Below are 72,089 nucleotides of genomic sequence, written 5' to 3'. Positions count from 1 at the left end.
CTTTGAAAAAGGCCCGGATTAGAGCTACTGTTTGTCCATACTGGGCTACTGTAGAAACATGGTGGTTAAACATGGCAGACTCGAGATAGATAAGGGATTAGAGATGATAGCTTAGGAGACGAATTGTGTTTGGTTGTTTTTTTGTTTTGTCTCTCTGTTAGTTATCAGTTATTTTTAATATATATGTTTACATTTAAAAATGAGCATATTACAACCTTTATGTATATACTGTATGTGCCCATGTATATGTATATACTGTATGTCAACATGCTCAAATAAAAAAATCACTTCAAGCCAGTGTATCAGGACACAGTAAAACAAAGCACCAATCACATTACCAAAACTTCATTGTCAATCATCTTCATAGCATAAAAACACCATGTAGTATGATATATAATAAGACGTTTCTCTCCGGTACAGTATCACTACAACCGCTGACTCTATCATGGAACTATTTACTGCCCATATGGCCAGTGACACAGGGTCAAGCCTGTGTTTCAAGTGAAACCACCAAGAGTTGTAAAAACCCTGCATACAGGAATGGATACAAATTCAAGCATTAGCACATTGCTAATTACTGCGAGTCGCTTTTAATAAATTCTTTCCTGACATACGAGTTCCAGCACTGTAAAAAAGGAAGAATGTTGCATGAGGGAAAAACATTAAGCGATGCTGCAGACTTTTGCTATAAGTTGAAAGCTTGGGTTGTATGTAAAGGAATACTACACTGTAAGATTCACACAGGATACTAAAGGTTTGACTTGAAGAGAATACTCAATTCAAGAATTCACACATTTTCTTGAATAAAAATAGAAACTTGGCCAATCCGAGCCATGCTTTCTGAGAGTAAATAACTTAACAAGTGGATATACTATAAAAGCTGCACTTCAACTGCAGAGCGCTCCGTGGGTAATTTGACATGTTGTTATGTGTCTCTGTGCTTCTTTCACTGTTTTAGTAACATCCATTCCCAAAATAAGTTCTGATCCCAGCTCTGGCCTCATTTACACTGAAATAACATTGTGGTATCATAGTCGAGTCCTCTTTTTATTTGTTTTAGAGGTGGGGCAAACTCTTCCCTCATGTTTCTGGCCAAAAGAGGCATTTATTTGCTATTCCAAATGTTACATAATCATAAGCAATTGGTTATTGTGATCCAATTATATGTCCCAGCCTTCTGTCTACTGTGATGCAGAGCAGGCCGATGTTTATCTGATCCTACGTATTGGTCCCATGGTGGTTTCTTAGTTGCTTGCCGTATCAAAATACTCCAAAGGAGCAGGTTAAGCTCTAGATAGGAGCAACATTACACCTATTTGCATGTGTCTCAACTGCACATCCATAAAACTTTATTAGTTAGTTGCTTTTTTTGCAGATCTAACTGGTTTTTGGCAAAAGCTAAACTTCACAGTAAAAGCATACAAACTGTAAGTCTGCACAAAAGAAAATGCATGTATGCATGGAATGGCTGGCCACTTTATCCTGTGCACCATTTGCCAAAAAGTAGAAGATAATACATAATTCCACATTGGAGTGTGTTTGCAGTCATTTAAAACAAGCTCACAGCGTTGACATAAATCAGTGTATGTGTGAAGCTCATATACCTGCATGTCTGAAAACTGCCGGTTTGACGAGAGACAGATCTGAGGAGATTTCACCATAAAGGTTAGGAACCGTGAAATATCTGAGAAGTGCTGGAACCCTTCTCCTCTCCAAATTATAGCCGAATGCATGCTATACAGTCTTAGTGGTTGAGGGGAAACGCCTTGGCAGTGCATAAAGGGCTCAGTGTGCGGCTGAAATGACCGTGCGACTCCTGAAAATAAACAGAAATCAAATGGAGTGATTGATCGAATAAATTAACCTCAGCAACAGCATGCAGCACGCTCTCTCTCCCTCTCTCTCTCACACACACACACACACACACACACACACACACACAGCTACTCATCAGCTCCAATAACCAGACTTTTAGAAAAACAGACACTTGTTGCTGTTTGCTCCAGTGCTCAGGCCAGCTGCAATTTGGGTGTAAGTTTGTTCCACTAGTGTGATGATGGTGGTGAGTGGGCAGTGGGGTGTTGCTTAGGTAAGGCTTGTTTGCCAGTTGAGGCATTTTAATTTGTTCTCTTTACTCCAGAAAATGCTCTGATTGTAATTATGTGGAATGAAAATGGATCTTACCTGCCACTTTCAGATTGATATATCCATTTATATTTCTGTCCAATGTAGCCTTTTTATTATCTAAATGTTCCAGGTACAAATAAATTCATTTAATTAGAAGGGTTTCAGGGTTTGTTATATAGTCAGAATATTCTTTTCAGAAGCTTTTCCACCTTGAACAAGATTACTTTTTTTGTTAATATGTTTTTTTTTTGCCTTTTAAAGTAATAATTAATGAAAAAACAGAAGAAAATCTCATGAGTCTGTGGGCATCAAATCAGCAAATCTTGAATTAAGATGATTCAGTAATATGTTTATAGTTAATTCATACTAAGTTCATATTCAGTTTATAAAGGTTGCGAAACAATATATAAATGACTGTCTTATGCCTGATTTTCTTCATGCTTGAGTTTTTTCCCTGTGAAGATCATCAACTGAAGGTGATGCCTGACTCACCTTTTAACTGCCTGTGAAATCGCTGCGTTTTTCGCAGGCCTATATATTCTCGAGTGCGCCTGAAATGTGAACCGTCCAATCTGATGAACCTGCCGACCGGTCAGAGCCTTCTGGAAATGAAGACAAGACCCCCCCCCCCCCCACACACACACACACACACACACCTCAGCCCCGCCCCTACATCCCCGCCCCTCCCTGCAACTCGCCTGTGCGGTTTATTGAAATCTCCTTCTTGCTCTGTAGGATAGCCCTGGCCTCTGGGGTAACGAGATAGATGTAAACAACCAATTATTGGATAGGCCCTCATTCGCATACCCCTTAACCAGTATAGACACAGATGTTCTGGCTTTAATAATTTCTCTCTCTCTCTGCCCAACATTTGGTTGTCTGTCCGAAAGAATGTTACTCATCAACTCCTTGTTGCGCTGGTCTCAGGTCAGTGCGTGTCTTACAGGATAAAACCACGTCCTCATCTTATCCTATATAGGCCTACCCCCGCCCAAACACTAGGCTTCGCAGCACACACCAAAACACACATCTTGCAATAATCAGCTCAATTAGTGCAGGTCGTGGTGGAGAGCGGTCGGGGTGAGCGTTGGGAGGTTGTGAAAATAGGGGGTTGGCTATTAGGGGAAACGCGATCTCCATTCATCAGCGGCCGTAATAATTACCGTTTCAGAGCCGGAGTCCTCTGATCAAACTGATCTGTGGAAACAAGTGGTTTACAAACAGTGTCAAGGGCCAGACACGGGACCCCGATTTGCCCCGTCACTGCCGGTGCGCACGCCCGGCTCTGACCGTGAACAGCCCCAATGCAAGGAAAGATGCTTTGCATTTGGATCCACATTTATACGTTATTGCTCTACTCTTGCATTTGTTCTGATATCATCACTGCTGCAGTATCAACCCACTTCCACGATCATTTAACTTTCTTATCAGATGCATTCTAGTTTAATAAGTAGGCTATTTAAGCTTATCTTGGGGCTGTAAAGAGTGAGCAGGTGTTGATTGTTTTTTCAGAGCGATTATCTCAAACTTTTAAAGTCAAAGATGCCAAAAAAAGATCCCATGTTTAACAAGATTGTATTCCATCTGTGCTGATTTTATGGTTGCCAGTGATTATAAATAAAGCTGGATACTTGTCATAAATACACATATAACTAGGCTACCTGTTATCCACAGCCGTGCTCATACAGCGTATCATATCATCTTATCAGAATAGCATCTCATGAGACCCTTTACAGCCCCCATCTGGAGCTCCTCTGGGACCCTTATTTTGGTTACATCTGCGCCCATCATCCACCAAAATAATCTAAATGACTAAGGACAGAGTCAGTCAGGAATGCACTGGGCCTTCATGTAACCACCGCTGACAGCAGAGACACGCGGCAGCAGTCTACAGGGAGGCAACAGTTGCCAACAGTGAAAGCTGAAGTGAAGGACTTTACCGAAGATTTAATAAAAATATAGCCACACGTCTATATTTGAGTATTTCCAGTCCGTAAAGTCACTTTACACTCTGAATGCCCTTTGATATGAAACGTTAAAAAAAAAAAAAATTAGACGACACATAACCTGAGTGGAGAATAGTGTGACCACTGTGAGTGTAATTGCTGCACCTCTTTCACCAGTGGGAGAGCCTCCTGTGTACTTTGGGCTCACTTACGAGGCATTGAGGTTTGTGTGTGTTAGATGGACGGAGATGATAATGTTTTTTTTTAAATCTGAAATCGGTTTCAAAAATGAGCGCCTGTCAAACTGTGTTTACAGGTCATATGTTCACTCATCGGGCGAGATTTCTCCGGTTCTGATGAGCTGTCTGCATCAAAGTCAGCAAATTAAAACACAGCCATAAAATGATTTAATGGTAGATTAATTACAAGGTTATATTATATGATGTTGTAATTACATTATTATTATTATTATTATTATTATTATTATTATTATTATTATTATTATTATTATAATAATGTTTTATTTGTGGGAATAAAACTTCATTCTTAGTGGAGTTGTGTGATTTTCTCCTATGAGCTGTATATGTAGGCTATATAAGGGTAAATCGCTTCCTTGTTTTTCTCACTATCCATTTCAGGCGAGCCCCGGTCCCCTGACGATTACCATCAGTCAGCTTAATGCCGTAATACTCTCTGAACTGCGCTTCGGGCGAAACCCAAGTCAATTTATTAAACACAGACAGAACACAACACGGAAACAGGGATCAGGCTCTTCTTACAGGACTCCTCTTCTCTAGTGATAAACTAACTTCATAATTACACTAATAATTCCTTGTGAACCGCCACGACTTGGATGAAATAGCTCCATAGCCAATAGGCCTGTGCAGCGGGAAAATATAGATGAATTGGTCTTGAGCTTAAATAAAAGTGTGAACCTGTGATGTGATCAGCTAGTGGTTATATTTTATTTTTATACAGCTGAGATTTAATGTAGCTCCTTGCTGGGACTTTAGATACTGATATTTATTTGCAACTTCTTTTTTGAAAATATGCATTTGAGTTCTGCACATAGGCCTATATCAAATTACGCCTAATAAATACTGAGTAATTATTACTATTTTAATAGTAATAATAATTTGAAATATTAATTTTAAACATTTAATGTTTTGCACACTGACTTAACAAACCTCTGGACTCTATTGGAGCTTTTTGAGGGGTCTACAGGTAAGTTATGAGAAGAAAGCTGCAGAAACAGGACAAGTGTGTGTGCGCGTGTGTGTGTGTGTGTGTGAGAGAGAGAGAGAGAGAGAGAGAGAGAGAGAGAGAGAGAGAGAGAGAGAGAGAGAGAGAGAGTCAGTGTGTGTGGTTTGAGGCAACAGTGTCGAGTGATGTGATACTGAGAGTGGGTGTAACTGACAATCGTATCTCTAATGAAGAGGTCCCATGGTGAGGCGATAGAAATCTCCTAACTGGTCAATCTTTGGTCCAGCAGTCAATAGCACATCATGCCCGTTCGCGTGACACACGTCACACCATATCCAGCACAGACCACATGACTTTTAGTGCTCATCCTGCTGCTGCTGCAGTCTGGAGAGCTAAAGTCTTTAATCGGGAAAAAACTCATCATTTCAACAAGTTCCTCCTCAGTGAATCATAACCCCCCCTCACTTATTTTACTTCTAAAAATCCACTCTCTCACTGTTTCCTTACCCTCTCTCTTTTTGTATCTTAATTATCACACTGAAATGATTACTCAGTTCTTCAAATCTTATCTCCTAATCCTGCTTGTGATTTTGATGATCTCTGACTTCCTCCGTTGTTGCACTAAACCGTGTCAGCCAGATGTCTTGAATACAAACGGAAAGTTTTGTCTCACCGGTGTGCTGGTTGGTGTTGCCGTTTTTCTTCTCCGCTGTTGCCCGGCAAACTCTCTTCCTCTGCTCTCCGTCCAAGAAACTCTACGGAACACACACACACTTCATTTCACCGTTAGAGCGGCTGCACACCTTAACGTTGTTTGTCACTCTGTGCGCTTCTGCCGTCACTGCCTCACCCCTCATGCAGACACCCCTGGATTCATCATCATCTGTGTTATCACACGCATTAAATAATAAACTCTATCAGGACAATGTTATAATAAATTCTAGATTAACATATTCATTAAATACAATACGCCTTTAGGGATAGGCTGTAGAACTGCCATATTCATGTCAGATTACATTAAAAAATTACTTGAATTAGCTAAAGTTAATATAAACAAGTTAACAGACGCACTTTAAGCTCATTTGGGAATGTTATAGCGCACAGTCTTTATACGTGCAAAGTTATTTAATATTTTTGATACATTGATTTCTAAATCTGACTTTCTATACGTTTTCTAAAGTTTAAAGTCTTGTTTTTTCGTATTTTGTCATTATTTCTAACATATCATAACACTTTTATGGCTACATTTAGTGACATGCTGTCTGTTTGGAGGAACAGCTTGCACGAGGCTACCTGTAAAGCCACTTTATATACATTTCTGTTTACAAAATGGCTGTTTTAGAAATTTATGTGAAACAAATGTATCTAAATTTATTTGAAGTGAGGAAACATAAATCCCTTCACTCTGACAGAATTAATATAATTTATTTTTGTTTTTTATATGAATTGTTGCTTCATTTCAACCGTCAAGACCAGATGAGGCATTTTTGCTAAACTTTTCACCAAAGGCTACATGACCTGTCTGCTAGTTGACAGTAATTTCACTTGTACGAAATGATGAAGCGACTAACTTTAAAGTACCAGGCGTTGTGGAAACCTTGATTGATTTGTGAACGGCGCTTGAGGCATGAAGACATACTTCAGCAGGCTCTGTGCGCTCTGGCGCCATCCTTCCCCCAGCTGCGGGACCAGCGCTGCTCTCTTTCCCCACACGCCCTCAGCTCTGCGCTCTTTGGCTGCCTGAGGTGTCTGTCAAAGTGAAGAGAAAGAAAAAAAACTGCTTTACAAGAAAAATCTGAGCAATATTTCTGTTGGTAGGCGGGATCGTCGTAGGGGAACAATCGGGTTGACTTTGCCAGGGAGCCACCTCAAAGCGTATCAGGTTGCTTTGAGTGACAGCGTAACCATGGCAAATAATTTGACTAAGGCTATTGTCTTATCCTCACCATCCCCGGGTCAGATAACCGACCAATCAGAGTTCATATAATCGCCTGTCTTGCCAGCTTAGAATAATATTATTAAAACGAGCCAGCGAGCCCGGTCTCCGGGAGTAGGTTATGTTGAAACGGCATAGAAAAGGTGGAGGAGGACGGTGGAAGGAGTAGCAACTTTCTCTCTTTCTCACCAACTTTATGAGGATTTGTCGCCTGGGGTTTTGCATGGCTGAATGGACTTGAGTTTATTCCACAACACGCAGTTGGATATTACCTCACCTTGGGCTGTTTTAAGCTTTAAGTTGCTCTTTTTGGGACATTTTGTCGCTTATGGACTTAATGCGTTTTGATTTAATGTGAGACTGAGTGGAGAGACGTGGGAGTAAGGCACAATATAATCTGTATTGATTTACGTTGTCGCCATGTCCATGCTTCCGACGTTTGGTTTTACGCAGGAACAAGTGGCGTGTGTCTGCGAAGTCCTCCAACAAGGGGGGAACATCGAGCGGCTGGGGCGCTTCCTCTGGTCCCTCCCGGCGTGCGAACACCTCCACAAAAATGAGAGCGTCCTGAAAGCGAAAGCCGTGGTCGCCTTTCACCGGGGGAACTTCCGAGAACTCTACAAGATCCTAGAGAGCCACCAGTTTTCGCCGCACAACCACCCGAAGCTGCAGCAGTTGTGGCTGAAAGCGCACTACATCGAGGCGGAGAAGCTGAGAGGCCGCCCGCTCGGCGCAGTGGGGAAGTACCGCGTCCGGAGAAAGTTCCCCCTGCCCCGCTCCATCTGGGACGGAGAAGAGACAAGCTACTGCTTCAAGGAGAAGAGCAGGAGCGTTCTGCGGGAGTGGTACACCCACAATCCTTATCCATCCCCGCGGGAGAAAAGAGAGCTGGCCGAGGCCACGGGACTCACCACCACGCAGGTCAGCAACTGGTTCAAAAACCGACGGCAGCGAGACCGAGCAGCGGAGGCAAAGGAAAGGTAGGAGTAAAGTTAAAACACACATCAGAGTGGGTGAATCTTGTAGTATTTTTATGAATGTGATATCAAGCAGAAAATAGACAAAACAGGCACATGTTTCTTTGGTGCGTGTATGCAATATGATTTGCTGACCTACATCTGTAAATGTATTGCATGAACCAAATATGAATATATTTCCAGTTCTTAACAAATCCTCCAGTTCTGCCCACGCATCTGTGTGTATTTGTGGGAAATTACTTCAGAACCAGGCCCCATTTTCATGCTTTTGGGTTGAGTAAACTCACGTCCCGCACTGTTGTTTGTATGTTTGTGATAATTGTGCAGGCCGTGCGTAAAGGTTGAAAGAAAGTAAATTAAAGGCTTTTTTTGTCAGGTAAATTACAAGGGTATAACAGTTGCATTTAACCTACTTTTATGTTTTAATCACACTTATTATAACATCAAATTTAACTTTTAGATTAGGATCAGAGAAAGAAAAAAACTTTTTTTTAACCCTCTGGATACTGGCGTGAACACAGAGCAGATATAGAAGAAAACATCTCGGAACACGTTTAAAGGTTGTTTTGCGGTGTAATTGATGTGGCGCGCTGTGTAGCCTTTATATCAGCCCGGTTGACATTTCATTAGGAGTAGTTTGTACTTTTCAAAGTTTGTAAATTACACAGGCAGGCGTGCAGAGAGGTTTGGGAGACGTGTTGTAGTCAGGTGTTCGCTGGGTTGGTGTCTTCTTTCGCCCTCTGGCCACTAATTCGGGCTGAAAGCTACATGTAAATCATGTCTTCCCACTGAGAGAAGCCTTACTCACACACTGCAAGCACAGGACAATGCCATACGCAACAGCACATGTTTAGCAATAATTAGACCTGTCATTTACTCAAACGTGGCAAAGGCCGAGAGCTTGCCCACTTTGATAGGCGTCTTTATCCACAGGTCACCGCTTAAATTCATTTGCCATAAACACAGCTTAATGCGGGTTCAATAGTCAAATAGATTGTCTCCAGTCGGTGTTCACCACTACAGCCATTTAACTCTCTGCCTCATAGCGTCTAATTACGTCACTGACTTATTATTTGACTTATTATTTGTATCTAGGCACACGTGCGCTCCTGACTGATGTATTAATAAATCATTAGAGTGAACATTTTATAATTAATATATTAATTAGGCTTAATATGGCTATTAAATATACCGCAGCCTAATTAATATCCCAGTACACAGAGTAGCATGGTTAACACTATTTTTGCTTAGTGTGTGTGTGTGTGTTTGTGTGTGTGTGTGTGTGTGTGTGTGTGTCTAGGTGTGCTTCTTTTAAGAATGATGGTTTTTGTTGTTTCCACAACGTTAAAAATATGCACTTTAAAATATTTAATTTGCACATTTGCTCTTCTAGTTTCTATCCTGTGTAACCCCACAGGATAGGATATAAATAGATATTTTTGAATTACACATTTTTCCTGATACACTCATATGTTGCAGTTGTTTATCTGTTGTGTCTCTGACTCTGTTCGCAGAGAAAACAACGAGAACAGCAACAGTCACAACCCATTGACTTCTTCCATGAATGGAAATAAATCTCTATTGGGGAGCTCGGACGACGATAAAACACCCTCGGGGACACCGGATCACACGTCTCCAAGCCCGGCTCTGCTCCTCGGCACAAACACCGGTTTACAGTCCCTGCACGGCCTCGCGCCCCCACCAGGACCCAGCGCCATCCCGGTACCCAGCGGTGCAGACTCGGTGCACCATCACCACTCATTGCACCATGACACCATACTGAACCCTATGTCTTCTAATCTAGTGGACCTTGGCTCTTAAAAAAAAAGCGCCACAGAAGGGGGACAGAGCACACTTTTTTTTTTTTTTTTTGGAAAAGTAGGCTACAAGGTGGCGTGAGACAAGCTTCAAGCACTTGCGGCAAGGTGCAAACGCAGACAGACTGGAACACTGCGAGAACAGCCACCGTAACAAATCGTTTAGTCTCATATTCAACCTTTTAAGTCTTTTTTTAACAAGTGGCAAAAATCTAGCAGTGGGTGAAATACCTCCACTTATCCCCAAATTAAACTTCCGCTTGTTTCTGGGATTTTCTAGAAACAAGACAGAGCACTTAAGAAATGTTCTCACCCTATTGGCATATTTTTTTCTTTGATTCGCTTCAGGAAAATATAATTCCGAAGATCATGTGACTTGTTAAGACGGATCAGTTTTGCAGTGGTGGTGCAGACGCAAGGTGAGGCGGATAGGTCGTTTTAGGTAAAAAAAAAAAAAATTTAAAAAAATGAAAGAAAGAAAGAAAGAAAAACAAAAAAGTATTTTACCGGAATGTAATAACGTAACATGTTATATTGTTGAAAACAATAACAATAAAATGTCTTAATTCTTGTTACTATTACCGTTGTTATTTTAGGGGTTTAGATATATCAACAGACTCTGTAGGCACCGAGTCAAAGGTACCCCATCGCCTTTTTGTTTACATAGGGTTTTCCAAGAGAGCCATAAGCAGTTCATTTTTTTTGGGGGAGGGGGGTTGGGGTTGGGGGTGATGGGGTATGATATTCTCAAGTGTCTTATAAGAGCCGTGATAAAATGAAATATCTTAATCTCTTGATATCATTATTATTATTATTATTTGCATTTTCATTTGGAAAGAGACTGCATGTAAACTTTGCGATAAATGATGAAACATAAAACGATTCACCTATAGTTTCATATACCCTTTACAATAAAAGAAAAAGAAATACATGGATTAAAATCGAGGATTTCTTTGATTCTGAATGATTCTTCACTTTTTTGTTAAAAAACAGTCTGTTTATGTAGTTTGTCTCCTACGGGTCACCTCAAATATTCCCACACTACAGCTGCAGGTCTGTCTCGGTTTGTTTACTGGATAATGTGTGTCTATTTTTTTTAAATTATTTATTTGCACTTCTAATTGAGGATTTTGAACGTTTAGGTTTTAATCACATTACTGTAACTTTGCATCTAAACGGTCAGTAGGCTGTGTTAAATCTGGTTCAAATCCATGCTTCACTATTTCCTCTGGCCATTTGAATGTGCACTGAACCAGCAGTTCCTTAATAACGTTGGGGAAATGTATAATCAGACAGCATTACCTAAAATCAAGAGCTCTTAGCCTTTGACACGGAGGCCTGCTCTAAGAAAGGGGATATTGTTCTTTATGTGTGGGCAGTCTGCCGGCGTGCACGGGTCGATATCCCGGGATTAACTACCATCTAATCATAAATGCTGCAAGGGAAGTCGTTAAACAGGAAAACTATCTGTTTCTCCCAATTACTCACAAGTCATCCCCAAGCTTGTGTCCTTGGGTTTTGCAGTTAAAATGGAAATGCAAGAAGCGGGTCTAAAAAGTGTGGAAATATGCGAAAAGAGGAAAAATGCCGCTGTTATGCCCTCTTTAAATGCAGGTTATGATAAATTATAATTAGAAATTTCTTCTATTAAAAGGAGAGAAAGTTTTAAAATACAAAAGTTGAATTATTGCGTTTCTGATTTAAAATTTAAGGTCAAAGTTCACCCAAGTCATCGCGGCTGACGTTAAAATGACAAAAGCAAAGAGAGAAGAAAAAGAAAAATATCGACACTTAATCCAGTGCTTCATAAAAACAACACTAGTCAAGAGACTGTGGCATGTGGCCATTACAGGCAGAGCTGGGCGAAACTTATACGTGCTATTCCAACCGGGAACCTTGATGTTCAAGTGATGACACCTTATCTTTCCGCGCTCGGCCGAGGAGAACAAAAGTGCCGTAGTGTTTGGCGGAGAAAAAAACCAACACAGAACTGGAAACGGGCGTTGAAAGAAGACACTTTGTTTGAACAGCTTCAGCCTTGCAACCCCCCACAATACTTTCATTAGTAGCTTCAATACTTTCCCCTCTTAAAAAGGTGGTAGCAGAGAGTTTATTATAGCATTATTCATCTCACAGCTGGTCTGCGGTAGCCTGGCTATTACCGGATTGTTTGGGGGAAAATATGCATAATTATAAACCATAACCCACAATAATGTCAGCAACCAGCTCATAGGATGTTGATTGGCTGGTACTTGAAACAACAGCACATTATTGGCCCCGTTAATAAATTATCTCTGAGGCCCTGGCGGCTCTAATGGGAGTGTAAATATGAATAAGTGTAAAGAGTGTGTGAACTGTCTGTAAACGAGAAGGATCAGTCGCACCTTGTTGGGTACAACTTCTGGCGCATGAAGGTCAATTACACATGCAGCTGAAAGCCCACACTTTATAATTAACGAGGACTTCAGTGCATATGGGTCTACTCAAAACAAGCCTATAATAGCGGCTTGTGAGGAGACATAACACGGAATAGTTGGTCTCTCACCAAACCAACTCTGTAACCCCACAAAGAGTTGTGATTTTCGTCTTCTCGTACTTTCACTCTCTCTTGTTTCCCATAAGGCTTGAAATGTGAACTTGAACTGGCATTGCGAGCGCGCCATATGTGCCCGGGGAGGGGAGGGGAGGCTATTAAACGTTTTTTGGGCAGAAGATATTAGGAAAATCCGCCAGCATTGAAGAAAAGTCCTAACAAGGCGCACTGGTTAAACGCTGATTTGACTCTACCAAGTTGGCTTATGGGAACAATGGCAGCAGAGGAATCAGATAAACAGTCAGACAGGTGTGAACTAGTCCTGGTTTCTCGCACAAATTCGTCTGCAGGCTTTTTTAATCGCCTGTCAATTCACCACTGGCTGAGGATGTTACAGAGATTAAACGTCAAGTGTTCAACAACAATCTTGCAGAGAGTTAATGCCACTTTGCCCCAGGAAGAAAATCATGAAACAATCAGGGGAGAATGTTGAGTCCTGGCCTTGTAAAGATCACATCCATACACTTTTATAGGATATGAAGCAAATGCTTTGTAAGAGTGGCTCTGACCTGAGATCTGTTTTTGTTCCATGGCTGAAAGGCCCGGCTGAACAAATTAGTGTTATTATTGTCATCATAATTACATCACCGCCCAATCATTAGCCCAAAATGCATTTTACACACACGTTTTTTTCATGCTCTTTTACTAAATAATAGAGTTTTGATTGTTATTTAATCGCTTTAGGATTTTATATTAAACACAGACGCCATATTTATCCGCATGACTGCTGCAGATTGTTGAAGCTATAGCTGTTTATTGTGGAGACAGATTTGCTATTTTATTTGCAACTTATAACTAAATGACAATCATTTTTGCATCATTTCCAAAGCATAAAATGGCAACAAAAGACATTTGCGTAAATTGCGCATTAGGTCAGGAAGTTGGGTTTTGATTTTAAAGGTTCTCAGTTTACTTGTTGTGCTGAAATAGGCTAATTAAAAGTTCCCAGCAGTATTCTCTCTTTTCATCCCCGTATTTGGTACTAAGAGGTAGAAAAGAAAAGAAAAACAATAAGTAAATAAGGAGAGGCTAACAGTTCATTTTTATATAATATTTATGATTGTCTCAGGATCTTTCACAACAAAAAGTGCATGAAAATAAAAGACTGAGTATAAATTGGTATGCTCGGCTTTTTAAGGGGTGTTTCTTTAGAAATGTAAGATTATTTTTTAATGAACCTATTTTAGACTAAGAAACAGTTTCTGGACACTGCCGTCATTTAGGACTTTTACTGATTACTTTTCACTCACTGAGATTTAGTATAAATATATATATGGCGTCTGTGTTTAATCAGAAGCAGAACAACATTATCACGTGTTTATCGGCGGGGCTATCTGCTTCTGTTAACTGCATTAATGGACAAACTGCAGGGAAGATGGTAAAGCAGTTATTGTGAAAATTGTGGATGGTCATAATTGATCACAAAGCTCATACTAGATTACTGTTGAAAACCTTGAATCTCCAAACTGTAGTTTTAAAAAAGTAGTTTCAGGCCAATCACAATGCATTTTCTGGCATTATTCAAAATTATTTTAAGTACAGGGGAAAAATAGTCCCAGCTGTGTGGATGAATTTAATGCACAAAAATCCCAAAATGTTTTTCATCAATATATGAAGTATCAGATGCTCATTTTTTTGTTAAGTGATGTTAACACTCTCCAAACAATTGCCAGGTACAGTAATAATAGTTATAATGTGACACATTATTGGTCCCTGTGGGGAAATTCTCTTTTCACTTAGACCCCCTTCAGGGAGGTCAGAGGTCAAACTTTTATAGCAGCAGCCTCAGAGCTGGAAGGGATTCACTGTTTTGCTCAAGGAAACTTCAGCAGAACGAAGAGGCTTAAACTCAGGTCCAAAGGGTCATGGGCGGTTTGTCAAACCACTGAGCCCGTTTAAAGATGAATAATTTTACAGACAAAATTTGCAGCAATTGACAGAGCTCTGATTCCAGTCATTGTCCCAGTTAATAAAAAAAAAAAAGTGAGTGTCTCTGAGGATGATGGTACACAACAAATATTTCTGGAACAAACAATGACATTGAGTTAATAATTCATCCCGCTTGTTGCCTTTAGGAGTTGGTGGTTGTGCTAACAAGGAAGTAAAACAGATGGGAATTACATTACTGATATTGTGGAAACTGTTTGAGTCCGGCGACTATCTACTGGTTGCAAAATCACTGTCATTAAATGTTCACTTTACACTGCGGGATCCCACAGCAACTCAAAAAGGTGTTTATCACTTTATTTAAACCTATATATGTTTTAGTTTTAAATGAAGGCCTGTGCTTTTACAGAAAAAAAAATAAAAGTTGAATGTGCAGTCAGCCTGAATTATGTGGAATATGTGTCTATATATAGCAGACAACACTATTATTATATTATTCACTTTTACTGAACTGTGCATCTAACCTCAGTTAACGAGACAGACAAACTCTTCCCTGTCTTCGGGTTGTTATGGCAGACTGTTCATCCCCAAAGATAAAACTGTCCTGTGGAATGTGAATGACATACTAATCCTAAAATTCCTCTTTGATAATCTAAAAACCATGACTGGATCATTTAAGAGCTGCAATGGCATTAAGAGGAGCAGAAGCTGCACAGTAAACATCTTCCTCTAAAAGGTAAAATACCAAAATAAGTTGTGATATTTTAGTACCAAATATAATGCATGTGCAATATCTCTAACAGAAATTCGTATACTGTCATAAAATGTGGATTACTTATCTCTTGAAAATTATTTTAAATAGCTTCACTGTGATTCTTGTATGAAATAAACCCTTTGTTTATGGTAGAAAAAGCCTGCTGAGCTGAGGGAGTTTTGGGCTGCTCCTAAATATGACATGTATTCACATAGAAATGAAAGTGGTCCAGAGACAGTCTGATGGTTGTTACAGTAATGCTGACAGGCAGTACAGGGCCAGTGTTTTCACATAGATCAAGAGTTGAAATCATGCATATTTCCAGGCCAAGAACTATGAGGAACACCCGGACAGACAGATAGATAAAATCAATGTTTATCAGCAGTATGATGGTGATTTGTATTACAAATGTCCTTTTTCTTAGTGTCTCACCAAAAAAATCAACCCCCTATTTGGGGGAAAGCTCCAACACAAGCCAATCTGGGAATAAATATAAACATTACAAGAAATCTGATTGCTAACTAGAGTTACACCAAATTTTAAAACACATGTTGGCAACCTGTTATCACTCAAAATTCAAAAGTATTTTACACCCAATATAATACAAAATTATAGATATTAGAGTTTATTGTTGATGTTAATAGTTGTTGACGGCAGCCATCTTTGTATATTTTATTAATTAATTAAGACAAACAAAATTGATTAACTTGATTAGTGAAAATATTTGTAATTTCTACAAATTTTGCCTTCAAATGATTAACCAATGATTAATGAATATCACAAACCATATTCTGAATACCACAACTGCAAATACAGAACAGCTATTAACAAAATGGTACCACCAATTTTTCTAAGACATTTCAATCTCAGATCACAAGTACAGTATGATCAACATGAACAGCCTCTTTTTTTGGTTTCTGTTTAATTTTATGGCACTTTGAGGTCAAACACAGAGGTGGGATTTTTGATGAGCACATTGATTTCAGCCTCTCCTGAGCCATTATGCATGCATCAGGTGTGTCCCATAAAACAGGATAAAACAGTAGGGGGTTTGGAGAGTGAGGAGGGGCTCTGGGGGTGGGGTGGGGGGTGCATGGTGTAGAGTTACGGTCAAAAAAGAGAGAGAGAGAGGGATGGCCAGGGGAGTACGAGCATTAATGCACTCCCTGTGTGCTGGACGCGTACTGTTACAAAACACACACTCTCACAAACACATAAGCACACTGCAGGCGCCCTTTGCTCGAGTGAAAGGTCACCTGGCAGACCAAGTCCTGACTTCCATCGCTGCAGCCCACTCCTGAGACATGAGACAAACCAAAACGTTGGAGTAAAACATTTAACTTCTTTATCTTGAGTAACAGACGTTTCATTTTTTAACAGTGCAACAGTAACACTTTACTTAAAGTTCCCCTATTTACCATTTATAAACAGTATGCAGTAAATAAATGTTTATAACTCACTATAATGCAGTTGTAGCAGCTATAAGGACAATTTTAAGTGTTTATTAATGTGCATCATTTGTCAGCAATTATAACTTCTCCTATAAAGAACATTTTTATAATATTACAACGATGTTTTACAATATTGTCTGTACTGTTTATACACCACCCCCACTTATGAGTTGAGGAGTTATAATTGTTGCACTTATATCTGCTTTCAACTACATTATAGTGTTAAATGTTTATGTACTGCTTATAAATGCTATAGAGGTGGACTTGAAGTAAATTTTGCCTTAAAACTTTAGGTGGCTGTGTGTCTTTGGCTGAGCATGTGTTTGTGTAAAAGGTAAAGAAAGAAAGGGTTGTATCTGTGAATGTGTGTTTGTACGTGTGTGTGTGCGCACACGCGCACTTGGGGTTAAGAAAGGCTCACCTGGGCTTTTTCCCCCTACTGTAAATTCCTAGATGGGAGACAGACACAGGCTATTCTGATCGCATTAGGTTCACTCCGATGGCTTTTCCAGCTATTGTCATTTGACACCGCTCCATTAAATCTGTCCAGCGTAAAGATTAACTACACCATTCTTTATGCTTTCACTGGGTGTTCACTCTGAACACCAAAGGGCAGGTTAAATCATGCAAGATTTTCATAGTGCACTGTATTTTATGTTCGGCCTATCGAGGCTTTTACTTGATGTTATATCAACTAGCAGTACAGAGTGTCACTCAGATAAATTCTTGTTAAACTAGTCCATTCATCAGTTTAGTCCCCCTTTTCATTATTGTTAGTAGTAGTCATCTGATATTACAATAAAATATGAAGATGCAGTTTGTCAAGCTTTGGATAAACTTTTTTTGCTTTACTTTTTGTTACTTTTTCATTTTTTTTATTGCTTGGTTGGCTTTTAACCTTCCTTGACCCTGATAATGCAATTGTGATGTAATATTTCATTAAATACCATAGTTGCTATGATGATAACATATTTCAGATATATATGCATTACAGTATTGAATATACATTTCTATTCTGTGTGATGAGAGTTCGTCTAAGTGATGATGGGACTCTCCAGTTTGTGGTACAGGAAGCACACACACAAAGAAACTGTAACTGTACAACGCAGATTCCACAAGTAGACTGTGGTTTATGTATGTAAGCTTCTTAGTACTAGGTTCTGTTCCTGTTGTAGCTTATATTTTAAACTATTCAGTTTTGTTTTATAGTCTGTACAACACATTCCTCTGTCGCTCATCAGTTGCTGATGTTTGTTTTGATTACTTCGTATCATAGCACCCTGAAACTTAAAAACGGCATGATGCCAGTATGGTAGTAAAGAAGTCTGGAAGAGTTTTGCTGTCAGCTGGTCCTGAGAAAAGCTTAGTCATTATGTCAAGTTCTGCATGCTTTTACATTGAATTCAGGCTCATCAGATAGGAGCTTTGGTAGCCTTAAGACAAATGAAAAGCACAAATAAATGAATACCAGAGACAGTTCCAGCTTAGATAAATATCTCTTTTTTTCTTGCAAAATAATTATATTCCATCTGTATGCATGTATCATCTGAGATTAGTTTGGGCATTGGTTTGTGTAAATTAACATTTCATATCATGAATATGACTTGCAATTATTTAAATTATGACATCATTTGGTAATATTAACTGTCCCCTTTAGTTTGAGTTGTGTCTTCTTTTTAGCCTTTGTTTGTATGTTGCGTTCTTTACATTGCCCCATTGGAATTAGATTTGATTACGTTTTCTTCTAAATGCTTTTACAAAAAAAAAGGTGACAACACAAAAATAATAATAAGAGAAAGAAAATAAAAGAAGTCTTGAACCAGTTGCACAACTAACTTTGTTGCTTTAACTGATTAAAGGTTATGTAACTCATTCATATCCAGGTTTTGGCTTGTCTGTTCTAACTCATGAGCAAAGGAAGGGAACTTCGCTCCAATTTTGATCAATCAGTATTGGTGTTGGTTGTGCACACTTAGCCTGTCTGTCTGAGTGTGTACAGTTCAGGTCCTTCTGTTTCCAGCTAAACACACAACGGGTTCAACCTGCCAGACCGTTGACTCAGCACACAGTGTGTGTGTGTGTGTGTGTGTGTGTGTGTGTGTGTGTGTGTGTGTGTGTGTGTGTGTGTGTTTAAAGAGGTCTTATACTGTTAAAATTATTTTAACAGTATAAGACTTTGCATATTGTGAGCTCCCATAAATGGTTCAGCATTTAATTTGCATATTACAACTTTTATACCCCTCACAGTTAGGTGAGCAGTAATGGCCAACTGAAAGTGCAAACTGTGTATCAAAAATAATTTGTTTTTTTTCACCCTTATTCTGTAAAAGTAATCACCAGAATAGAGTAAAAAAAATAAATAAATAAGCGAAGACAGGGGAAAGTTTGTCTAACGTATTCCCTTGGCCTGAAGTGAGAAGGTTGTAACCATAGTAACCAATCTGTAAATGGAAGACAAAGGAATGATGGGGTGAGTATAAATGAAGGCGTCTGCTTGATAAACATTAACTGCTGCATATGATCCTATGACACCAATAAACACACAGTGGCCTGAGAGATAGATGCCCATGAAACCCCACTCTTCCACTCACATACTACATACACACACTCTGTCACACTGTGTTCGCTCCATTTAGTGCTGTGTAGATTTGTTTAAAGAGTAACAAAACCTCAGAACAGACGTGATGAAAGGTGACCATTTGGTTCTCTCCATAATTTAGGGGAAAGCAGCAGGATTTTGAGCAAGGGCTGAAAACACTGTTTGAGCTGAACACTGCTTCCACCTAGTGGTCAGAAAGTGTAACTGCATGTGTGTATTGACGGGAACAAAAGCCTGATAACAGAGATGAACACACAACACAGAAGGTTTGGCTGTGGTAGGCCTGCACTTGCACTGTGGTAAAAAAGGCAGGTAAACACTTAAAAGTATGAAGTTTGGTACCAAAAAAAATTTAAAAAAATAGCAAAGGCACAGTGAATAAAGTCTAAAAAAAGGAAAACAAGTTTATTCTTCCAAAGAAGTGAATATTGTAATTGTTTGTTTACAAGTATTTTAGCTCATAAAAACTGAGGTATACTGTATGTACACACTGACTCCTGGAGGATGCAGAATTAAGGGAGAAAAGTTCACCTGCAGAAAAACTCATCTCATGTGTACGGTATGTTTTTGCATTTCAGAGCAGCCAGGTTATGTTGTAGCAGTAACTGAAAGTTCTGTGATGGAAAGGGAGGCTGTCACATGATAGCAGACACATTATTACTGGTGGATATAATGTCAGTACAACAGTCATAAATGTCCACATTCTTGTTTGATATGTGTTTTCATACTCGAGTTTGGCAAAAAATAGCAAGTGTTCTCTTTCTCTCCATCATTTCTTCTGTTTCCCATCCCTCCTTCCTCCTCCCATCTTCCTCTTCCTGATAACTTACACTAGACTGGTTTCCAAGCTGTGGACTCCTCTTGTTGTTATTTTTTTTTTTTCTCACGCACAGCAGTGGCAGCTGCTTGAAGTCTCTTTTGCTTTGTTGGCGTTCACTTGCTGCTTGATTAGCTTCTCCACTGCGCTTCAAACGCTCCTGGGTTTCAGCCAAAGCAATTTTGTAGTGAGAAATGCAGAAAACATGCCACGGGTATAATTTCATGACACAATGAGAGGTAGGCATAGAGGGGGGGAAATGTGTCGGTGACCTTAAAGCTTCTGTATACACCATTTGTAATTTATTGTACACTTGACTTGACACACACACATGTAACTACTGGAATGGATCTGGAAGCCATGAATGCCATTAGCAGCTTGCATACACAACAGGAAGGGATGAGTTTTCTTTAGAGTGAATGTATAAAGCTATACAATGAATAGTTTTCCATGTAATGCATTTTGAGTGAAATCATGCCAAATATTCACTCTTTTGTTGTGTTTGTCCTTCAGTGTTGTTTCACTTTCACCTTATTATTTCATGTCAAATTCTTAACCATAAGCTCATGATGACCCCTTGTGGTTGAAGTAAGACATTTCTTTTGATTATTGCAGGGCTCATGTTTGATGCATATCAAGGTACTGGTGATAATCTTATATTGAATAAAATTAATTCTTAAATATATTTTATTATGTTTGAAATTACACAATGAACAAAACGTGGTGGAGGATTTGTTTCATCATAATTTGATGACATGCAAGACTATAGAACAGATTTGATTTATTTATCTCAACTAATTTGCCAAGAGTTTGCTAACTCATTGCCTGTTTTCAATTTGAATACTTTTCTTTTAAAAGAGAAGTCATGTGTTTTGTTTTTTGGTCATTTAGAAGCTAATCTGGAGGATATGCCTTGCTCATAGGCACATTAGTGAGAGGGGTGGGCTATGATGATGATTATATAGTGCACAAAGCAGCAAGCTAAGTTGATTGTGGAGTTGAATTAACTCAATGATGCTACAGTTGATAGTAGCAGGCCTATCTCACTTTCACAGTTATGTTTAAAGTCCTTTCAGGAATGAGAAAACTGTATGATGCATAATGTCAGCAATTCTGCCACAATATTGTTATGTTAATACTGCCATTGCCAATTGGGCTGTGATGGAAAAATAAGTGATTGTTGAAAGAAACCCACTAAAAATATTTATGATAAATTCTTATAAAAAGACTCATAATATGATCAGAATAAGTCATTTTCATGGTTTAAAAACTGCATTGTCAGTAAAAAAGACTCATGTGAAATAACATATTATATATTATAACATCAATATTTCAAACATTTAAAAAAAATCCTTAATGCTCCTACTTGTTCCCGGTAACACCACAGAAGGCTGATAGCTGAGAAACCAGATGCTGAGTGCTGCAAAACAGATGTTTGCATGCTGAAAAGGAAAGAATGCATCAAACAATCTACAAGTAATGTAAGAGTGAGTAATTATTCAGGTGAATGTAAGTTACTATAGATCACTAGATGGCAGTGTAACATAATAAGACAGACAAGTACCGACTCAGAAAGATAGTGTGAATATAGGGACAGAAGACTGTGTGTGCGTGTGTGTGAATATGCTCCTGTGTGTGCCTTCATACACATACTACAGTGTTTGCACTCGTACTCTGCGTGCGTGTGACATTTGAATGAATGAACACAAGGAAGTGATATCTTAATCCCAGAACAAACACTATCCAGCGTCTCACTCATCTCTCCTCCCTGGGGTTTTATGGGCTACCAGTATGCTGGAGAGGATTACATCAGGGAAATCAAAAGAGTGCACATTTGCACATTGCCCACTGACATCGTCACACCGAGAACAGACACCACTGAGTTAAGCCAATTGACCATTTACACAGCTCTCAACCTCTCCCTTTGCCCTCTCTCAATTCTCTACAACTGCTCACAGTTTTGATAGTGTGTTTGTGTGTGAAGCAGAGAGAGAAGAAGATAGTGAAAGAAACCCAAACATTTTTTTTTTTTTTTACTATATTATACAATATATCCTTAAAGATATATGTTTTAGATTAGTTATTATTCTGTGTTTTGGGAATCTTCCCCCTAAAAATAGTAATTTACATATTGTTTTAACCTTTCCTATTATTGTTCAAATACTTTATGGTGTGTGAACTGTCTATGAGGAGTATAAGTGTGACATATCCTCTTTGTTTTTAGTTCACTGATGTTTCTGTGTAATTGTATTTACCCTAACAGAATGGTTCAGCTTCACAACATTCATCAGCTGAACAAAAACATCTGAACTTCAGTAACAATGTGAACTTGTGGAAGGCATTTGATATTTTGACCTGTATCTGCTCCTCTCTCATCCACCTCCACAGTCATACATCAGGTCTCTGAGCTCTGAACACTCGGGCTGTGTTTTCTATCTCCTCGCCCGGCTCTTATGGGAGCAGTGCAGCTGCTGCTGCTTGCTGAACTGGACTGAGTGAAGGGAGTGCGGAGGACAAGGCCAGTGCATGATTCAATAATGCATGTGTTTTGGGGGCCACCTCGGGACAGGGCCGATTTTAAAGAGCCGCTTTAAAGAAACTCCACGACCGACTCATGTACAGGAACCTATTAAAAATAGAAAAAGTGGTCGGACAAAACAGCACGCTTCAGTTGAGGGCCTCCAGAGCCCTGAGCCGGTTATTAACTAGCAAGGTACATCTTACATGCACCTCTTAAGTAGATGCTCTCATAGACAATGAATTGCAATGGGGGCATTTGCAACAGGAATTTCATTAAACTTTCTCCCTTTTTTCCAGACGGTTAATCTCCATTGAAGAGCAGCAATGACAAGCAAAACCTTTCAGTTGGATTAGGAGAGAATATGTGAAGAGGGTGGTGGACAATGGACAGTTCAAAACAAGGAGACCATAATTTGGCTTCTCATACAGTATGCAGGTATGTTCTTTAAAAGTTACCTCAGAATACAGTATGTTTGTTTGCTTTGTGTTTATGTACAGGCTTTTAAAAGGTGAATTTTAAATTCACAGATCCAATCATTTTCTTCCAAAGTGCATTTTTTACCTCCAGGCTCTATTAGCTACTAAGTCTGTGAAAGTTGGATGTATCTCCATCTAACCACTGAGCTGGCGGAACTGTAAATCGACTCTAGTGACCCCAGATAAAGGTTGCTCATACACTCACGTGAACCTGAAATCGGGCTGAAACTCTTTTAGGACATATGAGTGGGTACAAAGTGGGGAAATGAAAGCGTTATAGCTTATGGCATATAACATGCAGGCATACCCTTCTCCTCCTGCAATTATTTAATGGTAGATTCAAGCCCAGTTTGCCGTAAGCATTTTACTGTCCATTTACAGTGAAACCTTCTCTGTTGCCTTCTCTCTGTCCTCTTCCTCCCAATGCCCTGCTCTCCATAATAGGCAAGTTGAACTCTAAAAGGCCGCGCTCCAGCGGACACCATTATCCCTCCCCTTCTCACCACCACCACCACCGCTCCACTATCTCTATCTCTCTCTCTCTCTTTCTCTCTCACACACACACACACACACCAGTCAGTCACTTGGCTCCTTGGCGGCCTCAGTAAAACTCTGGGTATCAGTTTTTAAAAATTAACCAGGGATCAGGGGTTCCATTACACTCTCTGGCGTCTGAATCCTTGATCTAGCACTAAATGGAGAAGCTGGTTCAGTGTTCCAACATCATTTGACTTTCATGCAATTAAACTTTAATGAGAGCGCCCTGTGCAGTGTGTATACAGTATCTGTATATATCTGGGCAGTAGGACTTAAATGGCCTGCAGTTGTCCCTGTAGTGCAAGCCTTTATATGTATGTCTGTCCTTACATTAACTAGAGCACGTGGAAGATTTAAAAAAGAAGTAAGAAGTCCAGAACAGAGAAGTCAAACAGAGACCTTTGGGCTCTAGATCATAGCTACACAGTGCTGTCACTAGTGGGGTAAAACAATTTACAGCACACTGTGCTGGAAACAGTGGTGGCTCCATCAGCACAAGCTCGTGTTGGATAACTAAACATTATTCAGACATATTTCTAAAGACAACAAACAGGCTGAAATTTGGGGTAATTTGTATAAAGTAATGCATAAGACATCTAGAATGTTCCCACTGAATGTAAAGCAGGTAGAGTCAAACACCTTGAATTTTGCTCCTCTTTACCTTTCCATTTCGCAGGCACTTGACATGACAAGGAACCGTTTAGAAAGGCATGCTTTGGGGTCATGTCGCTTCCACTAGACTCCTCTAGATGGCAGTCAAGGAACACGTTTGGCTCGGCTGCGCTCAGCCTGCAGTCTGGTCGGCTTTGCACCTGCCTGGCCCGCCGCTGTACCCTCTCACTGTGGACTTTCCTTCTGGTCGGGGCTGTTTGTGAGCCTGGGGAGGCTGGCGTCCCGGGTAATCCATCCTATAGCTTTGTAAATGGAGGTTAAATTGATAAGGACACCCAGGCCTCAGTCAATCCCCGACCTTTTGTTAAGTGCATGGTCACAAAAAGGAGGCGTGTCAACGGGCAAAGCTTTACTAAAGCCGAGGATCTTTACGGCGTGTCACATATTAAGCCAATCACTGTGATATATGCTAAAATCCACATGGTGCAATACATATTTTAGAGTTATGGCTCCAGTGCATGTGAGCTTTTGTGAGTTGAGTTTTCTCTGTTTAAAGGATATTATTCGCCATGCAAACAGAAAATCTCTCATCCTTGTTTTTATTCATCCACACAAAAGCCCCTTAACAAATAATAATGTTGACAGCATCTTTTTCACATATACACCAAATAGCCTACTTTGGTCAAACTCTGATACCATTAACACATGACTTTACAGTCAGAAATACCCGGAACATAACAATAAAACCCTAGTTTGAGGTCTAATTAGAAACAAAAGATGTAACTTTAACAGCCATTTTCTAACAATACATTTAATTTTTATATTTAAATGGATTTTTCTTTAGTCTTGGTTTGGGAGTAAGACAATAAGATGCCAAGTTGTTTTGAATAGATTTTTAGAGATGTAGATGTAGAAGTACAGCCTTTACTGTAGAAAGTATTGGGTGTAATTATGCCGATTTACGTTGTTGACCTGGAACCTCAGGATCCCCGCGCATTATCCTTCCAATCTTAATAGTTACAGAAAAGTGTATTTGTGTAGAGCATAGCCTATGTGTGAGGTGTCTGGGCACAGCGGGACCGGGTGTCCGTGTCCAGGTTCATCCGGTGCTTTCAGTACCAGAGCGGGCAGGAGCTCCAGCTGACAGACAATAGCCTTCAGCATCAGACCAGGGAACAATCACCAATTCATGGAAGGAAAAGGGGGAGCAGAGGGGGACTTGGTCACCAAAACGCACCATGTCCGAGAGTAGGCTGGAGACTGTTTAAGTGGTTTCTTGCTAATAAACACATTTTCAGTGACGAGCATATGGAGACTGAGATTATAAAATAAGCAGGAAGCAGGAATGTTTTGAGACACAATAAAGCTGTAGACTAGAAATGGAGAAAATGATTTTATAAGGCCAATCCATCTGTTTTTAAAACTGCATTTTAAAAAGATGGATCATTGCAGTAGAGGTGCTTTATATTATATTTGTACTAAAATTACATTCTATATAATATCAAGGTATGATTCCGTATTGTGATTGTAGTCTAATCGATAGACTTAGGTACAATCGGTTAGAAGTTGGTTAATAATCATTTTTAACCAAAACATTAAAAAAAAAGTGGGATGATGAAATTCATAATACGGGGGATTTCAGTTTAATTATTCAGTGTAGCTTCATTCTGAAGACAAACTCTCACATCCTTCCCTTTTATTTCTGCAACATGGTGTGTATAATGTCTGCGTGATCACGGCGCGATTCTCAGTGCATACTGTACAGTGCCGTGCCATGCTAAGAAGGCCTGAGAACGGCGGTAGAAAACACAGGTGCTGGGGCTCTATTTAAGCTGCTCAGCCCTCTGTCCACTCGGTGTGCACAAGGCGAGAGATCACAGCCTGCACCCAGCGCCCCCACCCCAACACACACACACACACACACACACACACACACACACAACCTCCATATGTGCTGTGCATGTAAGGCTATACGCGTGCACGTGTGCGCGCGAGAGGGGGCGGGGGGTGGTCATGTTCGCTTGAGTAAGCCAGAGTAGTTGGGTTGCTTTCATGTTATGCTTGTTTTAAAAAGATGAGGCTTGTGCAATGGTAGTCCACACTAATAAGCATTAGACTGAAGTATTTCTTGACACCCCCCCCCACCACACACACACACACACACACACACACACACACACACACACACACACTCACACACCTCCAAACCTAACTATGAAAGAGAGAGAGAGTAGGATCCCATCTGTGTATACACGGTAGCCTACATATAATGAAGGCTTATACACCGCTGATCCTGTATCATTGCCTCCTGCCTTGTGTGACCTCCAAATTACAATTTAATAGAAGGACACTTTCAAACGCTGCCCTTGTCTTAGAGTGTGTGCGTGTGATAAATGGTGAGTGTGGAAGAGGTGTGTGTGTGTGTGTGTGTGTGTGTGTGTGTGTGTGTGTGTGTGTGTGTGTGTGTGTGATTGGGTTGTGGGGGGTTGATCAGTTGACAACAAGCAGCAGGTGCATGGCGCCTGGCATTGGTAAAAAAAGGCGCACAATTTACGCACGGACACACATAATCGACATTACACATAAAGTCAAAATGTCACACATCTCAGGACGTTTACCTGCTGCAACAACGTCAAATTATAAAACTGTCGACTTGACCCCATAACCACACATCACTATTACCATATAGCTTGATTTTTTTTTCTATAATTCTCACTGTTTATTGAGTTTTATGGTATTTTATGTCTCCCATAGTCCCTTTAATATTACTAAGACCGTGTAAAAAACTGTAGCCATTTGCTGTAAATCCTCTCAAATGTGTTGCAGGATAACTGTGATTTAAGGGTGATGGTGAGGTGAAAATATAATGTGTAATTAATGCACACTCGGTTGTTTTGGCCTTTACAAGGATGGCTAATTGCTGATAATATTTCACATAATAATAACCCAGAAAAGAAGAACAGTAGCTCTCCGTCTAAAATGTAGAATGGCAGGTCATGGTCATATAACTTAGTATAAATTACCACTCAGTCAAGAAGAATGCTGCAGCCCTGCGTCTTACCTATTGAAGAAAGGAGAAAGTGAGAGCACAAAGTTTATTCCAAAGGGCCCCGCTCATTCCTGCACTGACAGCCGCGCTGGTGAGGCTATATGAAAACTGGTGCTCTTTGGGTGCTGCATGAATACACACCAATAGGAAAGTTGTGTTCAGTTAACCGGTGAAATCCGAGAAAAAACAGGGCAGGGCAAGTATTTCTCACCGCCAGACTCCGGCTTAATAGTCCCCCCCTCCTTCCTCTAGTTCCCTATCGTTGGACTGACAGCGCCTGAATTAACTTCGGTACACAAGATGTTGTGGTTGGGATGAAAAGGAAGGTAAACTATGACCTCTAAGCGGATCATCACGACGCAAACAACTCAATCCAAACAAAAATCAGTTCTATTTTTCAGAAGAGCATTCGCTTGTGCTTTTCTCTTCCTAAAGACACTTTAAATCACTTTGACTTCAAATCTGGAAGCCATGAAAAAAAACTAATCGTCTTTACGTTGTTGACGTTGAGCTTGATGTCCACGCAAATCTTGTTTGACAGATGCACTTCCACAGATAAATGCAAAACAACTTAAGGGAGCGAAAAGAGAAAAACATGCGAGTCTCCATTGTTGCCGCACTTGTCTCACATTCTCGTTTACTCTCATGTAAGTATCACACACAGAGATTACTCCTCGCTAAGTTCCTTTGTCTTGTGATCCATATTTGAGTTGACAGATCACGAACAAGAGCTCCCCCACTGTTAATGACCCCAGCCAGCAACAGATAGACTCACACTTCCAGCACTTTTTACTACCGCCACTCTGGCCTACATATGTTTACAGCGAGCTACAATCAGGTACTTGTTTACATTCGTCTCATTTACATGGATAAACATGTTCTAATGGAAAATCACTATAATATTTAATTAACCTTAACTCTTTTGGTTTGTCTCTGGTGTCATATCCTAGCGTCGAGTTCCTACAATATTTCTTTAACACACAGTTTGTTGCATTTATGGAGATATGTAATAAATATTCTATTTGTGTTTATAAAGTACGAGCGCAATGGACCCATCAAAGTGTGTGGGAGGCGACTGCAAAGTTTGCATCTTTAGCTGACTTTAAAAAAAAAAAACATAATTTCAAACAAACACATCGCTTTCATTTTTTTTCTCAACTAAGTTAAGTTTATATCTGCATATTTACACTGTGTTTCCAGAGCCTTGGGATAATGAACGCAACGTTGCGCAAATGAAGCCCATTCATCGCTTGTTTTGTATTCATGAGTCCCTATCTGTGGCTCCATCTCTCAGATATAGCCCTAATCCTCGTGTCCTCCTTTGCCGATAAAAATGCTCTTCAGTTTACGATTAATTTAATCTCAATCATAGCCGGGACTTGTCGCAGCCAATAAAACTTGTGGAGTGCGTAAATGGAGAGGTGGGGGGTGGGGGGGTGGTGTGATAAGGGTCTGGTGGTGCGGCTGTGCCGTGGCCCCTCGGTGCTCTTGATAGGGCCTATCTGTCTCTGGCAGGCCGATTTAAGACCCGGAATGGGTTTTAAATATGATACAGATTTTCTGCATCTGCAATCGACAGCCAGTGAGTGCGGCGGGAGATGGTTGGTTTTGTTTCAGCCAGGCAGGAAGCTGAGCCTTGCGTTTGTCTGCATTATGGCCTCGGTTATTTCAGGATCACAGGCCTATTGAGTCTTATGTCTGCATCTTTTGACACACTTGTTTTTGTCTTTTGATTGATATCCGTCTGAGGGAAACTTATGTATACAGATAGCTTTTGCTCACATTTCATCCAGTGGAGGCTGATGACATTTAAGAAGGGGGAAAAAAACATAATCCATCCGATCTACACTTTCTACAACTAAGTTTATAACAATTTAAACTTTTGTCAAACTGAATCTCAGCTTTAGCGAAGACAATTTTACTTTACAAAAATAAAACAAATATCTTAACTGTTTTTATAAGCTATGATTAATGTTAAATTAATGTTTTTGTTTATACCCGTGCCCATAGTCTCCTTTGTTAATACCCTATAGCCATTAGATTAACAAATGTAACTAGTCTAATTAGGCACTTTTTTGTATGAGAATCGTTTGCCTGGTCTCTATTCTAAATGTTTTTTTTAAAAAAGCCTCTTTTGCGTGCGCATATATACATACACCGCCCATAGAATTTTATATTTAAACTTTAAGACTTTGCACAATATTGCCAAACATCCTGGAAAAATATCTAAATATCCTTTTCCTCCGTGACAACCTAGTAGGCCTAAGAGATTTGTGTCCCACTTGTTGGAGACACTAAAGTTTCAGTTTTAGTTGGATTATTAAAATCAAAGGTCGGGGAGAAATGTGTCTCGGTGAAAGAACTGGAGGATTACACTGCTGATGTCGCTGCCGTAGCTTTTTCTGCCAATCTCCACTCTCTAAAAGTCCTGCGGTCTCCCTGAGCCAAACAGCAGCATCTGTCCTACTTTCTGTTGCTAAAGACACGACAGACAGTCGACGCGTATTGCAGAGTTGCCTGCAGTTAATACACCGCCGTATTTACATGGGGGAAACCCTCAGCGCTGCTTTAAGGAAGCAGAAATCTTTGCGCAAGTGTTTCCACCAAAACTATAGTTCCTGCAACAGTGTCCTATAGCAAATCTGCCCTAGTCTGCAGCATAATTGGTTGGGGATTTAGATGGAAAGAGACTGCAGGAGAGAAAGCCTTTTTTTGGAGGGGGAAATGGTTCTCGTCCGAGGAAGAAAAGCTCTTTTCAGCGGGCCACAATGGGAGATTGGGACAGGGGAGGAGTCCCATCGTGATTAGCCCATTTAATGGCGCGTTTACTTAATTTCTGTATTCACTAGCAACGGTAAACAAAAGGGGAAATAGCACTCACATTTTTAAGTGCTGCATGACGTTGACGTTTGCCAGAATTTGTGTAGTATACAGAGGCAGTCATATAGGGCGATTTTACCTACATCACATGGATTTGAACTATAGGGGTGTAATGATAAATTAAAGAAGGGGTAAAGTGTGATTTCTTCTGGAAAAATAAAATCTACAACATTTTAATTACAGCATTAGATTTGCGTTTTTTCATTGTAAAAGAAGCAAACAATTTACACCAATATGATGAATAGTCTTTAAAACAACTCTGCTCCGAGTAAGAAAAAGAAAAAAAGAGGTGAGTTCAGCCCGCAGCATAACCTGGTCCGGGAACGCATAAGCCACGATGAGCTTTAATGCTTCCACAATCCAATAATGACCCAATATGAACATGTGTTTAGCCACTTATCAATGCCCTTATGCGTAATCGGATGGAGAGACAGACATCATGCAAAGAGGTATAGCAAATTGAATACTGTATTTGATTTAGAAACGTATGGTACATTAACATAATAACCACGCAAGAAAGAAACATTGAATGAGCTAATGTAAATAAGCGCTTTGAGCGACCCTGGGGCGGCAGAGAGGAGAGGAGGGGGGCAGCCTGTAGACGTGAATAAATGTAGAAACAAGCTTTTACACTTTTCATATATATTTTGTTTTGCATAAGTGTGACTGGTAACATATCAACACCCCCCCCCCCCGCCCCACCCCACCCACCCACCCAAAAGTCAACCAAAAACAACAAAAACGCCTAGAGCACTTCAGTTGTAAGTTTTGACAAATATTTTATGTAGGAACACCAAGTCAAGAAAAGTGAGGAAGGGATAGAAAAGAGGATGAGACGGGGGAGAGCAATAATTATGTACAAGCATATTTCTACACGTATATTACAGACCGGGGAGAATGATCGCATTATTTGAGATATACATAATTCAATATAAAATTTTGAAAATAAAAATAAAAATCTGATACAGTCATAAACGATCCCGTTCGACATTTTTTGACCATGTACCCCACACAGGCAGTGACAGAAGTGTATTTAAAAAGGTGCTTACGACTTAAAATGATTGTCTGATGAACACAAAGTAAAAACAGGATTGCATCTTGTCTGTATGGCGGCTGCTTCGCCGTCATCAACATCATCATCATCATCACTTGGACTAAAAACGGAGATGGGTGGGAAAAAGCGACGAAGACAGCAAGACGATCTGTTTTTATTCCCTCTGATCGATGTTCCTGATGGAAAATCTTGCATTCAGGTTATTTTCCCTGATTACAAAATAAAAAAATAAAAAGACATCATGCAAGTAGTCTAGTAGTAGTAGTGGTGGTGGTGGTGGTGGTGTGGGGGTATGAAGAGGAGGGGGAGGCGTGGGTCCTTTGAAAGCGCTTTTTAATAATAAAAAAAACGACGTGCTTTTATCTCTTTTTATTTTAATATTTATATCAATCGGTCCTTTTTTCATCCGCGATATTTCATAAGTCTTTTTTTCTTCCTCTCAGGTCCATTTTCCCTGTAAATATTTCTCTTTTTGTTTGTTTTTGTGTGTTTTTTTCCTCCGTATCATACATCGCACTCCGAGTCACTGGATGTGACGGACAGGATGGACGTCCCAGTATCAACTCTCTCTGTCATACTGGAAACGCTGGTGGTCGGACTGGCCGCGGTCGAAGGCGACTCTGCCGAGCTGTGAGGGGTGAGACCGGCCTCTGAGAGGGACCTCATACCGCTCGGTCCTATTGCTTGGTGCTGGAGCCTGGAGAAGAAAAGAAGCGAGGAGGGGAGGGGAAAAAAAGAAGAAAAAAAATGAGAGAAATGGCAATTAGACCTGAGAATGTCCCCCTTCCCCTCCTCCTCCTGCAAAATAGGGGTTCAAACTCGCCTTTCTTTCCCCCTGCCGGCCCCAGCCATGCATGCATGCTTTTATCAAATAGCCAGCTTTCAGGGGACAAAACACAGCACTATTTAGACTACCAAATGTTGGAAGAAATGTAATGGGGGTTTTTTTGTTATGTTTTGTTTTGTTTTTTCCCCCTGCAAAAGTAGACATGATCAACGCGCAAGTCATCAGTATGGGATTCTAACTACGTGTCATATCACTACACAAAAAAAGCCTTAAATCCAACTTGGTGTCTTTTATAAAAGCAGTTTGATGGCATTAACAACAGTCTGTAGCTTCTTCCGGGTTTTATGCTGTTTTTAGTGACTATGTTGCATTTGCTCTACAGCTATTATTTTTTCTTCCTTGCTGCACAGTTTAGTTTATCGTATAAAGCCCCACGACTCTGCAGTTTCATAACACAAAATTTCAAATAAAATATAGGCCTTTGCACAACAGCAAAATGTCATGAGGCTTTGACACAGATGTATTTCCGTCTGATGGAAGTGGAAGTGTATGAATGAGTGACGTGGAGATCCAGGTTACTCCAATCATCCTAAATGTTTATCTCCAATCCACTCATGATAATAACTCCATCACGGCGGGATAATGTCAGGCTGGAAATATATCTATTCATTTAGCAAAAAGATTAGAATAGTGTTCATATGGCTTAGTACTCTACGAGGTATTTTCTAATCAATTATAGCATTTCAATGGAATGATACCACACTTAATGTTATGAATACAGCCTATGTCTTGAAATGTTTTTTTTAATACGCATGCCCATTTTAGTCAAGTAATATCAATAATATCTCCATTATCCTTTGAGATAATCTCTTTGAACAATGCTAAGTAACATGTGACGTTAAAATGATAAATGCACTGTAGTACATGATAAATGTAGCTACTATACGCCGTGTAGCTTAAATAAATCATTACATAGCTTTGGTAACAAACACAATAATATTTAAAATTATTTGCAAAACATGACAATTTGAACTGTATTCAAAGGTACAGAGAAAAAGTTTAACTTTTGGATAAACAGATATTAAGACTTCTCCAGTTTTATTTATTTAAAACCTTTTCCTGATTAAAAATAATTCATAAGGCTGTTTAAATTATTATCACCAAAATAATGGTTATACTTTAAATAAGTAAAGTCCAATAATGTTTATATATATAATTTTAGCACACTTTGCTATTTATTACAGTACTTTCACTTATACGGAAACGATAAACAAGCTGTTTCTATTTAAAAAGAACACTGCGCAATAACAGCCTCGTCGGTTTAACAGCAATCTAGTTTGAGATTATGTTATTATTATTTTATTATTAATAGTTATTTGAACAACAAACTTAAGTTTAAACATCAGTAGTCTTTTTTCCTATCTGATAAATCCGTATTCTGTTCAAAATACCTGCAAAGTTAATATTTCCTATCGGCTGAAAAGGTTTTAAGAAGCTCCTCTAAATGGAAAAAAAGCATGTTATATTTTTCGGACAGTTTTGGATATTTACAACAGCATAAATAGTGTTTTCGATGTTCATCCTGATTTCACTTCATAAACAAAAATGTCGCCGCAGCCTTCTCCCTCCCCCTGCCAGACAGACTCGTCTTTTTCCTAGACAGTCTCTATCCGTAAGCACAACTGCATGTTTAAGGAAAACTCCTCTTATTCTTTTGAATTTATGCATTTTAGGCAAACTTTTGCACATTCTCGTGTTTTGACAGCAAGGACAAAAATCACCAACCTGTTTTTTGCCGCCGCGGCTCTGTCTCGTTGCCTCCGGTTTTTAAACCAGTTTCCGACCTGTGTAGGAGTGAGTCCAGTGGCTTGAGCCAGTTCCCTTTTCTTGCTGGGATTTGGATATGGGTCCTGAAGGTACCACTCCCTCAGCAGGCTCCGTGTCCTCTCTTTGAAACAGTGCGTCTTCTGCTCGCCGTCCCAGATGGTCCGAGGCAGCGGAAACTTCTTCCGCACCCGGTACTTATCGACAGGTCCGAGGGGACGACCGCGGAGCTTCTCGGCCTCCTGGTAGTGCGCTTCCAGCCACATGGCCTGCAGTTTGCCGTGCGAGTCCTTGGTGAACTTGTGGTTCTCCAGGATGTGGTAGAGGTCTCTGAAATTCCCCGTGTGGAACGCCACCACGGCCCGGGCGCGCAGGATGGACTCGTGCTTGTTGATCGCCTCGCACGCTCCCGGAGCCACAGGCAGGGACCAGAGGAAGCGGCCCAGCCGTTCGATGTCCCCGGTCTCCTCCAGCGTCTCGCAGACGCTCGCCACCTGCTCCGGGGAGAAGTTGAGGGTCGGTAGCTGAAACATGGACAAGTCTTCTGGAGACCTGGTGGTGGGAGCGCTGTTCGCCAGGAGCAGAGGGCGATCAGCGAAGTTTGGCAGGAAGAAATGGGAGGGATAAAGCTCTAAAGGGGATCTGAAAACCATGGAAATGACCTGAGAGAGAAAGAAAATTATCGAGAAAAGGGAAAAACCGAAAAAACACGGCAAGTAAAAAAGATTGAATGATTCAATGGCTATCGCCTAATGACACCAGCCTCATAATATCTCCCCCCTAAATCCGCCGTTGAGTGTAGCATTGAAACATTTTGTTTCCCTTTTCTATTGGTCTTCTTGGTGTCGTTGTAGCGTTGTCATGGCAGCCCTGCCAATCACTGTCAAGCGTGCCAATCATTAGCCAGTACGTAGCGCGAGGCTTTCACCACTTGTGCAGCACGCACGGGGGGTTATCAGAGTCTCCGATCTCCACAGCAACCCTCCCACCGCACCGCGCGCATCAGGCACAAGCCAATGCTCGCCTATCTGCTGAATGGAATGAGCAATTAGAGGGTGGAATATTATTGCGATCTTAACGAGGCTCGTTAAAGCTAAAGAAGATATGTAGACTGGAGATGCTTAGTAGAGACGGGAAGGGAGGGAGGGAGGCAGAGGGAGCTTTAAAAGGGTGACAAATGGACAACCAATGACTTCAACTCCGGAATACACGTTTTGAATAGAAGCGAGTCAATTTGCACATTATTTTCGCACAGTTTTTCCTGTAGTAGCTACTTTTTATCTTTTTCATCAGTCCATTCATTTTCGTGCGAGGGGAAAAGGAAGGCGTTAGGGTCTTCTACGTTTTTCCTTTTCATATATGTTATCACTTTCCATTTTCTTGTTTTCTAAAAGATCAAATTATGACACAATCCTATAATCTTTTGGCGTTTGCCCTGGACCCGCCGATGATTTCAAGAATTGCATGTTTGCAATTTTATGACATGGTCTGAGCATGACTTTACTCGGGCTCGCTGGTGTGTGGTCACTTTGTGTTTGGTGGGTGCTGGTCCGGGTGTAGGCTGCAGTGTGATGCCGCTCCCCCTCCTGCTGTCCCCGTCCCTGTCTCCGGGACGCTGGGCGCAGCCCTGGCCCCCTGCCCGCTGCCTCCTCTCCAACCAACTAAATTTATTGTTCCAAATGAATATCGATGCGCAGCGTTGTGTTGATTAAACAAAGGTCATGGCGTTTCAGTTCGAAAACTAATTTGTCAATGGCATCGCCCTTTTAATGCCACCAGTTTATCACGGGTTTTTGTGATAGTGCAGCCCTCTAATTAATACCATTAGTATTGGAATTACAATCAAATGGCAACATGAAAGCTTCTTGGGGACATAAAAGCAGTTTTCATGTATTTGATCTAGTGGTAAGGACATGATCAATGTCCACATCCAGTCACAGGATTCGGCTTAGAGCAGTAGCCACGGCGGTGTGATTTTCATGTTTATGGCTAAAACGGCTTCATATTTAGACAGGGCTTATAGGGTGTTAAAATAGTGTGAGTTCACTCTAACACGAACAGTACTCACATTGTGAAAGGGCCGTGTACAAGGCGTAGCATCTAGACTCCGCTTAATCCGCCCTCAATAAAGCTGACATAATGATCCTAAGCCGCCTTTCTACAAAATCATTCAGGAATTCAAAACTTTTCCTTCCCTCTCCCAGATTTGCACATTCTCCGGGGTTGGCCAGATAGACCACCGACTTCAAGCTTGGAGGGACAGTGAGTAGACCAGCTCGACATGCATGTGTGGTCAATGCTACCTGTTTCTGTGCACCATTTCACCTTAACTGACATACTTTAATAACGACAGGTGCGAGCGTGCAATTACGCACGTCCGCGCACTTTTACGCACCGCTGTTTTGGGCAAAAAGGCGGGGTGCTTTGAGTCCTGCATGTACGTCCGTGCACGCGTGTTGTGCAAGTGTCTGTCGGTGTGTGTGATACAGAGCAGGGGTTGTGGTGATCTTGTTGCAGGGTCAGGCGTTTGGTTTGTGCGCGTCTGTTGGGATTGTATGCGTGTGTGTGCGTGCGTGCGTGCGTGCGTGCGTGCGTGCGTGCGTGCGTGCGTGTGTGTGTGTGTGTGTGTGTGTGAGGGGGTAGGGTGATATATGGGATCAAACCTGTCCACTGCGCTGCTATACGAACCTCAGGAGAACTAATTCCAAGTGGCACTTGAATTGGTCCCGTTGGAAAGCTCTGTGGACTGGAAGTAAAGAATGGTATTTTCATGCTGGTGTTAAAACTAACCTCCTAACCCTCCCCTAACTAGCCCCCCCGACCCCACCCCATCACACCCTACCCCACACACACAAGCACACACACGCACGCACGACCCCAACATTAAGTTGATAGTGCAGGCTTAGCAGCACTACTCCGAATATGCAAAGCCTCCTACCTGCCTGGGTTTCCTGGTGCACCAATTTAGGTGATCACCATTCAAGCCAGGGCTGCAGGTATTATCCAGCATTATGTTTTGGAGGAGCCTTGTTTGGGAGTAGCCCTCGCAGGCAATTCGGAAATCACTCCTAGGAGAGACTAGAGGTGAAATGTAAAACCTGAATGGGGATTGAGAGGGAAAAAGCCATTGGTAATTCACATTCTTTTACATGGCTTTTGTTTACGTTAAGCATGTAATTAACACCCCCCAAACAAGTTTATTCACCTGCCCTAATTGTGTGTTTATCCGAGGGCTTGCTGAATGTTCCGAGCAGCGGGGGACGAGAGCTCTGAAAGCACATCGAGCATTTAGCGTCTTCTCCGTTTACTTACAGCCTAAACCTCCAGACACGACAACACAAACAGCATTTTGCACACTAAAACATTGATAATATATTGGTCAAGTAGACAGAGAGGGCTTTGCGCCGACACGTCTCTTCCTATGATTTTATTGCTGTTGATTGTTTAGTTATAAAGCACCTTTTTAAAGTTTAATTAGAAAACTTAACATAAATAAAGTTAGTTTTTGCCTTGTTAAAGAAATATGGGTCCGGCAGCTCTTTCAGGGCGCAGTGAATCTAAAATGTTACCATTCTGGTTAATTGCCAATTAGTAAGTTATTTTCATTATCAGTGTGTTCCAATAAGGGCAGCAAATAAACAAAGCTGATGTTACGTCATGTACGGGAGTGAGAGAGAGAGAGAAGGGACCTGATGAGAGAAAGAAAGAAAAAGGTGTTGACTGTAAAAGGTAAGAAGGGAAAGTGAAAGAAGGCACGAAAGAAAGGGTCTTGTTTTATTTTTTTGCTCCCTCGTTGACCCCGGTTTGGCAGAGGCTGGCCAGAAAAAGGCAGCACACCCCTCCCTGGCAAAGACAGGACAGACTCATGTGCCGGCTGCTTCATCCTGGATTCATCTCAACAATACACAGGACGAGACTCTGGAGTAATGACGGGTACGTACCAAAAACATAACGTTTTTCATTTTCGTTACTCCTTTAAACTAAGTTGCCTATTTATATGCACGAACAAGCACGCGGTTGTTTACGAACGTATGATAACTTTTAATTATCATTCACATGTCAAGAAATTGATGACATTTTATTTTGGTGACATGGAAATTCAACGCAGGTGTTTTTACTTCACCAGATCAGGAATTACCTTTTTCTTCTTTTCGCTCTTGTTTTTCTCCTCGCTCTGCAGAGCTGTGAGCAGGGTCCAGTCCACGGACTGTCACCATTCGAGCTTGGGACTGGACGTGACACTGGTTCACTGCTATTTCACTGGTCAGTTTGTCCGAGATCAGGATGGGAATCCAACCGCTGCACCTCTGTAAGTTCAGTCTAAGCAGACCCGTTTTTCCGTCTTCTGTTGCCGATAATGTTCGGCAAACTACAACTAATTTTATTTTTCGGACGCTTTAAAAAAAAAAAAATGAAATGATGTAGATAAGCTCATTGGGCCTTTCTAGTTGGAATGAGGAGGTTAATCAAATTTCTTCTTTTAGATCGCGAAAGTCCGTTTTTAATTGGGTGTGTTTGGCTTTTTTTTTATCCACCGAGCACTGGGGAGATCTGTGCCTTTGCAGAGCAGCTGTGTGATGCTGTCGGGATGGGGCGCACAATCCCCTCTGTCCCACGCTGGCCATGCCAGGGTACGGAGACTGTGCCTACACTGTAAAAAGTATCAAAACAAGTCATTTAGTGTCGCGCTGAGTTTTGAAAATATATGCTGCTTGCTGGAAAAGATGTGAAACCCCTGGCAACGGGATATAATATAATTTGTTTCCATTACAACTTTTTTTATGACAATTTTTTTTAGCAAGTTTCTTAATTGTAGTGGAGAAATATCATATATAATCTGTTTTGCTTTAAGATGCTAACAAAATTCCTGCAATGCGTAAATTTTGCCACTGGAAGAATTTCCCCGCGTTTGGGGAAAATATGATAAAATTAGGATTGAAGTGATTGGATATTTTTTGCAGTGCATTCTCTTCTTCTCTCATATAAAACCTATGCCCTGCTTCTGTGGCAATGTTATATTATTTTTCCTTTTCAAATCTTTATATGCTTAAAAATACGTATGCCATTTCGCACGTGATTTACTTGATTGGATGACCTCAAGCGCCAAAACAATTAAATCGCTTACACCTTAAAACTGGAAACAGTTGTCAGCTTAGGCTAGTACTTGTGATGGCAGGTGCAATATAGGTCACCCTCCATGCACGTTCAGAGAAGGATAAACACAACAGTGCCTTAATTTGAAATCAAATCCATTTTGTCATAATGATCTTTAAATGTGGCGCCAACTTTAATAGCAAAGCTTGTACAAAAGTTTTTAACACCTCTCTCTCTCTCTCTCTCTCTCTCTCTCTCTCTCTCTCTCTCTCTCTTTTCTTTTATTGTTTTTATTGTGTGGTCTCATTAGGGGGACTTCCTGGCAGGGCTGGGAGCTTGTATCGGAGCTGTCCAATCAGTGTATTTACACGGGTTGTTAGCGACAGTTAATGAGGGCTCCTCCCCGGGCCGGTAGAGAAAGGCGCCTCAACATTAAGATTTACCTTGTGTCAACTCGTTACTTCTAATGAACCTCCATGCAAAAGCCTCCTCGTACTCAATGGAGCCGTGCGCCCGGATCTTGTGTGTGAGACCCTGGAAGAGTGGAGCTGCGAGCCGGCCTCCCTCTCCCCCTTTTCTTCCGCTCACTCAGGGAGAGTTGCTTTTTCTCTGCAGGTCCGGGCTCCATGATGCATGCCTGCGTGTCTGCGTGCGTGTGTGTGTGTGTGTGTGTGTGTGTGTGTGTGTGTGTGTGTGTGTGTGTGTGTGTGTGTGTGTGTGTGTGCGTGTGTGTGTGTGTGTTTGTGTGTGTCGAATGAAGATGGATGTTGCATAGCCTATTTTTAAAGGAATTAGACGTTGGCAACTCAGGCATCACTTTTCTTTAATAACGGCAAAAACACACATGGTTACACTGCGCTTTAAATTAGCACATTGTATCCTACAGACTATCAGGTCGAATGTGTTGAAAATGACAGTGTTTTTAAAATTTGATGTCTCGTCATCACTAACAGTGTGATCAGATTCCGGACAAAACAGAACGAGGAGTGTGTTTGCGTGCCCCTATCACAAACCTGGCATGTCTTCCATTGTTTGGTGAATGAGGCTTGAAATGTCAGCTTATTGCCTCTGCAGAAGTAAGTTCATTTACAATCACACTCTATCCCCCTCCAGAGCAGCGAGCTCAGCTCTGGCCCCTCCGTCCACCCCTCGTCTGGCCCCCAGTGTGGCTTGTTGAGCCGCATCAGCAACACATCACTGCCCCTCAATTCAGGTACAAACTGGAGGAGTTTGGCGGATCCCTGAAGTGGACTCCCCTCTTACTCCTCTAACCCACAGAGACACCACTTAAAAATCAATTAGGCTCGTCTGGTCTCTCCCTCACCGCCTGTCATCATTTCCGAAACAGGTGGCTTCCACCAAAATTTGGGGAGGGACCTAAAAGTAAAATCCAACTTAAGTTCATTATTTCATTTTGACTTGGGGCCCAGTTATGAATGAGTTGACAGCCCTTCTGAATGGAGTCCACTGCCTTAATGAGGTCGTTCACATACGTTTGGTAGCTTATTATTTGATATATATTCTATATTATAAAATAAAAGCGACCCACTACCTGACAGAATATAGGCCTCGCTTTGTCTCTTCTCAAGCTGTGATTTGGGAACTTATTTTATTTTGTAGCTTCTATATTTTATTGTCTCTTGAGCTGACAGGACCTTTTATGCTTACTCTGTCACACAACACAATATGTTTGCACACGATAATGGGATTTACCTTCGCTTGTAAAAAGAAATCTACATCCACCAGCAGGTGACAAAGTGGCCACAACCATACTCACGGTTGTTGGCACTTTGTCACCTGCGGGTGATAGTGACAGAAAAACAGTTTCATATCCCTGATATATATGTAGAGGCCTATGAAAACTGTTTCATTTCATCAGTCATACAGACTATTTCTTCATGCCGGTAACTCTATATCAAGTGTGCATTTTCTCATGTCTTTCATCATCAGTTTAACCGCAGTCACCTGGTCCCCCGTGTTAAAGAGCTGCAGCAATATGACACGGAGCAGCAGCGCTGGAGGAGGCCGTATGTTCACTCTTCCAGGTAGATGGCTTGATTTGGAGACAGAGGCACAGAGGGAGAAATATCAGATGCATTGCCCCAAGCTTTACACATCACGCTCACCTTCCAATCCCCGATGACTTTTTTGAAGAGCAAAACAAGACCTTCTCCACCTTCTCAGCTCAGCTATTACAGTACGCAGCCCTTGAAGAATCATTGTGTATCAGTCATTCATCTGCATGTGTGGGCCTAAAAAGTGCACTCGGGACTCTAGAGAGCTAACACGATGGCCAGAGTTACATCAGCACAAATTATGACAGAATGTCTCTAGGAAAATATGACTGTTTTGGACTTCACTGTCAAGGCTGATTAAGCGCCCCGGCTCTTAGATGCAGATAGGAGCTGTAGAGATGGCCCTTAAGCCCGGTGTCACAGGAGCTGACAAGCCGTAATTACTCTGGCTGACATATCGCTCTCAAAGCTTACTAATGTGGATCCCACAGACAGCATGCATACAGTGGAGGCCGCTCAACTCTTTGGCCAGGCAGTGCCTTTTAACCCGGGTTCAGATGCTGCTGGGCCGTCCACACGCTCCACAACTGACCTTTTCCATTTTAACATTTCAGTAGTGAAATAGCCTCTTATTTATAAGCTAGTGATATGGTAGAGGAGATCATAAGGCTGTGTGTGAAAGAAAACAGCATGCTGTAACACGCAGACGTAAGACGAACAGTAAAGCAGTAGTGAAAAGTAACTAAGTACGTATGGGATTACTTGAGTACTAGATACTTGTGCTTCTACTCCACTCTACTTTAGAGGATGATATTGTATATTTTACTCCACTACAGTTATCATCCACAGTTACTACTCTACAGATGAATAGTTTACATACAAATTACAATCTTATAAATATTATATTACAGAAGACTTGTATAAAGTTGTGATATTATCTTTACCTTGACCAACTACATTCAAAATGTTCCTTACATGTTAATGAATCACAGTTAATATTTCAATAATATTTTATATGAAACAACACACACTGAAAAGGTCAATGCGCATAATTAGTACTTTTGATACTTAAAGTAAAGTAGAAGTTCCTCAGAATTAAGTATTGTACTTAAATGTAAATGTAAATGTAAATGATGCATGTAAATGTAGCCTACCTGCTTAATTACTTCCTACTGCTGGTGTAATGAGTTTACCTCAAGGAAGGAGTCTCCCCAACTGCAGCTCACTTTAGAACAGTTTATCTCTTATAGTATCTTTATGATTTTTAAATATGTTTAGCCTGCTGGAAGAAGTACACAGACGATTTACTTGATATGTCACGTTGTAAAAAATACTCCATTTCAAGTGAAAGTCTTGCATTCATAATTGTACTTCAGTAAAGTACAATTATTATAATTCTTAATCATTATTAACTTATTCTCTATCATTCTTATTATTCTTATTTCTTATTTCAGAAATATTGTACTTTTTACTCCACTTCTATTTTTAGTAATAGTTCATATAAAACAAAACACACTGAAAAGGGCCATTCTGCATAATAAGTAGGCCTACTACATACATATAATAAGTATAATAATAAGTTAAATATTTTAAGTGCATTTTGTTGATAATACTTCAGTACTACAACTTTGCATGCAAGACTTACTTGTAATGAGGAGTATTTGTATTATTGCTTCTACTTAAGTAAATTGCTTGAATGCTTTTTCCAGCAGGCTCAAATATTAAACAAAGATATGATAAAATATCCTGAAGTAGACAGCTACACGCTTTTAGGGGGTCTCCTCTCCACTTCAGTGGTGGAAAGTAGGAAATACTTAAGCACACTTTTGAGGAATTTGTACTTTACTTGAGAATTTCCATTTTATGCTTTATATTCTTTATATTCTTTATATTCACAATAATATCACACTTTTTACTACTTTTTGACACATTTAGGTGTGCTAGGTTCAGATTTAAGATACAAAACACTTCAACAACAGTAAAATATAATGCAGTTTTATAGATTAAACTGCCCAGCATCATATAAAGTAAAAACACCCTGAAATTGGCCATTCTGCATATTAGTACTTTTATTTTTGATACTTAGAGCACATTATCCTGATAATAAATATATACATACAATTATGTATGCCGAGCTTTTACTTGTAACAGAGTACTTAAGTAAAGGATCCGAGTACCAACAATTAATACTGTAGAATCAGAAAGTGCTTACACCTGTAGTGGCTGCTTGTTACAATCACTTAACTCACAACAAACACAACGTCTATCTCTCTCAGCGGTAAATGCTTTCATTAAAGCTTTATTTTGTAATCGACTAAAGTGAGTTATCTATAGATCCATATCGATATGTGCACCTCTCTCTCTCTCTCTCTCTCTCTCTCTCTCTCTCTCTCTCTCTCTCTCTCTCTCTCGTGTGTGTGTGTGTGTGTGTGTGTGTGTGTGTGTGTGTGTGTGTGTGTCTGTATGTCTATGTGAAGGTTATAGTCACCGTGTCACCCACAATCCTGTCATTGTCTCACATTTTGTTTGTTGCGGTGTTTGCATGGCACGCAATGAACGAAACCGACGTCACAGTCTCTCTCTCTTTCTCTCTCTCTCTCTCTCTCTCTCTCTCTCTCTCTCTGCCCCCTCCTGACTGCAGCTTTTGACATTACTCCACTCGATTGCCCGTTTACCCCCAAGTCAAGTTTGAGACGGGCAAGAAGTGTAAAAGAGGTGGGCCATGTCATATCCGCTCAGTGTGCATGAGATTGTTGGCCTGCTCAGCTGTGATCATTGTTCAGGAGAACAATTCCTGCACAGAGCAGGCAGGAAGGCAGCATATCAGAAAAAGTGGAAGAATAGTTGCAAACAGAGTCTGGTTGGACAGTTTTTTTGTTTTCTCTGCAGCACTTGCCATATGGATTTATCGTGTAGGCCTACAGTTATTGTAGGCTATCTATTTGGGGGGGGGGGTGCTATAGATGAATGCATTATACACTTACATTTTCTACTACTGTCTTTAATTAAAACTATTTGCCCTACTTTAATATTGATTATGTGTAGGACTTGGAAGATATTAAGTCAAATGCATTAAGGTTAACTTGCGCTGCCACTTAATACCACCTTTATAGGCTACAAAACACTGTTCTTGACACTGTCTGTGAAAGATAAATAAAATTTCCACAAGAAAAACTAGAAAAATCCTTGAAAGATATTTTTAATACAGGCTGTACAGGCTATATTTATTTAGCTCTTAAATTATAAAATCACAGTAACGTTATTCCAGTGTGCGGTGGTCAATTCTGATGTCTTACATGGTCCTCATGGTCCTGCGACCTAACAGCACCTGACTGTTGGTGGCAGTACTACTATATTTATTTACATATTTAACAAATAGCCTATGTATGTAGCCCATAAACTGTTACGTTTGTGTTTACTTTATGTACAGTTATTTTTTATAGGCGTCCCAAAAATATCCTTTCAGGGTTGTTTTGCTGCTAGGCTATTTTAGGCTCAATGCATTTCTGGTGCATAATCTGAAACACAGGTAAAGTCAGGGCGATTTGTCGTCAGTCCGAACAGTAGAAAGTGCTTCTGATTCTTCAGCATTCTCCATGTAGCCCACAGTGCGCTAACCTGAATTATTATTTGAGAGCACTCAAAAAAACAAGATAATAAAAGAGAAATAACATGACTATTTTCATAATTGATTAAGAAGCCTGCGCTTATTGTTTGAAGTAGTAGTAGCTAAGTAGAGGGGTTGCTAGGCAACACATTGGCACCGACGTTGTCCTGGTTTTCTGCGCACTTCGGTTTGCGCAATCTCAGGTGGGTTTTCATAGAATACGTCACAGCGGCTTATGCCCAGCAGCCAATCAGAGGTGAGTACCGGAACTAACCGTCGTATAACAGGCTAGTAATTAGCTTACGGGATAATAACGGAGGGATGTGGCGGCGGAGGAGCTGGTTACTCATGGGTGAGCAGCGCCCGTCCAATCTCATTCATGTCATGCATCTCCGTTTGGCTCGCCAGATCAATAGCGGACGTCTGGGAGAGCGGGGGGGGAAGCTGCTGTACAGGAAATGGAAGGAAAGGTGCAACAAGTCAACAGCAGTTTGACCCATGCAGCAGGTCTACACAAAATTAAGCGCCACATAGAAACGATGCCCTCTGGCAGCAGTTTGTTTGGTTTTAAATAACAAAAGTAAGTGCAAGGATCGGCAGATAAAGGCTATTTATTCCATTATTGGTTCTGAGACGCTCAGATTTGGCGGAATTTTGCAAAATAGCAATGATAACAATGCATTATTATTATTATTATTATTATTAATGTTATAAAATGTTATAATTATTTAATTAATATTTATTTTTATTTTTTTAAATAGTAGCCTTGTATTCTTCAAAGCCATAAGACAGTGATATTTGTTAATACAAAGAACTATATTATATGTGTGTGTATATATATATATATATATATATATATATATTTGGGAAAAACTAAACAACAAAACTAAAGTTGGATTAATGAAGTAAGTTGTTATTTAAATTTGATCCACGTCATTGTCTAAAAGGAGAAAAAAGATGGTTACATTTTTTAAAATTTCTCTTCGTCTGTCTTTGTCGACCGAGACTCAACAGACCTATTTCAATAGTTTTTTCTAATCCTGCAGCTTAAAATCTTATTATTTCCTGGTTGCTTGTGGAGGGGTATCTCGCCTCAATACAGTGCTGATTGGCTTACAGTATCAGTAGTTTGTATCAAGTTAGATACGCTCACTACGCACACCCACTCCCTGCAATTGAAACCATAATGTTTTCGTACACATGGGGCTCATACACACACTGCTGAAACCACTGAAGCCTGCATGTAACCAGCCACGTCCAGTCTTCACACGCAAATACAAAAAAAGACCCGAAGTGATGCTCAAAACAAACTCACAAATATAGACTTGACCTATATCCGTCCCGCTATATGTCACATTGAAATATTTCAGCTTTATTATTGTAAATGTTCATTCATTATTCAGGTCCTATTTATTAGCTTTGGATGGCAGATGTCAGAGCGTGATAGAGATGTTTATGTTTGACTGATTTAAGGAGCCATTATCCCGCCTGCTTATCAAACATTCATGTGTGGCAGCTGTAGTTGTGGATCTGCTCTCCATCGTGTCTCCTGTGGCCGCTTCATTTCTCCTCTTTAAGCAACCGCGACCTTTCCACTCAGTTAACCTATTATCTTTTAACATTTAAGGGACAGCTCAGCCACTGCAGTGGGGGAAAAAATCTAATCTAATAACATTATCTTTAAAGTAACTAAAATGTGCTATATAATGACACTTTAAACTATTTCTAGGAGGCAGGGTTGCTGTTGCACAAACATTATAGGCAAATTAGACGAATATTACTGTGATCCTTCCTTGAGAGGATCGATTCAATTGACACAATGAGTCTTTACAGCTAATAAACACATTCGTACAGATCTAATAAAATGATCTTGCAGCATTTATTTCTAGTGTGACCTGAGCTAGCTATTAAATGCAGCATTTATACATAAATAAAAAAAATTAGCAGAGTTAATAGTTTACAGAGTTTTAATGTGACTTTTTGTTGTTAAAAAGAAAAACGAAAATTCAAACCATTTTTATCCTGAATCGTTCCTCAGCTATAGGTTATTGATACTTATGAGCATGCCATATAAGAGTTTTGTTTTAATATTTGAGCAATACTGAAGTTAATCTTTTATCAGGCCATTTTCTTTGATATCCATATAATAATAGGTGATTTTCTGTGATGGGCTGTGTGTTGTATTATCCTAAAACCTAGAATAAGTGAAGACATTACTCTTTAACATATTTTTTTGTTTGTTTTTATGTACTAGAGTGAATTTTATCAGTTTATTTGTCAGTGTTTTACTTGCTTTTATCCTCCCAATCCAAAGAGATAAATGAGAAAATAACGTAACTTTTACACTTTAACATTGGGCAACATTTCTGTTTTTCACAGGCAAAACAGATCAGTGTAGCCTTTATGCTGCAACATATTTTCTCTCCCTGTTGACTGGACTGCTGAACACACCATCCAGCGTCCATGCGTTTTTGTAATTGCCCTGTGAACACGTTGGTTTTCATTCTTTTGACCCCTCCATGAACAGCACGCCGCCGCCCCCGCCGCCCCCACTGCCCCCCCTCTTCCAAACAGCCCCACACAATGCTACGTGTGCGTGTGCGTGTGCGCTCTGCGGTTCGTGGGCTAAATGTCGTGCAGAGGTAATGGGAAGTAGTCGGAAGGTAAGGTCGCGGGTTCACGGCGGGGTTAAAGAGAGCCGTCCATGGCTGCTGTTTGCTTTTTTTTCCACAACTCCGCTTCCTTCCTACAGGAGGATGTGTCCAGTATGCCACCGTCCTCACCCCGCAACAACCCCGCCACCGCTCAGACCGTGTTTGTTTTTGTGCGTTTATTAAATCTTCCCCCGGCAGGAAAGCGACCCATATCACCACGTCACTGGGTGCTGGTGAGTTTAGCACTTTGCATCCCTCCTCGGCTCCCTGAGAAATCTTTTGTGGAAGTCTGGTGTCTATTTATATGCTCACATGTAGGCTGACTGTTCAAGGCTGTTGCAGTCCATCCAGCTTTTTTTCAAGGTTATACTTTCAATCATTTTACAAATTTTATAATTATATATATATATATATATATTTTTAATCCAAAACACAGTCATATAAATATCACAGGCAAGAGATTAATAATCCTAAACCATCAAGCACATCATTTCATAATTTAATTTAAGTATTTTTACTTACTTTAAAATGTTTGATCATTTCTTTTATTATCCGAAAGAAGTCAGTGAACTCTGCATTGATTAACAAAATGCCACATAAGCCCCTTTGCATCAAGGTTTTGATGAACCCACAGTATAAAGCATATTTAAGTGATCTAAGTTATTTAAAGGAAATAGAAGTTATTTTTTGTGGAGATTATTATTATCTCATTAGGGATAACTGCCTGCAGGTCAGGTGGGTTATCCACCATATAATTGCCCCTGCATCATTGTTCAGGCCTTTAACCATTTTACCGGGTTTTGCTCTAATGTAATAAGAATTACATTATGGAAATTGTGTCTCTATCATGTGATGTAGATTACTCCTTTAAGAAACCAAGTTAAATACTAATCATTAAAGGCTTACATTCTTCAATGTAAAAAAAACGTTTTTATTGTATTAGCTATTCTATTTTATGCAGGTGTTATATGAAGCTTACTTTATAGCTTGTTTTAGCATATTAAGTTTAGGAGTGGGAGCTTTAATTTAAACATACATTTGTTTTTCTATAATGAGAAAAATATTTAAGATTATACTGCAATTACGTATTCTCTTACACATTTGTTTAAAGAAAAACAATAAAACTTGGTGTCACTTTTACTTTTAAACTCAGAAACTGATATAAGGCTGGAAAAAGAATTGTGTGTAACTCAATAATTGACATGGAACACACACACACACACACACACACACACATATGAGAAAAGAGGACATGGAGGATATGACCTATAATTTCATTTCTCATCATATGTAAAGCCAGCTGACTCCATTATAAACTAATGGCTTTACATATTCCATTTGTATAAAAAAAAAACAACGGCACTTGAATGAAAAAGCTATTTTAGGTCTTGTGATATTGAGTGATATTGTTATGAAAAACACTAGTACTGTGTGTTTCCCTTTTTGTTTAAATAAGGCTGCTAGTAACTCATTATGATATCATTACAATCTGTAACACAACATCATGCAAAAAAGATGACTGGTTACAACCTAAAGTAAGTGTTATGCAACTGTGTCTTGTGTTCAAATATTTTCTGAAAGAAACATAACAGTGTTATATGGTTTCCTACATGGAAGAGGACCCCAAGGATTAAGCATGCAGAAAGTCACAGCTTTACAGAGGACAACAACATATGAGTGAAAGAACCCAGACAAAACTACCACTCACTCTGTCCTTTCAGTCAGGCAAGAAACGATGGACGGAAGGATAACAGGATGTACAACAGAGGATACAAATTGAAAACGATTAAGAAATAGAAATCGAGAGAGAAAGAATGGAGAAGTCATATATCTTCAAAGCAGGTGATTGAGATTCACCTGACAGAAACAACAGAAAGGGAGAGTAACGGCGTGGGGCTTTGCATTGGCATCGAGGCAGCCTGTTTTTGTTGTCACCTTCCCTCTGTTTCCGTCTCACTCTCTCAGTGTCTCTCATCCTCTCCCTTTCTCTTTGTGTCCATATAGAGACATCTATACTGGAGACAGGAGAGAGAGAGAGAGAGAGAGAGAGGGAGAGAGAAATTTTGGTCGTCTGCCTATCTCCTCCTCACCATGGCGCCCCTGAGACCAAGCAAGCAAGGAGAGAACACATACACATACACACTTTTAGCCGCCACAGAGGAGAACAGCTTGGCTCTGTGTTACACTGAAAACCCCTCTTTTCCCTCAATCAGACAGACAGGTAGACAGCTGGGTGTTACGCTAAATCCCTCCCCCCATGTGTCCCTCCTAACAAGGGCTCCGCTCTTACTGTCACTTCTCTCTTTCTGCAGCTCTCTTTATTTCAATGCCCCGTGCTTAAAAGCGAGAGAAAAGCGTCAGGTTTGGGAAACATATAACTATGATATGATTGTAAAATGCTGAGCAGTTTATGAATAGTTTAGAGGAGATGTTACGGTTTAAAAATTGCAGGACTTGTTGACAGAAACAGACATTTAAGACACTGAAAATGAAACATAGTGTCTCCAACAGAAGTGTTATCTGTCCCTCTCTTGTCTCTCTCCACCCTGACCCCAAGTTCACTCCTTCTAAGCACCACTTCACCCCCAAGCCCACATTTTGTGTCTGTGTATGTGTGCTGAGAGCGTTTTGATTTCCTGTGTGTGTGATAGAGAGAGATGAGAGAGGATGATGGTCAGGCTTGGCCTACTGACTCATCCACAGAGAGAACTGTGTTGATACAGGAATGAAGCCATCACACACTTATACACACTCCCCCACACACACAAGCTGACAGCCTCTTCCCATCAGTCTTTTGTTGTGCTTGCCAGTGATGATGATCTCACCACATAGCAGGACTAAGCCTCAATAGTCAGCCAGTCAGTCAGTTTGGCAGGCAGACAGGCAGCCAGTCAATATGCCCATCAGTCATTCAGCCAACCAGCCAGTCCGTTAGCAGCAGCTAATTATCAAAAGTTGAGCAGGTAGTTAGCTATTAAATGAGATGATATCATCCCAGCACTGGTGGAAAGTAACTAAGTACTTTTACTCAAACACTATACTACAGTTTCGTAGTACTTGTACTTTACTTGAGTATTATTATTTCCTGCTCAATACATCTACTCGGAGGGAAATATTGTACTTTTACTCCACTATATTTATAGTTAGTTTTCAGATGAAGATTTTGTCCAACAGTGTGTATGTTTATAAAACACAACACATTGTTAAAAATTGGTTCCTGATATTTTTGGCTTGTGACCATTTACAAAAAATCTGTTTGTAGTTTGGGCCCTTGACAACTGTCAGATGTCCTTGAGAACACCTTCCATAAGGTGTAATTTAAATAATTGCTTGAGGTCCAGAGAGGTAATCCTCCTGCCCCATTTATTATCTCATGACCTCTCAGATTTATCTTGTCACTATTGGACGGACCCACTCTGAAATAATTAAATCTAGCTACAACTGTAAAAAGTTGCTTACACATTGATGCATTATTAGCAATCTAATGATGTCATATATAATAATATACCACTCAAAGAGGACATTTTTGCCCCAAATACTTTGCAAGTACTTTTACTTTTGATTCCTTAGAAAATGAGTAGGATTTAGTAGTTCAAGATTACAACTCCCTCGCCTCACCCTCCTGTTCCAAGTCTGTAGGAGAAACTATGGTAGCCATGAAACTTGTGAAACACGCAAAGGGCACTATCGATAGCCGGTGTTTGGTTTGTCCATTCTGGACTACTGTAGAAACATAGCAGTTCAACATTGCGGCCTCCATAGAAGAGGACCTGCTCTGCTGTAGATGAAAACGGCTCATTCTAAGGTAAGGAAAGCACAACAATTCTTATTTACTTATTATTATTATTATTCTTTATTATACACTAATGAAAAAACACTTACTTTGCATTTCTGCTTATAGATGCTCCTAATGTTAAACACTGGACCTTTAAGAAGAAGTAAATTAAAAACAATTATTATTTTTCTTCGGATTCTCCTTATTTAAAAATCAAGAGATAAATCTTGCCGCATAGGTTCAAATACAAATTCTAATAGCCACCTCAAGACAATAACAAAGTCTGCTATTACTGAGAATCAGAACATTCAAGCCCAGACAAGATTCAGAAAAAACTATCCACCCTTTTATTTCCAGCAGGTTGAACTCAAACAGTCTTTTTTCAGGTCTCCCCAAAAAGCCTCTCAGGCTGCAACTGATCCTAACAAAGACAAAGAAAACTGAACATGTGTTTGAAGTACTTCTGCTTGTCTGGAAATCTCTGCATGATTAAAGACCAAAAAACAAATTTTTTCAGTAGCTTTGATGATATACACCCTTTTGCTCTCTCGGGTCATCAGGTAGTGGTGTGTTAACTATTCACACAAACAAAGCCAAACACAGGAAGTAGCATAGTTATTCTGCACAGAACCTGTACACACTTCAGGAGTTACAAGATTGAACCTCTGATCTGTAAAAATGGATTTTAAAAATATTTGTGTTTATTATTGATTCTTAAGCAACTCAGACCACTCATGCATTACATCCTGATCTCACCCTTATTTATTTGTGTGTTCATCCCTTAATAAGTTTAATTAAATCTATTTATTTGTATCTATCCTTATAATAAATAATTTAAATGTGTTGTACTGTATTTCTTATTTGTTGTCTGTATGACATATGCAAAACGCTTTGAATTACCTTTGTGTATGAAATGTGCCATATGAATAAACTTTATTTGCATTGCCTTCAAGTAGACCGTTCAGTGCTTTGTTTTATTTCCTCAGTAAGAAAGTAAATCATGAAAGTTTTGTTTACTCTGAGGATTAAATCCTTTTACAAGACTCAGATTGTGCTGGGTAAAATGTCAAACAAACTCACAAACTGGAAATACCTGATGTGTTTTAAATAATATGATGGTGGCACAGGTTTAGATTTCAGGTCATGGAGCTGGTGGAGTAAAAGAGAAAACACTCCATCTTCAAACTGGTTGTGATGGGATGGAAAGAATATGCCAATCTATGAGCCTTAAATCATAAGAAACCACAAAATACACTCAATCAGTATGTCAACCATCAACTCAAATCTATAAGCTTTTGTAATTTAAACCAGTGAAATTGAGTTCCTGAAAAACAAAAATGTTCCTTCCTAGTTTTCATTCAAAGCTGCCAGACAATCAACTGTTGGGAGAGATTAAAGAAAAGAAACAGTCTCCATTGTTGGCATCTGTAAAAAGACACTCTGCACACACCATAGAAACCTGAGAAACAGAATAATGTGGTTTAATCAATTGTTTACCAGATAGAAGCTGTGTCGTTACCTATCTAACACTACCTGTCTGATTGAGTTTCACTTCCTCCGGCTTTCCCACAACTCTAGTTTGAAAAAAGAGAGAGCAGACTAAAATTAAAAAAAGGATATTTATTAATTTATTTAGCTATTTAAAAGTAGAGTCTGGCGTTGATATGCAAGCGGTGTGCCTGATGAGCATGAACAAAACAGAGTGCTGGAGTTGGAATATTCTAAGAACAACTGTATCCGTTGTTGTGCTAATCCTAAATGAAATATGTATTCAGTAAAAGGATTAGGGCGTCCAGTGTCATAAAAGAAACCACTTACCAGCACCAAAGGTAATTTGTAACCTTAGCAACTGCTTGTGGAAATGAATGGGGGATTAGGATTGGCTGCAGCCAGAGTTGTCCTCATGCGGTAAAAAACGACCTACACACACACACACACACACACACACACACACACACACATACACACACATGCATGCACACACACATGCACACAACAATATTTGTTAATACTAAATTCAAGCATACTGAGCACATATGCAAGCATAAAAGCATTGGAAAAGTTGAGCACAGACACAAAAGGAGTTAAAAAAAGGTCAAATAAGAGCGAGGAAAACAACAGGACTAAGTATTGTATAAGTGAAAGGGAAGTAGAAAAAGAAGTGGGAACATTAAGAAAACCAAACTATTTATATATATATGTTATTTTTTTATTTTTATTTTCTTTTATTATCAAAGCAAGACCTCAAGCAACAGGTCAAAGGATCTGTTATCAGTATAATGGTAAAGCTGAAGCATGCCTTGAGATGGAGCACTCCTAACCACTACTAACTGTTATTGGTTTGCTTTGTCTATATTTGACATATTAAAGACAACTGGTTTCTATGTGTGTGTGTGTGTGTGTGTGTGTGTGTGCGTGCGTGTGTGCGCGCGTGCATGCATGCATTGTGTGTGTGTGTGTGTGTGTGTGTGTGTGTGTGTGTGTGTGTGTGTGTGTGTGTGTGTGCATGCGCGTGCGTCTGTGTGTGTGCGTGTGAAGGGTTAACCCATGTCATGTGTGACAGTTCTCAGGATGCAGAGGCGTCAGCCCTACCTCAAAGTTCTCACATTACACTTAATGATGTCTACTCTTACTTGAACAGACAAGTGTGTTTGTGTGTGTGTGTGTGTGTGTGTGTGTGTGTGTGTGTGTGTGTGTGTGTGTGTGTGTGTGTGTGTGTGTGTGTGTGTGTGTACGTGTGTGTACAGAAAGAGAAAGGCAAACAGGCAGGCAGAAACATACCATAAATACATTCATAGGTCGAAGCATACGCAGATAGACACACAGATGAGGAGATAAGTTCAACGAGGAGAGAGAAAGAGAAGGGAAGCAGGAGAGGGATCATGTTCTAAATAGCCACTTCTGTCTAGTTGCATTACCTTGTTGGAGGCATCTCAAATAGCTAATTGCTTAACCATGTGGAAGTGACAATAGCCCAACCTTGTTCTCATCTGTTCTTTCTCCCTGCCTTAATCCCTCTGTCGTTTTATGTATTGCTTCTCTGTACATGTGTACATGCATTTGTTTTTCTCTCACTTCATGTGACTCATCATCTTCCTTATCTTACCTCATACCTTCTTACTTTCTGTCACTCCCTCCTTGAGTCTGGGGAAGCTATTAAAGTGGTGGCAAATGGCTTCTTGGGTGACATTTGCTGACATTCAAGGAAGTGCATTTATCAGTGTACTACAGTTCACCTTGGTGAATGAAATCCATTTGTGCCGCTGAGATGGCCTGGTGGCCTCTCTCTCTCTCTCTCTCTCTCTCTCTCTCTCTCTCTCTCTCTCTCTCTCTCTCTCTCCCCCTCTCTCTCTGTCTCTTCTCTCTCTCTCTCTCTCTCTCTCTCTCTCTCTCTCTCTCTCTCTCTCCATCCCTGTCCCTAAATGGATGCCCAGTGTACAGGGAAATGGCAAGGTGGCGCACCGCTTCGCAGCTGCTCTCAAATGTCACGCTGAAGAAAAAATCTTTAATGGGCTAAGTGTAGCCTTTCCAGCCCTAACTTGTCAGGTAATCAGAAATCTCTCTCTCACTCTCTCTGTCTCTCTCCTCACCCACCTTTTCCTCGTTCCCCAGCTCCCCAGGGCCATGACACGCCACTAATTACCTGTTATACCAATCGGAGAGTGGGATGGCATGAAAGAGGAAGACTGCTTTTAAGACAGGAGGATATATCTCATCCTCCTCCCCATCGCCTTCATTCAGGCAGGCTGCATATTTTTAGCCTGGTTATGATTTTTCTTTTCTTTTTATTATTAAGCCAAGGCATAACTCCGTGGCACTGGAGTCACCTGGAACATGACACCTCTTTTTATAAGTGGGTGATTTTCATGTAACTGAGGGGATTTCTTTCACTATGCCTGCAGGAACCAGTGTTAACCTCTTACAGATTGTCACTGGTTCTCTCAAGATTACATTACATTACATTAAGGCAGAACACACGACTTGGAGTGTAAACAAATCCCCCAACTATCTTGTCACTGCATCAGCCATGACCACATATTGTACAAAAAGAGTGAAATAATGGTAAGAAAATTGTAAAGAAAACTGTAAGAAAAATATACAGTGGGCAAAAATTAACTATGTTAAAATATGAGGCTTGCTTAAAGCTGCACTAATCTATATTTTCATGTTAACAATGAGTCAAATCACTACCTGTAATATGAAAAGAGTATTGTATTGACAAATCCGCAGATAATTATCACTCGGCTCTGAAATCCCCTCAGCTCTGCAGAGCTTTCTAGCATCTACTGTTTTAGTTGAGTCTCAGGATTGTTTCCAGACTCAGCAGGCAACTGTTTTCAGCCAAAAAGCTCTTATAAACCCCATGTATACATCTGCTCAGCAATAGACAAAGTTAGCAAGTAGCTGGTGGTGCCACATTTAGGAGATAAAGAAGCTAATCTTTCCCTCAGGAAATCAAAAAGGAGCTATTGAAAAAGAAATGAGAGAGAATACTGGACTTACATTTGTTGGGTGTTCAGAAATATGACACAAAATGAAAGCTAATGTTTGTTCGTCTCCTGGGTGTGTAAATAGGCAACTGCTTGTTGACATGTTCGCCATAGCAGCTTTATAAGCTGATAAGTCAATGATGTGTTTACAGTTTGTTATGCTTGATAGTGCCGTTTTACAAAAACAAAAATTGAAGGTCCATAGAGTTTGATCTTTTTTCATTGGAGAAGTCTCAAGTGGACCTTGAGTTTAATTTTTTTTTTTTTTTTTGTCAAGTTAGTTGTTTAACTATGGGTAATATCCTCTTGATAGGTACTTCCTTGGATAAAAGTATTATTTTTATTATTATTATATATTTTGGAAAATACCATTTAAACTCAACTGTTTCACATTGCCATCTAATTAAGAGTTTTAACACTTTGCAGTAAACATCATGTGTTTCATTATTTAAAAAAAAAACTCGCCTAAAGGTAAGTAACTTACAGTTTACATTTATGTCCCAGCTAAATGACAAACATGGAAATGATAGGGAAATTTAATGTGACATGTATTCCTGGCAGAGATTTCCATTTCTCCCTGTGGGTGTCAGGTGATTGACAGTAAGCAGTGTCATGTGAATTACACACTGGTACGGAAACACTCAACTCACACACAGCGAAATAACAATACAACAAAAGCAATGGTCGGAATAACTGAAAGCTTTTTAAGTTGTTTTCCGTACTGTGCATAAATGAATAGCTCCAAATGGCTTCTTTTGAAAGAACAAGGCTGGTGTTTCTAACTGATCTTTAATCACCTCTTTATGTAACATCTTTTGAAAGCAGTTAGCTAAATGAAAAGTACTACAGCGCAGTCTGAGGAAGTAAATCTAAATAGTAACAATTAAGAAGGATGAACGTCCTCATTTGGACAAAGTGTACATCAGCCTTTATTTTGTCAAAACACCTATGGATCAGCAGGAACTGGAGAGCTAATCACAGCACCGTGAGAAAAATAAGAGATATATATAGTTAGATTATAGTTTATTATGAGAACAACATTGTTATTGTTCTTTTATGATGGAAGTTCTCTGTTTTTTGTTCCCATTATGGGAAAAAATCACTTCTTTTGTGATATAGTCTCTTTTTGTTGACAGGCTGTGCACTCACGCGACACCACAATGTTTACATGCATATGTGTTGTGATTAAAATGCTAATGCCTGGAGAGGTGCTGCTCTCCAAAGTGCTTTGTGCTGGACAATTGCCCCGGTCAGTGCGGTGAGACAGGCAGGGGAAGGTTGATTGTGGCAGAGGTGTGGAGGCCATGAAGCTAACACATCCATTCCACCAGACCCATTCACACGTGTACACACACACATACGTGTATACACACATGGACATGTTCAGATAGGCAAGTAAGAACACACAGCACGAATAGAAACAGGTACAGGCACTCACACCCATACCACAGCTTGCCTGCTGGCATCTGAACGCATGTACACGCACGCGCACACTCACACACATGCAAAACACCCAATCAGTAGCAGGGTGTAATGTTATTTTCCTGGAGGCAGAGTGTTAAGAACAAGTGGCAGAAGGAACAAATGAGGGAGGGATGACACAAAAGGAGAAAATAAAGACATCATGATTGACAGGAAGAGGGACGTGAAGTGAGAGAAGGGCGAGTGGCATTGATTGATGGATTTGACCTTTTTGTGGTGTTCCATCCTAAAGAATTATTTATTTTTTTAAATGAATAAATTGTATAGCTGAGCCATCTTTCTTTTCTCCCTGCACATTTCAAAGCCAAGACACAAGTATGTAGTCTGAGTGACATTTTGGATATCGAATAACATCCTGTTGAAATGCAAGTTAAGTAACAACTCCAAAAAGTAATTTCCACTTCCAGTGCTTAAATACATGGCTTTGTTTTTAATCTGGTTGAAATTATGTGCAATGATTGCATTACTCAAAATATATACAATACAAACAAAAAACAAGAGTGGAATTGTTGTAGTGCTCACAGCAAATAACATTACAACAGTAACTTGTCTTCCCAGAATCAGTGCCCCTTTTACTCTGGAGAATCCACAGACCTCACTGAGAACAGTTTTCACTGGAACGACCAATGTGAAGTATCTGCATGGCTATATACGTATGTAGAGGTTGGTAAGAACATGAGTTTTGTCATTTGGGTGAACTGACCTTTTAAGCAACTTTATAACTTAATTTGTTCTGTTGTATATCTGTAATTTCTATTGACACAAAAAGTGCTTTACAGTAAAATATGTTCTCAAAGAACAACACACCAAACATATGAGAAGACACTCATGAGGAATCCAGCCTGTGGATTTTCTGCAGGTAAAGGTTATATTGTTTGTTGTTACACATTTGGTTGACCAAAGAAATGCTTCTACCATCTTCGCTCACTGTGAGTGTGACTTACATCCTGCAACTCAAATTAAAGCAGCATGGTGCTGAAGGTATATCTGCACAGAATACAGACACACAGTCATATGCATACACCTCCGTGCATCACCTTCACACTTCTAAAATACACACACACACACACACTCCAGAGTCTCCTGATTGCAGGAGTTTATTGTTGTTTTCAGCTGTGCAGTTTAGCCGAATAAGCAAGGGTTGATGAGTTTGCCATTTATTCTGTTCTGCTGCCTTTCCAGAAGACCAGACCCTTTAAAAGTCAGCCCTTTCTTCCACCTCACATTCTGGCCTTTCACAGTGCTTGGCCTCTTTATTGATAAGCAGGTTTTCCATTCAGGGGAACATGGACTGCCATACAAAGACTTGAGAACAGGGAACAACCTTTGTGGTCACACATCATATGAGAGAAATAATTCCATTTTTCGCAGCTTGGCTGTATAAAGATGCAGGTCTCACGCTGCTGATGTATTGTACTACAACAAGACTGAAGGAAGAAGCATTGAGGAAAAAAATGGGGACAACTTTATCTTTTCTCCCTGCCTCACTCTCACTGGCTTCTGTCCGTCCTGCCCTCCCTCTGGGTGGCAGAAATAGGGGTCTCTTACTGTGCAACACGGGTGCTGTCAGGGATTCATCCCCACACAGCAGAGTGAGACCCGTCTCTCAGGGCCCTTTGTGTGTGTGTGTACGTGCATGCAGAACTATTAGCGTAGCTCAGTAGCTCCAAAAAAAGGCCACAAAATATCTTGTCCACACCTTTCCCCAGACAGGCTGTCCATGAAGTGCTTTTCTGTGTTAGAATCTGGGACACATGTGTGTGTGCGTGAGTGTGTGAGCATGCCCCCTGCAGACTTTGCTATGCTACCGACAGTGAGTTGACGTGAACATGACTGAGTGCCTGTCTCAGTTATGATAGGGGAGGCTGAAAAAATGTCTGTCTGCCTAAACAGCTTCTCTGTCCACTTCTATTTTTATGCATTTGATTCTACTAACTGGTTTAAAACAAGTTTGTTTGTGACGATCACTAAGCAGCTCAGAAAGGGAGTAGCTAATACAGTGAAAAAATGAAAGGAGTACTCCAGTTTATTAGTGGTAAACAAAATGTTGCCCAAATAGTTTTTTTTTTTTACATAACGGAAAATGTTTTTCATTTGTTTTCCATACGAAATCCACTCCTGGGACCTGTTTCACAAAAGTGGTTTGTGAGTAGAGCTTGCACACAGTTTGCAATTGGGGGCAGCGTCACATTTCACAAATGACTGTTGTTTGCAAATTACTGAAACAGTGCACTGTCATGCTTATGCATAGGTCGCAAGTATGGCTTTTGTTTTAAATACGTAAATGTATCAAAGTGAGCAAGAGGGCGAGTGGTCAGTGTTGCAAATCTCAGGTTGCATGTTGGAATTTGATAAAAATAAGCCTCTGGCAACTGAAACATGATTAACATTTCCATGGTCTCATTAAGCAATGCAGAGCACTTGGTTAAGGTTAGAGAAGGTTCACACTGATCTGAAGCATAAGACATGCAATGTTGAAATTTTCAACATTTAACAAAAACTAAAGTAAACCACATGTTTTACATGCCTAAGCCTGGCAACGTGTGGGATTTGTGATGCAACCTCCATTCTCTTCCTGTGCTTCGCATGTGTAACCAGTCCCTCCCAACCCAATCCCTCATTGACATCTATGACATTACACCTCCTGGATTTGGAAAATATATTGCCAAAGAATGTGAAACATTTCCTCCTAAACATATTTAAATAATTAGAATTATAAACTAAAAGTATATAAATGCTTTTTTGTAAGAGAAGGGGTTGCAAAGACACACAGCAAAGCATGCACTTACTCACATAAATGTACACCCACAGACACACACAGAAAGAAATGATCAAGTATCTCTGTTCCTCCTTAATGAGACAAAGCATATCTGCAGTTACATTTGGTAATTATTAATTATTAGAGAGTACACTGCCTCAGAGTTCTTAGGAGGGTGATGGGGCCATGGTGATAAGCTGCAGTGCCACACTAATAGTGCCATCCACTAGCACAACGCTTCAAAGATGCTGGGAGTGGCAGCCATGACACTTTGAGGCTCTGCTGAGGAGGCCGCGTAGCAATCATAATTGTTTCTAGATCAAGAAGGCCGTAATTAATTTGCCTGTCTTGAAGTTCGGCAAAGGGGAATAATGGCTGCTGGTAAAGAGGAGACAGTGGAAGGTTGTGTGTGTATGTGTACAAGTAAGTGTGTATGTATGTATGTGTGTGTGTGAGTGTGTGTGTGAGTGTGTGTGTGTGTGTGTGTGTGTGTGTGTGTGTGTGTGTGTGTGTGTGTGTGTGTGTGTGTGTGTGTGTGTGTGTGGGCCGTAGTTCCTCTCAGAGTGTCTGAGTAATAATAAAAAGCCGCACAAAAGCAATAAGGATGGAAAAAAGAAGCTTGAAGCGATGTTTAGATGTTTAACTATGTGCCGTCTGTCCGCAACAGGGGCCAAGGTGGTGTGTGTGTGTGTGTGTGTGTGTGTGTGTGTGTGTGTGTGTGTGTGTGTGTGTGTGTGTGTGTGTGTGTGCATTTGTGCATGTGTGTGTCTTAACGCCATCCCATTGCGATGGAATTGAAATGCCATAACAGCGACAGTTTGTCCGGCTGCTTCTCTCCACTTAATAGTTCTACTGCGGCGGTATTTAATGCAAGGGGCCCTGGCTTTTTAAAAACTATTTAAAAGAACGCACGCAAATCACAGTGTGCAGAAAATGACCGTCTTAATGAAAACAGTGTTCCCTCAACACTACCCTGCGGGAGGCCCAGGACCTGGGGGTGTACTTGGGAATGCAGGGACCACAGGGTGCAGAATAATGACCATGGAACCTGGACTGCAGAGTGCACGCTTGTTATGCTAAAAGGCAGGACTGGTAGCCTAAGGGCTGAGATGGGAGGGCAGAAACATACATACATAAACATAGGGAGGGAACAGCTGTTCCTTAATAACCTCTGGTAAATTGTGTCCAAGATAATTAAGGTGCCCAGGAGGAACAGAGAAAAAAATACACTTTTGGTCAGTTTAGAAAGTTGCCTTAACAAGTAAGTATGGAGTTTCCAGAAGAAAAATTATGGCTAAAGGTCAGTTTATTCACATCAAGAAGTGTGACTGTCCTCAACAGTTATTTGTTCATTTATTTGTTTGTAAAAATGACCTGCTTATGTTTTCCTGACAGAAAAGCTGTCCTGTTGACGGCAATGACTGACCTCTCTCAGTAGCTTGATGTTATACATTAATAAGTGTTTAACTTAGTCATCAAAGGGTGTGCGTCATGTTTCCATCAGCTATGATATCTTGTAACCATGAAGGCCATAACCAGGTAGTTTTAACTGCCTAAACTGAACCACACCTCAGTTGGTGGCAGATTGGAAATTGTGCATGTCGTTTTTAGCACAGTCATATGTGTATATTGGTTTAAAGAAAACACTGCACTTGCAAACAACTTATTTTGTCATTAATGTGTGGGAACTCCACTGTATTAACTTTTTTTCTAACAGATTGTTGACATACATAATGAAACTATAGGGACACTTGGCTGATGTTTTGCAACAACAGTGGAATTTGGAACTTGCATTATCTTGCTATTTCATAGTAATATGAAAATAAAACTGTAAAGCTCTACAAACTCAACAGGTGCACACATTGGTAGGTACTGTCCATATACTAATATACACATTTATCTTTGGACTGAAATCTCTTTGTTCATTTCCTGTCTGTTCATGCAGTGTTCTTAAAGGACTAGTGTCTAGGATTTAGCGGCATCTAGCAGAAATTTTTCAGACTGCAAATAACTGAACACTGCTCCTGTATTTGACGACCTGAGAATGAGAATGTGCTGTGAAGTGTGGTAGGAGAAATTATGGTGACCATGGAAAACACAAAAGGCCTATCCACAGCCAGTGTTTGGTTTGTCACTTCTACATGGCAGACTCAACAGAAGGCGACCCACGGTGTCTGTGGATAAAAACGGCTCATTCTAAGATAACAACACCACAATTCCTATATTCAGGTGATTATACACTAATGAAAACATACTTACAAATATTATATTCCATTTCTGTCAGTAGCGCCTTCTAAATGTTGCACACTGGACCCTTAATATCTTACCTCAACATGAACTTGAAGATGGTGCGGCACTTTACAAATATCCATAACAGGAATTCAAAGTGTTAGTTCCGTGTGTGTTTAAGTGTGTGCACATGCAAATGGATTCATGTTTTACAAGCTCTTAACTAAAGTAATAAACAAAGATTGCTGCCAACAATGTGCAACGATGAAGGTGATGATGATAGTGATGAGGATGACAGATTTGATGATAAGACAACAGCTGTCACTGATGATGACTATGATGACAGTGATGCTTCTTTTGTGTGTGAGTGTGTGTGTACCTGACTTCTTTTCTTCATCCTCAGATTGGATTCCAGAGCAAAGAGGTGTGTTGCTAATCTTTGCAAGAATGTCAGGTGTGTGTGTGTGTGTGTGTGTGTGTGTGTGTGTGTGTGTGTGTGTGTGTGTGTGTGTGTGTGATAGAGAGAGCGTTGATTACACCCTCCTCTCCAACACCAAGAGCCGACATTTCTCAAGTGTGTGTAATTATAGTGAACACACAGCCTCCTAAGCATCCTGTCAATCTGAATCAGAAAGAACACACACACGCACATGTACACATGCACACAAACACAAAAAAACTATTGTGTCCTGAGTGTGTGCTTTCAAGTGTGCGCAATTAGCCTGTATGTGTGTGTGTACATGTGCATGTGTATGTGTTTATGTGTGTGTCTGATTCTAGCCCTGCAACCCTCTTTCCTATGTGAGAATTTGGCTCCAGAGATTGTGTACATGTCTGCACAGGGCCTGCTCCTCGCTCCTCCTATTGCACAATGACAAGGTTTGGGTTTCAAACACGCGCGCACACACACACACACACGCACACACACTGACAGTCAGGTGCTAAATAGAGGCTATCCTGATTACGCTTTTAGCTTATAGCTCAATTATGGTCTAAATGAGTATCTAGGCCCAAGGCCAAAGCTGTCAAAACGTCCTGTTGCCTGAGAATTCAAGTCATGGAAATAGTGTGTGTTCACAACTCACCAGTCAAACGACGTTGATAGCGGATGATTCTGTAAACCCTGGATTAGGTTCAATGACAACGTTTCTGAAAGTTCACTGTCAACATTTTTTGGATGTGTGACAACTAAAGTATAGTTACGGTTAGGCAGCAAAAACCACTTAAGGTTTTAGAAAGATCATTGTTATTGTTGTCATACCACATTCTGGACTAATCCAGCGTGTTGGTTAATGTAGAATTCCTGCTGGTGCTAACTCTTTCTCTTGGTATGTGAAAGTGAAATCGATTGACAGATAAATGCCAATGCAATTTAAAATATATTATCACTGAGAATTATTTTCAAGAGCAATTGGCATGTTTGCCTGCTAATATTTATGATAAACACATAAGGAAACACATCCCTAACAAATTTGCCCGCCTTTTCATATTAGTAGAGTCTATTCTAAATTGCCAATGGAAATTGCATTATCTACTTTACAGAGATCCTTTTTAAATGATCTGATGCAAGAGGACAATATTTGTTTTGTTGTTCTTCCTCGGTCCTGTATGATGTTTAATGTGTTAAACATATTCATGATGGAAACCCCCGGCGGCTGCTTGAGTTTCCTCACCTCACTTTCTCCCTCTTGCAATGAATTAAACAGAGAGATAGCGAGAAGAGGGTGGTGGAGACAGATAGAGGGTGAGAGTTAGCAGTAGAGAGAGAGAGAGAGAGAGAGATGTGGTAAATTACATTGTCAATTCAAATCCTGCCACTAATGCATCTCATTGAGTCTGTGTCGCTGTCATCCCGGATGCTCAGTTATCTGTGTCAGTGCAGCCAGCAGAGGAGTTCTGCCATGTTAACAGCCCTGCAAAAAGCAGTGCAAAGTTTAGCTAGCCAACACGCCCTGAGCCAGGACGAGAGAGGAGAGACAGTGGAGATGAAGTAGATGTGCGAGACATGAAAAATTCATCTTTCCTATGTGTGTGTGTGTGTGTGTGTGTGTGCCTGCAGAGCTGTATCAGTTTAATTACAGCAAGTGCCCCGGCCTCCATTCCGACACAGCCTCTTTCCTACGCAAATTAAAACATGCCTGTAACTTCTCTCTCATACACTACACACACATAATTGACATGCACACACTCAGAAGTACCAGTGCTACACATATGCACACTCCCCTGTTGTAGTTGTCATCCCCTGTTCGCTCACTAACCTCCCTTCCTCCTCCTCCCCCACAAGCCCCCGTCCCTGTTCCTCGTCCTCAACACTATTTGAAAATCAATTATCTCAACAAACCAGCTGTAAGGAGTGGGTGCCAGCCACTTACTCCTGAAGTGAATAACTTATTTGAAATTCATTATTGTGTCGAGCGGTGCGACAGGGCCCTCCAAGACTCTGCATTTCCCATTCCCCTCTCTCTCTCACTCAGTGTCTCTCTTTCTTTACATAAACTAACTACTGTGCTGGACCGATTTCTTTTTTTTTCTTCTCTTATGTTTCCTCCTCCCCTCCTCCCGTCATGCAATTTTAACCAGCTGAGCGCCACGGACATGAACACATACACACTTGATTGGTTCACCTCATTTATTTATCATATGCAAATCATGGGACGCCCAGAGATGTTTTCTGTCCTGCCTGCTTCTACAGGCATGAATATGGATGGTGGGAGCAAAGTAAGGTTGGAAAGAGAAGAAGGGTGTGAATATGGATATACATTCTACATTTTCTTTATTTTTATCCATCGACATTTGTTGCCTTAATAATATCCATAATGATAATACACTTTATAGTCCATAAGGCCACTGCTGCTTTTGTGTACTTTTGGTCTGGAGCTGGAGCTTCATGGCTTGGTCCTTAGTTCTAATGAAGGAAAATCTCAATTCTACAGCATGCAGTGATAGTATGTGAAGTTAGCAGTAAGCTACTTTTAGCAACAGGTCCATCAGAAAACTCTGTGAATCACTTGGTACCCAGTACCACTAAACTGGCCTCCGTCTGTCTCAGAGGCAGTTTTCAGTCCTGGTCCCTGCATGCCCAAATCCTGCTACCTCCCACCCTCCTAGCTAATGTAAAAATTCAGGATGCACAGGACAGGCAGGATAGGGGGCGTGGCCTTCTGGCTGCATAGTGTGCTCTGCAGAAAGTGTGGCAGACTGACCACTGCTCAGTTTAGCAGGAACAGCCATACAGAGCTGCCTGTCAGAGCTAACCAAGTTAACCATGGAGCTAACCAGCCATGAGCAGCTGGTGGCATGTCAAGGACATCCGTACATGGCAGGCTAAGAGACACTAGTGTGGAAGCAATGTGAAAGTGAGTTGGTGTCACTACTGCTTTTAACCTTTCTTTCAGTCTTTCTTTCTTTTTTCATTCCTCTTGATGCTTTCTTGCTTTATTCTTATCTCGTTTTTTCTGTGTCTGTCCTTCTCTCGCCCACTGTGTATGACACTCCTCCTCCCTACATATATCTCTCTTGATAAAGAGAGAGAGTAAATGAGTGTGACAGGGCTGTCATGTATGTTCCAGCGAAGGCCAGCGAGGGCCAGTGCAGAGACAGGAGGTGTCATATCCTTACATCTCTCTCTGTTTCTGCCACCAGCTGGACTCTCCTTCTCTCTCCTTGTCTGTCACACTCTATCTCTCTCCCATCCTTTTCTGTCCTCTGTGTCTCTCCTCCTTTCCTGTGTTACGTTTCCACTGTCACTGTTCTCAGCTCTTTCCCACTACAGATCTCACATGGTCCTCTTTCTCTCTCTGAGACTACATCCATATTAAGTCAGCTAAATTAGAAAATGCTGTTAATGTGTTAGAAAATGTTTTTAGAAAACTAAATTTTTAGGTGAGAAAAAATGGCAGCTCAGTGTTAACAGATGGCCGAAAAGGGAAAAAGATGATTTTTGCGAAGCTTAGTGTGGGTATGCACCTTAACTACAGAGGCTGTGTGATGAAAGCAGCATGTCAGCAGTTCAGTGGCAGCTTCCTCCATCAGTGTCTACGAGGCGATTGGCCACAGTACATGTGGTCATCTGCATTTTGGCAGCATGTAAAACAAAGCCTAAAACGCTGCTTTGGGTCATGGTTATGCATGAAAAAGATGGGTGAAACACACGCCAGTACAAGGCCTGTGTAGATAGGCATATTGATTAAAGTAGAAACGTATCTGTTGCGCCAGACACGGAAGATAGACAGCTGAAAAATGTGGCTGAAACACATCCTGTATTGATAGCCTCTTACTCTTTTATTGCTTCTTCACAATATTTCTGCCTGATATAAATAATTTGATAATATATCTAAGTAGCAAAACAACACTGTGACTGTGAAGGGAAGGCCCTCAATGAGATGTTCTGACCTAGACCTCATCACCACTGTCACTTCCTCTGTCTCTGTCTGCTTCACTCATCCTATTGTGTCTTTTTAATTTATTTTCCTTTCACCACACATTCTATTTCACCAACAGCAACTGGCATCTGTGAATGTGTATCCATTTGTACATGCATGTGCTGCACACACTCACAAGTATATATACACATGCAAGCACACATGAACTACACATCACATCTACACACTACACATCTACTGTACATGTGTGTATATATGCACTCCAGCCTCCGGGCGACTCAGAGGCAAGAAATCGGTCAGCTGAGCCATCAGAGTAAAAATGGGGTCAAATTGGCCTTTCAACTGGCCTTAATCTTCCAATCATTCCTAAAACCCCACCTGCCGCTTCACAATGCAGTTCTACTCTCAAACCCACAGCAAATAGTTCATTTCAGCATTTTGTGAACACACAAATACACAACAGGACATATGCTGAAAGCTTGAGTGTGCATGTTCTGTAAAAGTATGTTGATGTGTTGGTTTGTGCGTGTTGTGTTTGCCGTTCAGCTCTCTGTGTGCACGTGCTCGTGAGATTTGTGCGATTGCTTCGCCCATATTCACATACCCTTTCTTGCTCTCAAGTTCTGCAGTTGAATGCAGTTTGTTTGCACTGGGAGTGAGTGAGGGATAGCCACGATCAATGCCAAAGCCATTATGGGACACGCTTTGAGTAGAGCAGCCCCATTTTAGCAATTTGGCAGTGGCCGAGGCCCGCATATGGAATTATTTGATCAATAGCCTTGTAGCTTGATAGAGAGGAGTAAATTATATGATCAATGTTGTGTACAATGTTGCTACCTGCTCACTTCATTGAAAGCCTCTGTTTGTGTGTGAGATTCTTCTTGTGTGTATATCAGTGTTTGTGTGCAGACATACCATTGCATGTGTAGGTGCAGCTATGTAATTCCTGAATGCTTTTGTCCATACATTGTTGGTCTGCTGCAGTTGCACCATTTACTTTCCTACTTTTTGGAATAAAGGGCTTGTTTCCTCAGGGTCTTTGTATATTTGTCGCTTGCTTTCTGGACACAATACGCTCAGTTTTGAGAGTGGAAGCAGACAGGGATATCAAATGGCAGAGATGAAAATAGAATGAATGGGGAGTAGGGGAGACAAGCTAAATTATTGATGTGTATCATAGTGCCTATGAACACACAACACACTGAAGCATCTTCTTGGCTACTCACCTTCAATAACACATTCTTATCACTGTACCGACAAGTTTACCACTACATACTTCAGCATGTACGTATGTGTCCAGACAAACATTCATATTCCCTCACAATGGTATATATGAGTGTAGATGAACACATACAAAAGATTATTCTTGTTTGGTTTGCAATAGCATCTTTTTAAAGGAATTTATGAGATGAAGTGACTCAAGTATGGAAGGTGACTTCTAATACACTCAAAGACATCCGCACACCTCTATTCTAGGTCCATGTCTGTCTCTGTGGATGAGATCACTACACTCTTTGTCACTCTGAAACACTGCCTGTGTGCATCTAAGCCTGAGTGTGAGTGGCGTACATCAGGGTGAAGCGATACCTCTCCTCATTGTAGGTTCATGGTCACGTACGTGTCATGAAACTCACTGAGAGACAGCCTGATAGCCCAGCAGAGAGGCCTTGGTTTGAGCCTGATTTGTTTTTGTTTTTTTCTGTCTCTCTCTCTCTCTCTCTCTCTCTCTCTCTCTCTCTCTCTCTCTCTCTCTCTCACTCCTGTCACATGGTAAAAGTTGAACCCATCGGGGGACGATAAGCAAATGACACGAGGAGGTTGGTGCAGGGAGAGAGAGGGGTGGGTGGATGGATGGAGGTAGGGACACAGGGACACAGGAGGGGGTGGGGGGCACACAAAGGAGAGCCTGTCACACTCACTTAGATGCTGAAATATTAAAGTGAGCAGTCAGGTTGTAATTTTCCTGAGAAAGCCGACGGAAGAGGGGGATAAGTGAAGCGAGAGGAGAAGAAGGGAGGGGGGGCCGAGTGATAGAGACACAGAGAAAGGAAAGGTATCACCACTGATCTCTCTTTCTTCTCTTCTTGGAAGAGACACAGGCACACTTTTAATACCACTACTTTAATTAGCTTGGCTTTATACGGTCTGTCTCTCTCTGCTCCTCTTCTCCACAAGACGTGAATAATTCAGCAGGAATGGTGTACCACTGCCTGGCAAAGACAGCAGGCCCACTGATCTGCAATGTATCTCTAGAGAAGAAACAGAGAGAGAGAGGGAGAGAGGGAGAGAGGCCAGACTTGAGGGTCTCCAACATCAGACTTTGCTTGTGTAAAACAAGACTTTCTGTCCCAATCTGACAGAACCGGTAGTCTTGCTTTGCTGGCGGTCTGTGGTTATCTCTTACACATACAGTATATTAGTGTTGTCACTTAGTTTTTATTCCGTCTCAAACATTTGGTTCAACCCACATGGATTAAAACAATTTTAACAGTGTTAAAAGAGTGTTTGTGGATGCATCAAAAATTTAAAGAATTAGGTTTTCTACCTCCTATTGAAAATACATTCCTCAGTTTTTGTCCATATTAAAAGAATATATTTTTATGTTACTAAATAATATCTTCTGCAGTTCCCAGGAAAAAGCACAGTGTGTGCTTTTGGTGGTTATATGTGAATGTTCACATGTATTTGTGAACAGTTAAATCAAGCATGCATGTGCTCCTTTATGCAAGTTACCCCATGTCAGTATGAATGTGTGTGAGGGAGTGTTTGTCTTGGTATATTTGAGTGTCTGTGTGTGTGTATACATGCCGGTGTGCATGTATGTCAGACTCTGCTTAGCTAAACAATTTGGGTCACTGAGGATGATATGTCAGGACACTGCAGGTTGGTGGTTTTGGTGGTGAGTGGGGTTGGGAGAAAGACGAAGTGAGGGGAAAAACAGTAACGCAGTTTCTCCCACGTATCATCATGCTGATGTATGTATGTTCTCTCTATGTGTGTGTGTTTGAAAGTTTGTGGGTGTTAGAGTGCATTTGTTATGACAGCCTATCATCCTGCACCCCAACTTGCAAAACCACTCCTGTCCCAGCCTCCCTAGCTACGCAGCATCACTGTCTGGATGGGTACGCTTAGTGGCCCAGGTGAGGGTTTCTGGGCCAGACTGAGGTGGGCTGTCCCCTGTGTCAGCCCTGGAGCCTTCACTGTCACTGCTGGAGTGGAGATGAGAGAGGACTGAGACACTAACTCACACACAGGATAATATAAGCACTGCTATGCCTCAAGTCATCTCGTAGCTTCTGAAGAAGTTTTAATGAGTTGAGAATAAATAGAATTCCTCTTTCTCCCCCTCACTGTTGCTCTCTTTCCATCTTTGTCTCTGTCTCCCCTTTGTGTGACTTGTCTCCATTCCAATCATAGCTCACTTCAACGGTCGCTGAGTCACGTCTGAAATAGAATCGACATGGCAGCCTGAGTCAGCCAGGACAGCGAGCCGAGCACAGATTAGTCATCCTGGTGAGGTGCTTTTGTCCAGGGACGATGACAGATCTATGAAATGAACGGGAGAGTGATGCACCGGGGGTGTCTGCCTGTCTCAACCAGGGATTACAGATACTCCTGACTGTGTGTGACCGTGGTTGTATGAGTGTGTCTGCATCTGTGTGTGTGTGTGTGTGTGTGTGTGTGTGTGTGTGTGTGTGTGTCTCTATAAAAAGACATGACTCTACAGCTCGATCTCGAAATCAAAGACAAAATGACTTTGGAGTGTGCTTTGTTGTCTCCTGCTTTTCAGAGTGAGTCGGACAGATCTGCAACAACATAAAACAGTGAGCCATGGAAGTGGGTTGGTCAGAGAGAGTGAAGTAAAGAACAGATTGTCCTCCTGTCCTGATTTATTTGCATGTGTATTCTGTGATTTCCTTCATGCAGGCTACAAGCAGGACAACAACTTGTCTCACAGTTGTGAGGGATGTTTTGGAGCTTCCCAATCAAACATGATCCGCTGCCACTAATCTTGTTTGCGACTAGATCGGTCACCGTAATCCTTTCCACAACAAATAGGCTTCTACAGCACACAGTGAAATCCACCCCCGACCAGGTTGAAATGGGCTCTCGCAGTATCGCCCATTGAAAATCTGTCAACAAGAGACATCTCCTTTATCTGACTGACTTCCCTATTACTTTGTCAAAGACAGGGCTCGCAAAACCACCTTTCTGTATATCATCCACTGCTCCTTATCACACATTTAAAACATACTGTATGATGTTTAATGCCATTTTGTTTTCTGTGTGACAGGCTGCAAAAACAAGTATTCATCCCTCAAGGGAATGGCAAATAAGCTGCTGCTCTTGTGAGCATGTTGTTATTGTTTTATTTCAAAATAATAACCAAATATTATTACAAAACAAAAAAGAAAACAAATAAAGGTCAGTATTTCACTCCTTTATACAGACTTTAATTTAATGTCAAATGTGGGGGGAATTAGACTCATGACCTCAGTATTTCTCACAAATTGAGGAAAATTATCACAACTCTTGAGGAAAAATTGGATTATACCACAACTATACTGGGTAAGTTTATTATGATCATCAAGGGGCTTATCAGATTGATAAAAAACTACTAATGACATTGCACATTCAACTTTGCACAAAACTACTTTTCTATCAGCCTGGCTAATACAAAATACAATGATATCACTTGGGGGAAAATAGCATTTAAATTTTTTCAAGACAACTGTACTTGTTCTGTCTCGTGTTAATGTACAGTAGTCCTAACAACATGTTTATGTGAATGAACAGGTTCTAAAGCTGCTTGTTGGACACTTTCCCATTAAAACAGATGGCCTCAGCATTGCTGTTAGTGTTGTGTTGACAATAGAAATGTCCTGGCTGATTTAGGGACTTTGGAGTGAGCTGCCGTGTTTTGATGACGCACACACACACACACACACACACACACACACACACACACACACACACACACACACACACACACACACACACACACACACACACACACACGCAGTAGCACACACAACCTTGTCCCCCTCTAACCTGGACTGAGGAGGTGTATGTGAGTGAGCGACTGATTAAATCAACTTTCATTTCTAATTCTCCTCAGACCCCGAGGTTATCCTGAACCATCATTGCTGAGGGAGGAGGAGAGGGACGGGATAGGGGGGAGATAGGATGACAAAGAGAGGGAGAGATTCAACTGCTTAGACTGGAAGCTGCTTTTGTAGTTTATAGGAGACATAAATGACAAGATATACATGCAAAGTATCACATACAAAGCTTGATGGGGGGCTTTTAGTCATAACGAAGGTTTTCTTTAATTTACCTGACATTGCTTTCTTTTTCCTTGCTCAATCTTCTGCTGAAAGGTCATGCAGCTCATGTGTGTTCCTCTGGTTGTGGCTTCAGGGAAGAAAACTGAGTGTAGGAGCTGAATTATAAATCTAAATATATACATAAACCTTGGTCTGTTGTCAGTTTGTGCTGCTCCATGGTAGAGCTGGGCATCCTCTTAAAAGCCTCAGCATTCAGATCGCTTCAGTCCCACAGACTTGCAGGTCAGCTAAAACTATTTAAATGCCAAGACACTTTGGAGGATCCAGGCTGTTTTACATCGAGGTATAGACTGAGGTCACTAAAAGCAAACAATACTGTTTTCACAACAGGAGCCTCTGTTGAAGCTTGTTGAGGGGGGTGTCAATCAAAGCTGATGTAGGTGTATGCCAGGATTTGTTCAGTCTGTG

The 72,089-nt window shown here is 40.6% G+C and overlaps 2 protein-coding genes and 2 long non-coding RNA genes across 6 annotated transcripts in view; 2 read left to right on the top strand and 2 right to left on the bottom strand.

Moving 5' to 3' along the window:
• Positions 1-6,105, bottom strand: part of LOC127351472 (uncharacterized) — a 38,018-nt gene extending 31,913 nt beyond the window's left edge. Inside the window, exon 1 of the long non-coding RNA XR_007880904.1 lies at positions 5,950-6,105. This is a non-coding gene — a long non-coding RNA (uncharacterized LOC127351472). The remainder of the gene's footprint in view (positions 1-5,949) is intronic.
• A 1,055-nt stretch (positions 6,106-7,160) lies between these two features.
• On the top strand, positions 7,161-10,581 carry six2a (SIX homeobox 2a). Its single transcript, XM_051378991.1, has 2 exons — positions 7,161-8,192; positions 9,704-10,581. Exons 1-2 carry the CDS (start codon positions 7,633-7,635, stop codon positions 10,008-10,010), a joined length of 867 nt encoding a protein of 288 aa, XP_051234951.1. The 5' UTR covers positions 7,161-7,632; the 3' UTR covers positions 10,011-10,581.
• Positions 10,582-30,941: 20,360 nt separating this feature from the next.
• six3a (SIX homeobox 3a) lies at positions 30,942-35,814 on the bottom strand. Its single transcript, XM_051378979.1, has 2 exons — positions 33,809-35,814; positions 30,942-31,933 (listed from the first exon to the last, which is right to left on the bottom strand). The coding sequence occupies exons 1-2, from the start codon at positions 34,498-34,500 to the stop codon at positions 31,741-31,743; spliced, it is 885 nt and encodes a 294-aa protein (XP_051234939.1). The 5' UTR covers positions 34,501-35,814; the 3' UTR covers positions 30,942-31,740.
• A 4-nt stretch (positions 35,815-35,818) lies between these two features.
• On the top strand, positions 35,819-51,947 carry LOC127351463 (uncharacterized). Of its 3 annotated transcripts, none has more exons than XR_007880903.1 (3): positions 35,819-36,109; positions 37,659-37,780; positions 38,028-51,947. It is a non-coding gene; the product is annotated as an uncharacterized LOC127351463 (long non-coding RNA). The 3 variants fall into 3 exon arrangements; XR_007880900.1 differs by lacking the exon at positions 35,819-36,109 and having other exon boundaries at positions 36,683-37,780; positions 38,028-40,986; positions 49,222-51,947; XR_007880899.1 differs by lacking the exon at positions 35,819-36,109 and having other exon boundaries at positions 36,683-37,780.
• The last annotated feature ends 20,142 nt before the right edge of the window (positions 51,948-72,089 follow it).

The sequence above is a fragment of the Dicentrarchus labrax genome, unplaced genomic scaffold, assembly GCF_905237075.1.
Source record: "Dicentrarchus labrax unplaced genomic scaffold, dlabrax2021, whole genome shotgun sequence".
NCBI classification, from domain to species: domain Eukaryota; kingdom Metazoa; phylum Chordata; class Actinopteri; family Moronidae; genus Dicentrarchus; species Dicentrarchus labrax.
The sequence above is the reverse complement of the archived record's forward strand: the minus strand, read 5'-3'. Positions and strand labels throughout refer to the sequence as shown.

Coding starts and splice junctions, on each gene's coding strand:
- six2a (XM_051378991.1), top strand. CDS start 7,633: ATGTCCATGCTTCCGACGTTTGGTTTTACGCAGGAACAAGTGGCGTGT. Junction 8,193..9,703: donor GCAGCGGAGGCAAAGGAAAG/GTAGGAGTAAAG, acceptor CTCTGTTCGCAG/AGAAAACAACGAGAACAGCA.
- six3a (XM_051378979.1), bottom strand. CDS start 34,500: ATGGTTTTCAGATCCCCTTTAGAGCTTTATCCCTCCCATTTCTTCCTG. Junction 31,934..33,808: donor GCCGCGGCGGCAAAAAACAG/GTTGGTGATTTT, acceptor TTTCTTCTCCAG/GCTCCAGCACCAAGCAATAG.